Source organism: Stigmatopora argus, chromosome 6 (assembly GCF_051989625.1).
Source record: "Stigmatopora argus isolate UIUO_Sarg chromosome 6, RoL_Sarg_1.0, whole genome shotgun sequence".
In the NCBI taxonomy this organism is placed as follows: Eukaryota; Metazoa; Chordata; class Actinopteri; order Syngnathiformes; family Syngnathidae; genus Stigmatopora; species Stigmatopora argus.
The window spans coordinates 7,870,878-7,922,939 of record NC_135392.1 but is presented as its reverse complement, the minus strand read 5'-3'; the positions used below and the strand labels follow the sequence as shown (position 1 = coordinate 7,922,939).

Sequence of the window (52,062 nt, the reverse complement as noted above, 5' to 3'; positions counted from 1 at the left end):
AGTCCAAAGTGTTTGAATTTGTTCATTAGATTTGGTTTTGATCGGTGTAATTCTCAATCCTTTTACCATATGTGCCTGTTTTTATGTACCATTTAGCTCACACACACCGTGAAAGGTTCTTTTCTGATGTTTGGCTTGAATACGAGCTGGGGTAAATGTGACGTAAAACATTAAGAAGGGATGGAGGGCCTAAATGAGTATACGTGATTAATGTTTGAGATTGGAATGTTTGTTTGCACAATTTTCCATGAAATAATGTTGCACTGTGTAGTGCCTTGACTTAAGAGTACCACTACTTGGAATATTACAGTTTGGATTATGAGTGAGCTTCACATCTGCTTAAGTGGAGAAAGAAAACACTGTCGCTGATGCACATTCATTTGAAAAAGCGTGCGTGTGTGGGTGTGACTTTTAGCTTAATTAGAAGATAATGTATTTTACAATGCAGTGCCATTTTTCGTTATTAAAACATTTAACCAAGATGGTCTTTGGGGTAGCTGGTGGAGTTTACTAGAATTCAGATTTGATATGATTTCCTTCTTAATTCTTGTGAGTTTAGCTGTTGCTTGCATAGTGGATCGATTTTGTACTCCTAACACCCCCATGTACACCTACACACACTCCCAAACTCACACACACAGAGTCCGTTTCCCTTGTGAGATCTTGTATCAAAGCAAACAAATGACATGCTGTCTTCTCCTGTCGTTCCCCCCCCACACTGTCACTTTTGATGTGCCTGTGTAAAATGACACGCCATATCTCTCAAGCTGACATTATCACTCGCCAATGCGCTCACATCTTCCGGCCGCACGTCTTTCCCACAGGACACCCTACTGCAGGGGTCTTTGTCTCTGAAAGCTTCACATACACACACACACACACACACACACAATGAGCAAGTCACAGGTCTGATTTTACCGCTGCATTGTGTCCGCTTTGTCAAGGCAAAAGTAAAGCCATAGTGGAAATATTGTGGAATAAAAGTGAGGGGATAAGGATGTGAGTTTTCTTGCTTTGGTAACCTTTTTGGCACGTGTGTGTGCATTTTACAAGATGAAATGTGAACAGATTGATTTTTTTTAATACAACGGAAAGAGATGTAACCCAGAGAGCGCCGCCACATTAGTGTGGCCGTCAGTGTTAAGCTGACATGTATAACAGCCCAGATACAATAACCAGCTCAAGACTCTATCAGCATGTAGCGATGAGTTGATAAATAGCAGGAAGGACTGCATATTTAACAAGAATAAAACTGAAAAAAAAATACATTTTAAAGTACGCTTATATACACGATTTAAGTTATTATACAGAGCAAAACTTATTATAATCTACAAAAAAGGGTAACTTCTGGTGATCAGCATAGGCCAGCTTGGCAGTTGCCTAGGATCTAGTCCTATGGAAGGGCCACCAGATTGCTTTGCTTCCTGAACATTTTATATCATATCAACTACATACAGTATGCTACAGATAAAAAATATATATATATTAGATTAATCATTTACATAATGACTTCTGGTCTGAATCCGTAAATGTGAGTTAGATTATGAATCACTTGTTTTTGTGAACCACTAAGAGGATGGTTCTACATCTGCACACTGAGATCAGTTAAAAAAATACAATATTTAAAAATATATATTGTATATTGTTTGTAAATTGCACATGCAAATGGGAACACTGGCTCAATTTAGGGGGGGGGGAATCAAATGCCCCCAGATTAAAAAAAAAAGTGTGATAATTTTCCAAATGTACTTGTAAGGTAATTTGACTACAAACTATACTTCACTATAGTACTTTCACTTTAGTGTCATAACTCTGCACCTTGGGCCACTGCACTTGAAAGGACGGTGCTAAAAAAGAATATAAAAAACACACGCGCAAATATTCCTCTTAGCATTTTGACATTGAAAACCCTTTGTGGGGCTTCATTTATCACACATCTTGCACATGTATTTTGTCACCTCGTGTAGAACTACAGCTCTCTTTTTGAAAGAAAGGACATTCATGCCTAGTGAGTTTCATAGCCTTGAAGGTTTAATATCATCAAAAGCAAGATATATATTTTTTTATAAAAGTTGAAATGTGGAATTTACTATGTATGCATTGACATATAGGTGCTTGTCTGAAAGGATCGATGACTTCCACTATGTATCTCTTTGCTTTGAACCGACAAAGAAGCAACTATTTATGATGATAACTCTCTTGCTATGTTCAATAATTTTCTGTGTGGTGCATTCAAACATCTCACACTCTTACACTCAAACATCAGATGCATTCATTCATATAAACCAGTAAATATTCAGTGAAGAAGAAACAAAGGGTTGGCCAAGTTCTTACTTTTAAAAGAAGAATTCTGACTTTTTAATCCAAAATTTCTCTTTAAAGTCAGAATCTGGCAAACAGAATTCTGACTCTGTGAGAATAAAGTCACAATTATTTTATTATCATTTAAGAATTGCGATTTTATTCTCAGAATTCTCATTTTAAAGTGAATTCTCACTTTTTAAATTCAGAATCTTGCCAACCTTTTTTTCTTTGCTGCTCCTAATCCTCTTCCATGCATTCAATCTCTCCCCTAACAGTAAGTTAAAGCCTCTTATTTAATCGCCTTGGAAATATTTTCAACTGCAATTCAATAGTAGCAAGATGGTGACACAAAGGATGAGGAATATTCAGATCATATACTGTACATAGTATGAATCCCTCTACACATTGCTACAGGTCACTATGTGTGCATATAAATATTCGCAAAAAGAGATTATGGAGGGCATCAGAGGTCATCACATTGCTTTTTTCTGTCAGAATGCTCATATAGGAGGCATTGGTGAGTGAATTTCAATAATCATCCGAAAGGACTTCAGATTCTGCTATACGTGTCTCCATCCTTCTAATTCTCCTTCACAATATGTCTGGCTCTGGCTACCCATCAAGTCATTGCTTTCCTTTTCTATTCTCCTGTGTTTGATTCTGACAAATACACGGATTATCGACCAGGTTTTTTTTAAATAAATATATGGCTAATGTGAGCTTTCATGCCTTTGCTTTAATCTGCCGAGTATTTTAAACCAATCTTAAGGAAGGAGACAAAAAAAAACGCAGAGGTCAGTCTTTTTCAGCGGGAGAGCGAGCGGAGGAGATTTGGCGACATCTCCGAGGCAGGAATGGAAAGTAAGGAAGAGACAATAATTTAGCTTCTATTTAAATTCTAACTAGGATTAACTGTGGAATCGCAAGTATCAAACCTAAGAAGTCTGTCAAAGAAAGAAGTTCTCGCTGCAGTAAGATAGGCATGCGTCCTAACTCACCTTTCCTGCTTTAAATTGCTCGTGAAATGTGAAAACAGATCTCTCCCAGTCTGTTGAAAGGCGCACGGACACAATACAGTATGGGATGAAAGCCCAGCACTTGCCTTGAGTGACGCCTCCTTGTTTTAAAAATTCAGACTTCCTCCGATAACTGTCTTCATTTCTTTCACTTTTCCTTTCATCTGTCTTCTTGTTTCCCTTCCTCTTGCATCTCTTTCCCTGTTCTCGCCTCTCTTTTTGTCATTTTTTTCTGGGTCCATCTGAAAAGCCCGACAGGCCCCTCTGGCGGGTGTGTAAGGCCAAAGAGGAGAGTGTGATTTGCGACATGACTTCCCTATCCAACTTTTTAAACTGCATCAAGCTACTTCCAGGCTAAACTTCATTTTTATAGCCGTGATATGAGGTACTTACCATATCGCCACCATAAAGTGCAACAGATGCATGCTAAAGCAACTTTACACACACACACACATGCACTAACTACCCCGATGTTACTGAAGGAGTGAAGTTCGAGACAGACGTTTGTAGAAGTAGAATGAAGTTTACACGGTCTGCCACGTTTGCACGTCTCACACGGGTTAGTTAAGTAGGACACGGCTGATATCATCTGATACACTTGTTTGCTCACCAGCCACACAATCACAGTCTGTCCGGGCTGCTGAGGAAGCATTCAAACAGCTATTTGAACATCAATGCAGCATGCAAATAAAATTCACCACCCCCTTTTCTTTCACATCAGATAAGATAACCACCAAGGCCTCATCTGGCAGCTCTGAAATGTGTTTTGCATCCCGAGGCTACGCTGCAACTACAAAAACATCATATATGAGCCCTCTCAGCAACTTTGGGGAGAAGTTGTGTGCGCGTGCATGCGAGGAATCACACAGCCTAAACAGTAACAGAGAAGGGGGTGGAGAGGGGATTAGCCAGTGGAGTACAGTAGAGGGGATGAGGTGGCGCTTTAATTTGGAAAGTTTGATTTGAATGACGCATATAATGGCTCCCCAAGATGATGGATTCAGCTACACATGCAATATGGGAAAGTGATCCATTCGCCTTACTCTCTCTTTCTCTCTCTTACTTACTGAGCCTCTCTATCTTTCTCCATCCCCAATTTCTTTCACTCAATCTTCCATATCACCCACATAAAGTGACTTTTTTTTGCCTCTCCTCCTCACACTCACTCTGACTCATTCTTGGAGCCTTTTAGAGAGTCTTCCTTTGTCATCTGTGCAAGAAATGGTCACACTCCTTCTGGATGTGCTCTGATATTTTGTTGAATGCAGTATGCTTACAATCAGTACAACTATTTATCCGTCTGTCCGTCCATCCGCCATCAAGCATAATGAGTCATAGGCTGAGGGAACCCACAACCACTCACCCAAGCCACACGCTCCACCCATCATCCAGACCTAACTTTTTCTTCCGCTTCTTCACCAGACTTGCCGCTAACTAGCTTTCTGGCTTGTTATAAATTTCGATACTTCAACAGTTGGTGGGCATTGTTGAGACAAGAAATAAATATGACTTGAATTGCTGTAGTTTAAATCGCAGGTGTTTTTCATCTACCTAAACTAATAATTACCGTGGATGACAATAATGTACTACCATCACTTGAGATATCCCCACAGAATTATGACAATATTATTCCCAAAGCAATGGGACATTAAGAACCGTAACAAAATACAGTATTTTGCCACTAAAATTAAATAAATGACTCTAGGTGTTACCAGAGCCACTGTGAGAGCCCTTGATTAACCTGACCCACACATAATAGAACGTTTAATCTGTGGCAAAAGTGATCATTTTTCAGAGTGAAAATCCCTGGTGGCACATTTAGCTCTTAGTGTCTTAAGTTTTTTTTTTTTTTTTCAAATCCTAATGGAGAATCCAGACACTCCTTTAGTCTTCTCTTAAAACAACAGCCAACACACTTCTGTGCTCTGGTAGTGTGCAAAATTACAATTGCGTACTGTTTTTCGAAATGATCAGTCAGACTTGGCTATGACTGGAGAAATGATGCGTGCCTACCTGGCATGCTTGGGTCCAGTCCAGAGGGTGTCCGCTGGGGGTAGGAGCTGTCATGGGGCAAGTCATTGAATTGATCCTTCACTGTTGCCAGTTGCTCTTGGGATTTAACAACATCATTTCTCCTCCAACTGTAAAGAGTTAAGGTGAAAACAAAATGAGCTTTTAAGCTACCACCCAATGTAATACTTGTTTTTCCACTGCATGAACATTATATTTTTGTTGTAGAATGAATATTTTGGGAGATGAATCAGTGTCCTGTATAACACTTTATGAAGATAGTCCTTTGGGGAGTTTGTTAGTGCAAACTAAAATGTAGAAGCCACTTTTGAAATGTTGAACCGCAAACAGAGCTGAGTCTTCTAACATCTTAGATTGGTATTGTATGCTTAGCATTTAATAGTTTTAAATAGGTTAGACATTTATAGTTCTGCAGGATGACAATGAAACGCATGATATTGTAATTGTTCTTTATCATGTTGGTGTTATGAGTTCTGCCCTGGGCCATAAATTGTGAGAATAAATACCTATTACGGCCTTACTGACATTTTGGCATTTGTAAACAACCAAGTAAGGATGAGCATGTCCACACAAACGCACATTGATACATATGTCTGGATGATTATGGGCCTATAAGGTGCCTTTAGACTCCATCAGCACAAAGGTGATGCTGTTGCTCCAAACAATAATGGCAAGGCCTTTCTTCTCTTGCACTCAAACATAATTCTCTAAATTTTCCATTTTGACATCATATCTTCAGTCACCTCTTGTACTGACTCCATAACTGGCAAGAAGAACGGCCACAATAACTTTATTTTTTTCCCCCTGCTCCAGTGCACAGCATTCAACCCTTAGCTCTCTATTCTTTTTTTTTAATGTCATTTTTTGTCCTCGGCTGCCTGTCCTCTTCTCTGACTCCCAAGGTCAGACAGGACAAACAATGCCAGTGGTGTCTGCCTGAATGTTACTCACTTACCAGCATTGCGCCTGCAGTTGCCTTGGCAACACACCAACCATTAATTTTCAATTAAAACAGACAAAGAGATGACAGCCTAGGGTCCATGGAAGATGTCAAGAAGCAGTATTAATATACGACAAGTGAGCATAATTGTGTGTCCATTTTCCTCAGCTCTCATCTATGCTATCAGTGAGTTGTGAAAGCGGCAGATAATTTGAGGGTATGGGAGACGTTGCTCTCTGTTTTCTGTTAGCCAAGATGTCGTCAAATGTATCGCGCTGAGAAATATGGCATTCATCATTACCTTTATGAATATTTTGTCAGGGATGTTATTATTTTCATTATCACTCCATCGAAGATGTTATTTCCTTGGCAATTCAAACAGACCGCAACGCATACACTTTCCACACCTTTATTCTGTGAGCTAGACATGTAATCGAAAGTTATAGGCCTCTATTTGATTTCCATTTTTTTCCCCAAAGCAATCATCCAACTTGTTTTTAGGTGCTCCTCTGGTGTTGCTAATGAAGACTACCCTCTGTGTATCCACTGAGTTAATGACTGTTATGTGTTGTCATATACAAATTAACTTAAAGTTAGCCCTCGGTACACATGAAAGGAGAACACCCATCGAATGCACAGAAAACAAACAAACAAATATTCTTAATCGGGGACTCACATGCAAAATCTTTAAAAATAAATAGAAGTAATACATACTTTGCAAGGAGCACAGTTTGTGAAAGGGCCCTTCCCAAACTTAATGCAAAAGTACATTGATTGATGGTCAAGCTCGGGGGGAAACTAAGTGACCGATGAGTGCCAGCAACACAACAGTAAACTATGTGAGCCACAGTTCTATGAATGGCAGCGCAATAAAAGGAGCTTGTGCTAATTAAACTGTCTCTCCTTCCTGAAGATTGCACAAGGAAAAAGATCTGCAAACACCACCAAAAACTGCCATACAAGCTACTTGAATTACATCTTCCTTAGATATATTTCCATTTAACATCTGTGGGGTAAAACTAAAGAGAAAAGACAGTGCTACATGTCCACTTTGTCATTGCAGAATTGTTCCTCATTGTTTTAAACACGCGTTGCTTTTGTACATGCAAGCCAAAATGCCATTTACGATTAGTATTGTTCTCTACATTCTGTAGGATTATTATTATATCCTTGGGAAATTATGTTGACTGTAAGAGCGACAATTATTTTGTTGTGTTTTGTATAGAATGAATTGTTTCAAGTATGACAAAAGGTCTTGACAGGTTTCCATCTTTTCTCTCCTTCACTGACAACCCCTCATCCTGCTATCCCGCAGTAACACACCACACTTTTATGCCCCCACAACACCCTTCCCTCAACTGCAGCTTTGCCCACCCCCACACACTGTTGAGTGTGCCCCTTAAATCACCGAGTCCCTAAACTGCTCCATAAAATATGGCAGGTTCTGCATTACTTGACGCACATACACACAAGTATGCACATATACACACATGCTGAGGCTTTTCCTTTCCCCACTTTGAGCTCCCTTCTGTCTCCACACATTACTGCTTTAATTAAGGTAATTACTTTCAGAGTAGTACTAATCGGGTCCCTTTCCCTCCTGGCACATATTGACGCTCATGCACTCATATGCACACACTTTCATTGTGTAAAGTCTGTCACCATACAGGTAAACTGAGCCCTTGCTGATTCGTCAGGACCCCACATTAACACAGAAGAGATTTGCCCCAACACCTGTGCTGTGCAATTTGGGCATGTTAGATGTTGTATTACAGCAGAGACTAAAGCCACAATGCTTTTCAGCAAGTCAAGCAGAATTCAAGTTCGCCGAATCACAACCAGGCGCCCCGATGATGGAGTGGTTAACGTATGGGCCTCACAGTTCAAAATCATATTTACACTTGGAGTGAGTTTTGAGTGTTCGATCAACTTCCCATGCGTGCTTCCGTGTGCGGTCGTTTGGTTGCCGGTCTTTTGGTCGCCAGTCTTTTGGTCGCCCGGACCCAAACAACGGGCGACCAAAAGACCGGCGACAAAACAAGGTAAAACAACACGGTCTACGCATCAATAAAAGCCAACAATGGCCCTGAGCAGTTTCACTGAGCGGACGTGTGAGTGTATAAGCGTTTGTACGCGTGCTTTTCCTTCTTCTGGTGCCCGTAGTTGGTTGGAATACACTTTTAGCATACAAAGAAACACCTTGTGAAGATGTTTTAAAACTAAACAATGAAAATAAAGTTCAATTGTGTTAGTAGTAGAAATCACATAAACCCACATGCAGTATATCGGAATGATAATAATGACTTGTATTTTAAACACTGAAACAGGTTTTTTGTTTTCTAAAAATTGTTGATAATACAAGTCCTATTTGGCAACCTTTCAAAGCTCCACACGTAGCCAGTTAGTTAGACCCCGGGAACTCCTGCTGTTAATCCCTGGTGGCTTGAAGCAGATGACCAATTAAAAATCCTTTGGCAAATACCCAATCAGCACCGTGAGGGTCTTCCTCTCCACAGTACTCCACTGTTTTTTTCACAGTCCTCTCCCCTTTTCCGTTTTGCCCATCATACTGAGCCACAGGGGTCTTTTCACTGCCCATGGTCACACAATGACACTTGTGCATGCACAAAAGCATGCACTTGCACATATACACACAAGCGTAGCGCACCTTATTACTCTTTATTAATCTGCAGGGCGTTAATTGAAACCCCCCTGAGTCTGAGCCGTACCTGCATTCCCGCTCTCATTATCATCCAAGGTGCCTTTGGGAGCATAAGGGAAGGGGGAGGCGCTGACGGAAAGGACTTCAGAATCTTCTGTGACAGGCCACTCGTACATCTACAGATCACAGTGAATTCAACTTAGCACTTGGTTTCTGTCACCCCAGTAATCAATTTGGCAGGAAAGAGAAGCCTGAAGCAATACACGGATCTATCAATCCCTGCTTGAATAATACGTGCTGTGACCGCTCCCAACATTAACCTAGTCATCTGTGTCAATTCCTTGACTCCTGCCAACATATGGAAAAGCCCTCAACAAATGATTGTTTCATATTTGTTATTAAGGCGGTGATAGATAAGTACTGCAGGTGCAGTTTGTGAGACACCTTTTGTTGGAAGCGCTCACAACACTCCTGGATCTAGATCACATTGCCTGCAGCTGCCTCAGGTGGACATCCAAGATACATCTGCTTTGAGTCACAGCCGTTCACAATATTATCATCCTCTGTGATTTAGTTTGTAGGCCTTTGGTGTCTCTTCCGGACCAAACCTCAAATTCATGCCTCGCGCAGTTGGCTGTACTTCAGTGCAGAGAAGAGAAAAAAAAAAAGAAAAAAGAAAAAAAAAAAAAGGATTGACCAGGATAGACGTACAGCAGCATAATTGGCGTGAGCTAACTTCGTCATTTTTGGTGTGTTTATCTTGCTTGTTGTGAACCTTTTCACTTGTAAGAAAGCTACTTATCTCACAATTACTCCATGATTATTTGCTTGGCCCATAAGAACATATAGGTCAGAATTGCAAAAATGTATCAATCTATTTTTCGTAAACTTTATTTAACTATATATATTTTTGTATTTTATTTTTTTCTGCATGACTATGAAAATGTCCCTTCATTCTTGACTACTTTACAATCAGGGCGGCCCGGTGGGGCGAGTTCAGAAAATCAGATGAGATTTACAATCAGGATTAAAAAGGTACACAAGATGTATATAAAATATATATATATCCTCTATCCCAAGACTTTTGACTTTATTAATATGAATATTTTTGTTAATAGACCCTTTAAACAAAAGTATTGTGATTGAGTTCAGGGTCAAAAACTCACATTTCCTCATAAAAAGCATGAACATCAAAAAGCTCCCGCATATCCTGCTACCTGTCACTAAACAATGTTTATTTTACAACATTGATTTATCTGAAGTGTACCAGTTTTGCACTGACCCCAGCTTGTCCTTTCCCTGCCTTTTTTGTTTCTTATTTATCACCAAGCACCTCCTGGCCTAGCCCAACCCCCTCCAAAGTAGAAAGGAATGCACCTACAGCTATCTGACAAACAAAACATTCAAGAACTTTTCTTTCTTTTCTTTTTTAAACATTTCAGTCTCGAGTTGTCTACATGGCATTTGAAAAATCTTAGTTTTGGTCTTAGGCTGCCTCTCAAACCTATTGTCTTCACCACGTACAATGCCCTACATATCTCGACCACGGTAGGATAAATATTTACACAAGCAGTGCTTGGATTTGAGGTGTGTTGTTGCTAGCAGATGAGAAGGCATTTGTTGTATTTACTGTATGCGTCTGGGTGTGAACATTTTTGTAGTGTGTATATATGCAGCTGGCAGCGAAAACTCCACACCGCATATAGAAGATTTGAAAAACAGATAACTGACATGTGCTGTGTGCGTGAGAAGGGCTTGTCTGCATATGACTTCGGCATGTTATAACATTGATTTATGTTTTCTTGTGTTAGTTGCTGTGTTGATGTCTGTGAGTGAGTGTTTGGAGGTGAAAAGGAGGCTTTCAAGTACCCTGGGGCATGTGCATGTATAGGAAAACACAATATTATCCGCTGAAACAAGCAGCTGCAGCAATGGTTGGGTGACAAACGGGTACAACCTGATGCATTTCACACCAGCATATCCAGTAAAAAAGAAATGTATCAAGGCCAACAAAAATGTCAATAAATACCATTTAGCACTCCAGCATGAAAATCAGAAAGAATGATTGAACTTCACACACACCCACACCCACACCCACACACACGTGACCAATAATTATTTCAATATTATTATTATTTAATCTCGTTCAAAACAAATGATTTTCTCTGTATGGCTATAGACAACTAATTTTGAAAAGTTAGCTAAGCAACTGTTGTAAAGACAACAAATGTTGGGCGTTGAATTTAAACATGGACAAATGAAAAACAAGACTGCTTTTTACAGAGACTGTCATCTAGACTTAATTTTCTTTTTAATATGGAACTCCACCAATACATATACTAAACAGTGTACAATAAAAAGATGAAAAACATTTCAATGGCATAAAGGTATAGAAGCCATTTGGAGATGAGATGGGGAGGACAAAGCATGATAGGCCACAGTGCAGAGGAGCAAGAATCAATCAGTCTTCAAGGGTCTGTTGATTAGACATTCTACAGCCTCCTCCATCTTTGTTAGGCTTTAATTAATTCATAATACCGAAACAAATTACCTTTGCATGGATGAAAATTACACCTAAATGTGGCGTGGCAGTTTGGCATTTGGTGATTAAATTATCTCCGGAGATTGTGGAAGTTTGATAGAGCAGCGTTTTCTTAATGGAGTCGTGTACCATTATTAAGTTTGAAATAACAATCCTCTCATTTCTTACATGCGGCTATTCGTAACGGGGAGGAAAAAGAGATCAACTGAGGAGAGTAGTGACCACTCAGACCGCTCACCAAAGAAATTATTTCTCTCGTGAGTCCTCCAAAAGTCTTTCCATATGAAGGAACATCTGTAGTGTTATATTTAAAGGTCTTCCTGAAATTCTTTTGTCTTTATTCTCCGGTCTGCCACATTCTAAGTGCAAAGTAATTTGTCACATATCCACTTTGTATTGAAGTCCCATCAAGGGCAGATAGCGTCCCATTAAAGTGTCTTTATCAAATCCTAACCTGATTGGCTTTGTTCACCAGACCACCAGCCTGAGGATGTCTCCCCAGACAATAAATAGGTTGATAAAATACATCTATATATATATTTGACAATAAGAAGAATTCCTGCATGTGATACAATAAATAGCCTTGAAGCAGGGATAAAAGCAAAACCTAGATCAGCTTTGAAAAATGATAACAGGTTTAAGGAATTGAATGGCCATGAGTATTTTCTTTTCTTTCATATATACTATGTATTTTTAGATGTACAGTGGGGCAAATAAGTATTTAATCAACCACCAATTGTACAAGTTATCCTACTTGAAAAGATTAGAGAGGCCTGTAATTGTCAACATGGGTAAACCTCAACCATGAGACAGAATGTGGGAAAAAAACAGAAAATCACATTGTTTGATTTTTAAATAATTTATTTGCAAATCATGGTGGAAAAGAAGTATTTGGTCAATACCAAAAGTTCATCTCAATACTTTGTTGGCTGAACGTTTTCTATAATTCTTCACAAGCTTTTCACACACTGTTGCTGGTATTTTGGCTCATTCCTCCATGCAGATCTCCCCTAGAGCAGTGATGTTTTGGGACTGTCATTGGGTAACACAGACTTTCAACTCCCTTCACAGATTTTCTATGGGGTTGAGGTCCTGGAGACTGGCTCGGCCACTCCAGGACCTTGAAATGCTTCTTACGAAGCCACTCCTTGTTTGCCCTAGCTGTGTGTTTGGGATCATTGTCATGCTGAAAGACCCAACCATGTCTCATCTCAAAATGTCCTTGCTGATGGAAGGAGATTGTCACTCAAAATCTCTCGATAGATGGCCCCAATCATTCTTTCCTTTACACAGATCAGCCATCCTGGTCCCTTTGCAGAAAAAACAGCCCAAAGCATGATATTTCCACCCCCATGCTTCACAGTGGGTATGGTGTTCTTCGGATGCAATTCAGTACTCTTTCTCCTCCAAACACGAGAACCTGTTTCTACCAAAAAGTTCTTTTTTTGTTTCATCTGACCATAACACATTCTCCCAGTCCTCTTCTGGATCATCCAAATGCTCTCTAGCGAACCGCAGATGGGCCTGGATGTGTACTGGCTTCAGCAGGGGGACACGTCTGGCAGTACAGGATTTGAGTCCCTGGCGGTGCATTGTGTTACTGATAGTAGCCTTTGTTACTGTGGTCCCAGCTCTCTGTAGGTCATTCACTAGGTCCCCCCGTGTGGTTCTGGGATTTCTGCTCACCATTCTTGTTATCATTTTGACGCCACGGGGTGAGATCTTGCATGGAGCCCCAGATCGAGGGAGATTATCAGTGGTCTTGTATGTCTTCCATTTTCTAATAATTGCTCCCACAGTTGATTTCTTCACACCAAGCGTTTTACCTATTGCAGATTCAGTCTTCCCAGCCTGGTGCAGGTCTACAATTTTGTCTCTGGTGTCCTTCGACACCTTAGACCTCTTTGAAAGCCAGAAGTCTTGCTTGTTTTTAGGTGACCAAATACTTATTTTCCACTCCAATTTGGAAATAAATTCTTTAAAAATCAAACAATGTGATTTTCTGTTTTTTTTCTTCCACATTCTTTCTTTTAAGGTTGATGTTTACCCATGTTGACAAATATAGGCCTCTCTAATCTTTTCAAGCAGGAGAACTTGCACAATTGGTGGTTGACTAAATACTTATTTGCCCTACTGTATATAAATAGAGGGGGAGAGAGAGAGAAAGAGAGAGAGAGAGATTACAATAATCAGATAGTGCCTTAGCTTTTTCTTTGCCACCAGCCAACTCTGTTACGTCTCTTTTAAGGGTTAAAAAATGAAATGCCAGATGTATCGTGTCATTCTGCCATTGTGTTGGCAGTATAATATATAATAATTCCACATTGTGGTAATTATATTTTCATTATACTAAATATTTGAATGGAGATATTAAACATTTAAATGTTTTCGCAATTCATAAATATTGTATCAGTGTTTGCATCTATGATGCAAACAAACTGACACTAGATAGACCTTTCTGTCACTTTAAAACATTTTCCTAAAAAAGGGTTAATGCAAGCAAAAATAATGCACAACTGATGTGGCAAATACGGCCTAACTACCAAGATGTATTGATACTAATTAAAAGTTTTAGCTAGTAGGGCTGATATACACAGACCATTTTCATTCCAAGAGGTTGAACCAAATTTATGAAACAAGAAAGCAGTCTAGATTTTTCTTAAAATAGTGTTTTACTACACTGACTCCCATTTGCTTCTGTGTTAAGCAATTTGTATGCAATATACTCAATGTGAATAATAAGTTTCATTTCAAAGATGTGGTGTACAGAAGTTCAAATGAGAGCACATGTATTTTTGAAAACATGCAGATATCGTGAATGCCCCGTATGTGTTTCTGAGCGTGTTTGTGTGCGCATTTGTGCACCAAATCTTGTTTGCTCTTGCTCTAAAGGCCTTGTAGAGAGGGGGGGGGAAACCTCCTCCACAGGCAATCGGTGCATCCGTGTCAATTATTCTGCCCTGAACCTGCGATCTCTTCCCTTATTCACCCCCTCTCTTGCCTGCCTCCCATCATTCTCGGCTCCTCTAATAGGCCCTCTCTCACGATGATGAGAGGACATGCTCTCCTCTGATGGCAGAGTAGCGCAGCTCGCAATGCTCTATGTCAGTATGAGATTAGGACGGGGCACAGGGAAAAACATTCCCATGTGATGTGCAGAGAGCTGTGTGCCATTACTGACAGGTATTAGTCTATCAGCTATTGTTGCCTGCTCAAAGGGGATATGGCAAACACGGGAGTGACATACTAATAAAAACAGACATGAATGCAGGTTAGTACAAAGTGAAAAGACATACAGAAAGGATGAGCAGGGGAAACAAGGGAATACAGACGAAGACAGGGAGACTTGATACAGAAGGCGAAATGTTCGCTATAAACTGTCAACATTGTTATGGAAAATGGTCCTCAAATTAAGCCAAGCATGCGGTTCTACAACAGAGTCGGGAAATTGCTTTTTATCACCTCCCAAACAATAGGCTGCCCGACAGTGGTTCGCACGATAACACACACACATGCACACACGTCTGACGGTGGTCTGCCCGATAACTCCGCCAAACGCTATTTATTTTATTTCGCCGGCTCCCTCTGCCTTCCCCCGTTTTCAGCCACGTTTACTGTCCTCGAACACTTTCATGTGGTTAATATCATGCAAAATAACAGCTTCCTTCCGCCGTTCCCCACCACCCACCCCTAGAGCATCCAGTCTTTAATGGGGGCTAAGCGCTGTAAGCTGGTGGAGTGTGAGGGCCTCTTATACACACACTGCTGTGGTTATCTCCGCTCTCTGTTTATCATTGTTATTATTATTAATGCTCTCTGCTGTAACCGCAGAGCCCAACACGAGAGCAAGAGGAGAGGAGGGAGCACGGAAGGGATAAAGGGGAAGACGAAGAAGAGACGCGGCGGAGGGTGAAAGTGCTCCTGTGATGTGCTGCTTGTTAAATAAACTGCTATTTACCACTGCGACCAAGAGATTATTTACAAACACGCATCATTACGCCACCATCATCTTCTATTTGCCACGATGTTTCCACATCATCTGTTTGATTCTCTGTGAAGGCCGTGCCGGTCCAAGGATTATGACTGTCGGCAATGTAATCATATGCTGCTCTATAGTGGTCTGTGAGGATAATACAGTCCAACAACATGTTATCATAAGGGATTTATAATGCACTGAAGTAAAGAATAATGAGGCTCATTAGAACCAACTGTAAATCCATACATGCAACATTCTGGGGAAGTGACTTTGCTTCAGGCCACCTTCAAGCAGACGTGAATCAAATTTTTGACACTGCTCGCGTAGGCCAAGCAGAACCTCATCCCATCGCAACCTATCATAACACTGATTTCATTTCTCAAACAACCAAGTCAGGTTTAGTGTGTGATGATTAGTCTGTGAGAGACTTTCACAATTTAAAAATTACTTCTGATTTTAGAACAATTCATCTTTTTTTTTTTAAATCACTAACTCTGTCTTCTTCAATGTCTCATGTCACCATTTCCCATCCCATTTGGATTGTTGATCTTGTGGACCATTCGTTCATTTCTTTAATCCCAATAGACTACATATTGCAGGGCAAGATGCAATACTTACAGCTAAACTATACAAGCAATTTTGCGCATACATTACTTGTAATTCAACAATGCGAAGCAATCAACCAGATAAACCTTCTTGCCAGGGAGCCAGAGAAGTGTGATCCCCCATAATTGGAACACACCATTTGGCCCACCTTTTAAAAAAAGGGGGACCACAACCCCGGTCTGCCAATCCAGAGGCACTGTCCCCCATTCATACTCATCACTTTCTTCATCTGGAAAAAAAAAATCCTTGCCCCTTCAAGACACAGAGTGAGGCCATTGAGGTATCACTCCATGTGTACTGGTCTTTTACCGTAGTTATTCGAGTACAACGCGCACCCATAATTTGTGATCAAAAATTGTGATATTTTTTTTTCTTTAGTTTTTATGAGCTCACACCAAGGATTGCACCGGTACTGGCAGCTGGCAAATGATGAATACGTCACCATGACAAAACATATGGTATGGAAACCTGGTAAAACAAATTACTACCAATATGAACACAACTCTCAAATGGATTTTACAATTTTAAATCCTTAGTCTAATTCAGGGGTGGCCAACTCCGGTCCTCAAGAGCCGCTATCCGGTGTGTTTTCCATATCTCCCTCTTCTAGCACACCTGAATCAAATGACCAACTCATCAGCAAGCCGTCCAGAAGCTTGATACCGATCCTGATTATTTGATTCAGGTGTGTTGGTGGAGGGAGACATGGAAAACAGACCGGATGGCGGCTCTCGAGGACCGGAGTTGGCCACCCCTGGTCTAATTCATCATCATAATATTTAACATTTTTCAAAGTCTTATTCATCATCATCATCAGATTCACCAAACAATTGATTCCATTCATCTTGAGCGAGGATAGAGCTCCCTGGTCGGACTCGTTTCCCTAGAGCAACTTTTATTTTTTATTATATTTTATTTTTATTTATTATTACCCTATGAACTTGCCGAAGGCTATTTGGAGAGGGCTGGCTTTTGTAAAAGGAGTTAGATTATCGCCATCTGGGCGGACAAAGACAGGTCTAATGTTTCTCATTATACATAATGGCTACGAGGGCAGTGTTTCACCCAGATTAGTGTATAATGCGCACCTGAAATTTGCTTCAGTTTTTTTGTACAAAATTTAGCGCTTAATACTCGAATAAATACGCTACTTATAGAGACTAGAAGCTATACAGAATCAAGGGTTGTTTTTCTGTTATGATCTGGTCCTGATGAAATGAAAGACTAAGTACGTGGATGGCATTCAGTGGCAAGTGGGGGTCAAGTATGAGGGAACTAACATCACCTTAACAACCTTGCAGGTTTGTTGTCACATGCACTCGCAGATTATTATTACTATATTTACAATATTAGATACTGTTTACAACAATTCAAATTAAAAAATGGACTAAAGGTGGGGGAACTATTTCACAAAGGGCCGCCGAGGGTGGAGGTTTTCATTCCAATGATATTCACACCAATCTGGTGTCCTACAAGTGCAATCAGTGGATTGTAGTCAGGTGCTTCTTGTTTCCGCAGAAACCAGAATGGTTAAACTGTCTTTGGTGGATCGGTTGGGAAAAAACCTGGAGCCACAGTGGCCCTTGAAGACCAGTTTTGCCATCGCTGGAATAGCCCAAAGTGTGTGTATGAGCAGCATACCTGTCAACCAAACCTTACAAACACCGTACGACTCGTAAGGTTTTTTGGGGGTTTGTAAGGGGAATCATAATCATTTATAAGGGCAGTTATCGGCAGAGGTTGACAGGTATGGAGCAGGTGCATATGTAAATGTATATAGTGCTGTTTGTAGGGCTATTCATGTGACCAGTGGCTTGTAACACACACCTGACACCTCAAGTGCACACGAGGCTTACATACACACGCATGTGTGCGTGCATGCACACTCACTAACCGGATAAGTCATTATCTGCTAAGTGTGTCACCTGGCTTGATGAACCCCATTGAGTTTTTATTCAGACTCTTTAGAAAAAAAGGAAAAACCTCAAGTTGCCTTATTGTGCTCTACTTTAGACTTTTTTTTCTTTCCCCCTCCCTTGCCCCGTCCCCTGCTGAGCCCATTAAAGTCTTACAAGTTTATCAGACCTTATGTAGTTTTAGCATAACCAGCCTTTGACGCGCATATTCTCCCTATCTGCAGCACTCACTGTGCACAAACCTCGCTAATACCATATCCGCCATTCACAGTGAATGGTCCCCGCTAACAATGCCAATTAGCAAGTGCACACAATGCACCTGTCAGAAGTACATGCAGTGCAGCCTCAAAAACCTGAGAAAATATCTCCACTCTTTTCTCTCTTCCTCTGCACCACCTTGAATATTTTGTGTTCGACATTTTATGTTTGTTTGGCTTTTGCTGGGAGAACTCTATCAGAAAGTTGAATACCTGTGCCTCTTTGTACGTGCGTGTTTTGTGTCAGATGAAGAAAAGAAAGGAGGGTTATGAGTTGCGTTACCGAACAAAATAGGAACATGGGTGACCTGAGAAAGATGAAATCCAATACATCAAGAGACATATAGCTTTAACCTTCCTAATTGAGAAGAGAATGGAAAGATTTTACCATCATCATTGAAAGGTGAATGAATTTTCCACCAAGAGCTGTCCACAATTCCCAAAGGCTACTGACAATCATTTTTACTATCGTCAATTCAACACAATTGCTAAATTCCTTTTTACAGGGTGCCAGGTGAATATTGCAGCTAAACGGCAAACCATTCAGTTAATGTAATGAGACAGAGTACTGTTTCATTGATTCAGTTTGTTTTCCAAAACAAAAAAGTGCTCGTTGAGTGTGAATGCGGGAGCTGTTGGCCGTGTGTGGATGTGGATGCAAGCGTGAGAGTCTTGAGTATTGTTTTCAGTCGGTAAGAATGCAGTCGTAAATGTGGCCTTCAGACGCGGTGCTTATATCTTGAAGGCCCTTTAGGTTTTCGTATTGTTTGCTAACGAGGCAACATGCTGCTCCATTGCAGAATACCGCACAGCAACACAGGCATGCATGATACAGATTATGTCATTATGTCCATTCAAATATGTCAAATGTTTCTTATGTGTATTGTATGGAATAGGGGATTACAAACTATACAAGACAGGCATCTCTAGCGAAGCGTGAGCTATTCCCTTGGTTGTTTTTTATTTTTTTAAGTGAATAGAAAAATCAATAATTCAGGTTGCCTTACATTTACTTTACATTTTGGAAAACGGGGTCTGATTACTCAGTCCAGAGATCATCAATTTACAGAAACATTATGTCAATATCATTAGCCATTTTTAAAGTATAATTTAGATTGGACCGTTTTAAGTTACAATATGCAGTTTGTATAACAATCACTCATAAGACTTAGGTATTAAGACTAATTAAATATGAATTATGCTTGTTTCTTCAAAGATTAATGTTGCCATTCCTTTTTTAAGTTTTCAAATCATTCCATTTGTTCCATGTCAAGGTCAGTAACTTTGTACCCAAACACAAATGACAGCAATTCCACATTGCCCATAAAATTGTTCTCTGTAAAGGTTCTTTCTTTTCCTACTTCATTAGTGCTATGTGTGTGTGCGCGCGCATGTGTGCGTGTGTGTGTGCGTGTGTTCCTGTGGTCTTTGTGTCCTGCCATCCCCATTGATTTGTTCTTATGACAGACAAAGCACTCTTAAAGGGGACAAAGATGGAGTGATGAATGACTGAAGGATGCTTGTTTTCTCCTCTCCTTTGATTAGATCACAGACAAGACACTGGGTCGGAGGTCTTGAAACCATAAAGATTAATGTCCAAAACCCACAAAAAAGTCACTTTACTCGGTTCAATAGGTTTCCACTTACCATTACTGATAAATTGTTAGCAACCTCCACATGAAATCCTATTTGCTCACACATGCGGTCAACTGCAGTGTATAGAACGCGCACATTTTCACACTCTAAAGAAACTTTTATGGTGCTATGCCATACTGTATATATTCCTATATATAATGTAGAGTTAGAGTGTATGTGTTGGGGTCAGACAACCAAATTCCAGCCGAACAACGTGCCGTCTGTGTAGACTACCACAAAAGACTTCTAGGGGAGGAAACGAATTCACATGGTTATTTTCAAAAACTTTTTTTTTTTTATGTTTTGCTGCAATCTTATGATTTTCAAATGTTCCGCTTCTGCCTTATTTGTATGTTGTTACTGTAAAAATTGAGCGTTGTGACTTGTGTATTGTAAAATGTAACACTGATGTACTTGTAGCCTTATTTAATAACACATCTAGGTAATTTAATTTCCTTGTGTATTAACATTTTATGCAAAGACGCAATAACGATTGATTATTATTTACTCTCTTAAATTTATGTTGTTCATCTTCTTCATGAAGAATATGTGAAGTCATCTAATGTTGCTCAAGTGGCCAAAATGTGAATGCAATCTGTTCTTACCCAATAGTTACTTTTTTCTTCAAAATGTTTGTTTACTCCATTTGCTTTCTGAAATAATTAAGGCTTTAAACTCTTCAACTTGATTCTCATTGGGTGGCTGTGCAAAATGGGTATATGTGCAAGTGTGTGTGTGCGCGTGCGTGTGCGTGTGTGCGCGTGCGTGTGCGTGTGTGCGCGCGCGTGTGTGTGTGGTCTTATGGTGGTAGCTGGCTTTGGAACGTAGAGGTCAAATGGAGGCTGACCTTTGTGCTGTCTAAAGCTTGGTGAGATGGGGGAGGGAAGGCATGAATGTTTTTAGATGCAAAACTTACACAAACCAACTTACGCCAAACTATACTACAATTTACTTTAAGTATAGCAATACTGCATGTACTTTATATGTCAAGTTTAGCAGGCACAATCAGCAGTGCACCTGCTTACTAGATCTGCCTCCACAAGCACAGAATTTGCATGCTCAATCAAGTCTTGGCTCATCTTTGCAAATCAGAGTCAAGAACACGCTTAAAATTATACAAAATTAAGTGATGCCTTTCCACGGTGTGAACTTGACAGCCCTGACCTTGGCCCTATCAAACACCTTAAAATGCAAGAGATACTCTGCCCTAAAAAAAATTGAATTCATTGATGTTTTCTGGGTATAGGAGGAAAAAAAATCGGCAGGCTTGAAAGGAGATGACCATCTCCATAATTTGAGTTTCTGTATATCTAACAGGCAGGTGTTCAAAGACTTTCATACGTTTATTCACACCTGACTGCCCACGCTTCCTTTTTATTTTACTTTCCTCTCCATCTTAAAGCCCCTCCCAGCTTTCACACTCTTGTCTTTCAGACTAAACAAATGTAACTTGGCTAGGAAACATTTTGGGATCAGTGCACTCCACACACTATTCTACTCCCAACCCAGCCCCACTCCCCTAATGCTGCTGACCTTTGCCCATACCACTGAGGTGCTTTGAGTGCAGCAGCAACTCTCTCATCATGACAGTGGGAGAGTCTTCTCTCAAGTAAAAGCCAGGTTTCAGGAGGATTCTGAAAAGTTATAGTGATGTGTGTTTTTAGTTGTCGAAAAGATTAGGGGTTGAAAAATGGTCAAAATGATAAGACAGTTTATGTAAACAAGGCTAGACGCTGGTGAGAAGCCTATTGGTTAATGTTTCAAAAGTTTTGGAAATGTTTACCATCATCTGTGATATACTGTAAAACTATAATTAATTGCAATTATATATTAAAGTAAGTATCCCTGCAATTGCACCTTTATGCTGTTAACAGAAGTCGGGCATACATTTTGATCTCAAGGTGAAGTAATTTTGGCGAATCATTGTCAGGTGTTTTCAAGTGAAAGGTGAAGTATACCCTGGAGTGGTCATCATTTACAATTTTTATGTTCTCCTCAGTAAACTGCATCTTAAAACACACAACAAGAGGTCTCGAGTCTACAACCAACCTACCCTCTTTTTTTATATAATGTATTTAGAATCATTGGGAATTTACCATACTATTCATTTGGACTTAAACACAAGTGTTCCTGTAATACGCTATTATTTGTTGACTTTTGAGGCAACCATTACCACATCTGAAACCTTGCATTGTTACACGGACTTTTGAAACAAGTATATATATTTGATTCTTCAACTGGAACATCCTATGCTAATTTGCTATTTTGACTCTAAAAAATGTCACTTGTCTAAGCATTGAGTCTCGTAGATGCCAATATATGGAGTTTCCTTATGAATCTATTTTATTGACACAAATACACACAAACAATATTTAATATTGGCACATGATTAAGGTCAACAAGGCCTACCACAGTGACGAAAAGGCCCACCACAGTGATGTATGTGACGGAGTAGCATACTGTTCCAAACAGAAGTGGATTCCACCACACGACGGCAAGAGACACACATAAAAAACATTTGAAGCACTGTGGTCATATTTCCCACGAGTAGGTCCAGCTTTACAACTCCATTAACTAAGTGTGTGCTGGTTTTAGCCTACTTCGGACCACATTTGTTCAGAAATAAATCAGAAAATGAGGAAAGTTAAGTCCAAAATGTGGGTCCCTAAGCACCCTTGGTATAATTCCTTGCACTGGAGCAAGGGAAGTGAGCTAAATATTAGTACAAGTACATCCTTTACGGTCTAGGCTGGCCCACCCTGAGAAGTAGCATTTGCCCGACTGACCCTCATCATTTAAGACCTCCTTCCTCTTCACCCATTCCTTCAATTTCAGCATATGTGTATGTTTTCTGTGTGTTCTGCATGTGTGTGTATGTGTGTTTAGGAGGGTCTCCAGTGAATCCCCCCAGCCGCACAGCCAGCCTCATTTGAGCGCTTTTCTAAACATCACCACCTTCCGAATAAAAGACAAAATGGAAAGAAAAACAGGACAGCAGCAGAAAAAGGAGGAAATGTTATTTAAAAGGTACCAGACCGCAGCATTTTCCACTGATATTATATACTCCCTGCCCAATCCAATATATATACAGGCTAGAGGCCAAGAATGTAAAAATAAAACCCATAGACCCAACATCTGGAGCAAACTGAACAAAACCTTCATTTAATCTGCCTGAATACAGCATTCTACCATTTGAACTCTGGCCTGTATCACAAATTGACTCACGCTCGCTGAAATTCTTTTACATCAATACACATTCTTCAAAAACCTACTATATAGGGCTTGATTCACTAAAGGATTGTACATGTAAAGACATGAGTAAAACTGATTTGGAAACTGCTCTTATAATCAACTGCAACCACACCAGTGACTGCCTAATGCACGAAAATGTCATACAGTTTTTATTTTTCATTGTGAGAGGCGTAAATGGATTAATTTAGCCCAGACAATGTGATTTATCGCATCTGAGAAAGCGTGTTGGCTCATTTTGTCTTGAATTTGTGTGTTTGAAAGATGTAAAGCAGGTGTCATTGTCATTGAAAGGCCAACGTTACTGAAATTGAAATTGGATTGACAGATTGTCTATGCTAATACAATTCTGGAGCACAGCCATTTTGCAACATTAGTATTCTTTTTTTCTTGAAGACACCAATTAAAATCCCTACCTTTAACATTTAATTGATAATCAAACCCTACACTTTCTTAGGAGAGATTATTTAAATGATAGTGCATGATAGTGTGCTATCAAGGTTTCTTGAATTTTGTGATTTGACACTTCTGTTTGCGTGGATGTGCCAGTTTCTTCTCTAATCCTGGTGCGAGTCTGCCCATATTTGGAAGTGCTGGCATAGCAGAAAACCTGGAAGAAAAGCTTTTGCCTCTGGTTCGTCTATGGATGTTAGTCCTCCGAAATCGCTAATCTAAGTATGGAAAAAAAGGTGAAGCCCTTTTGCACATGGTGTGTAGACAGCCAGTCATTATTAGTATAATATATATTTTTAAAGAGTTTAAGATTTCCTCTAATTTAGCGCAAGATTTGTTGTCGTGAGACTGAAAGCACGGTGATAGTCATCCATGTATTAATACATTGCTAGAATGAAACGTGAATAGCTTTTGTAAATCTTACTTTACTGTAAAAATACTATTTTGTGCAAACGTTCGCATTATATTATTATTGGCTACGGCAAATCAGTAATGAAATCAGTGGCCACACTTAAACTAGTTTCTTTCTCACACGCACACATACACACACACACACACAAATTCCAACCCATTAGTGGAAAGCAAAGTTGAACACCTTGCCGACTGCAAGGTGCGTGTCAATCGATGGAGGTTAAACCCATGGTTCAAATATAAACAGCTGGATAAGTCACAATCAATTGCTGCTCCCATAGCAACTGATCAATACTTCCATACCCTGACCTAGTTGTCGCAAAGAGAGAGGGAATGAGACATGGGCCGGATGCATTTTTTTCCCCCCTCGTGATAAGGCTGTTAATGAATAAATACAATCACGCACGCACACACAAAAACATCCCTCTGAGGTGATAACACATTAGTGGCGGTAACTCAATAGACAGTTGCTCTAAAGAACAAAATGCTTCCTATTGATTTCTTCTGACAGACCAATATAGATCTGAGCCCTAATGTACTTTATTAAACATCTATCTCACTTACACAACAAACAGATAAAATATGCACAATAACATAACCCTCCATATCCATGGCATCCATCAGCAAACATTTTGCTCATATTCTTGATTTCAGCCATTAAGAATAGGATTTATTTTGAATCATTTTATGTTACTTTTTTTTTTCTTCTCTGATTTGATGCCCCAGAACTTTTCAAACCTCAAGGCATACAATCTTGAGAATTCAAAACACTATAAGCTGTTATATAAATATATAAATAGAACAATGTTAATTGAGACATAAGGAATCAAGTATCATGGAGTTCAACTTCAGAACTATTTCCATTGTATCCCAAAGAAGAAATTGATTAGAATCTGTATGGGAAAAAAGTACTGCTAGTTTACTCTTTCAGGACCATGCTCATAGTGGAAAGATTCTTTTTGTGAGTGCACGTGTTGATGCTATGAGTGTTTTTGTCTCTACAGTAAGCCATCAAGGAGATGGACTCCATATGTAGTGTGTTTTCACAGCCCTGAAGGAAATCATGACCATAGCAAAAAAACCACCAACTATTCCACTAAGGTCTCATTTGTCTATGTCTTTGTGTGTGCACCTAGTGAGCAAAGGTGTGTGTATGTGAGAGAGTATGCTATTTGTATAAGCGTGTGTGTGCGCGCACATAATAAAAATATACTTCACTTCACGTTTGCATGCCAGTCTAAGGATGTGTGAGCTCGCGTGTGTGCTTACCAATGACGATCATGGGCATTGGTAGAGAGACACTCATGGATAATCGCTAAAATTAAAAGGCTCTCCACCCTTGTAAAACAAAAAAGGGCGTCAAAAGATGAAAATGTTCCCAAACCCATGCAAACAAAAAGAAAGGAGACGCATAGAACAGACTTTGGTTTTGACCATCAGACAGTTCCTTCTAGTGTCTCTTATCCATTCTGTGAGTTAGTTATCAAACGCAGACATCGTGGGATTGCATCCCCATCCTGTTCTCAGTCTTGTCTCAGTGAAAAGAATATGTGGCAGCCATTCCCACCTAGAAACAAAAATGAAGGGGAGATTGCCTGATTGTTTCTAATGCAGGCTCTAGCGGGGCTTTATCAAACTGATAAAGTTGGGGGCTTTGAGCTATCAGTGGTGGCAGGCCAACTAATGCAGCAAAGCCAATATAGAGCAAATCATTTACAGCAGATGTCTAGAACCCAGAGTCTATTAAACCAATACCAGAAAACATTTACATTTCTTTAACGATCAATCTGGACAGAGTTAAGGCTACGAGGTGATCATTTTACTGCGACAGTTTTTTTTTCTTATAAGACAAAATGAAACATTTTTTCAGAGGCATGTGGCAGCAGGAATGAGTTAAAAAGCACTGAAAAAACATATTTCAAACAGCCAATTGATTGTAGACACAAACATCGTGCAGTATTGATCCTTCTATGAGTTCCTTAGAAGTTACAAGGCCGGTGGAAAAAAGAGATGGTTGCAAGGTTCTGTTCATAAAGTTGACTGCAGGTATGTTCAATCTGACACTACTACTATTTTTATCAAATGCCATTTGAAAACAACAACAACAAAAGGGCTTGGTGCTTTTTAAAATCTACAAGATTTGTCTAAAACTATTCGGGTAAAGTTTGATTTGAAATTCCTTAGTAGAGTATATGTATCTAGGCATGCACCTACTATTTTAGAATTTATGGGAATTTACAGACAAAAATTTCTGATTTTCTGAGCAAAACCAAACAAATCTGAAGTAGATTGGGTTAGTAAAATTGTACTACTTTCGGAAAATACCAATGTCCAAATGAGGACAACAGGTGTAAGGTGGTGAGAGGGCCATAAAGAGAGATCAACAGGCATCAGTGATTACCTAAAGAGCCGTTGACTCTGGAGACAGAGGCTCTTTATGATAGGATCAATAACCATTCATGGCTGGCTGCTCTGGTACCAGAGGTTCTTCCTCTCACACACACAGATCGATAGAGGTGATCACCAGAGTTAACCCTTCACATTTTAATCTCATCTTTTGATTTAGGACACTTAAAGTTAAGGATTGCACGTGCAAAAATGAATGTAAACTTGATTACTAAGGCAAACATGTCAATGCCTTTCAACTCACCAAGTTCATTCTGGGTCGAGTATATACTAAAGCTAGTATGCATTTACCATGTTCAGTGTCATTCATCACACCTGAAAGTGATTTATAATGTTTCTTTCCTGTCAAAAATGCTGTTATTTTTTTTGACTGAAGTAATAATGAGGGTTCTGTATTCTGGGGAAAAGAATGACATAAATGTCATTCAAATTAAGGTGATTTTTGAGCTAATAGCACTCACCTTAAAAAAACAATACTACATTATTCGTAACATCAAACCTACTTTTTTAAAGGCATGGCACTTAACATGACTTGACACCGTTAACGACGCGTAAAAACTGAAAGGGTATCTGTTTGGGCAAATCAGACTCTTACTAATGGATAAAAAGCTATGGTTAAGATTCATATGCAGAGCCGTCAACCCCATTTCAGGAGTACCCTTGTCCCATTTCCGGAGTGAGTGGGATTCATGCAAAATTGATATAAAATGTAAAAAAAATAAGTGTAGGAGAATTTAGATCAAACTGTTATTATCATGTTTTTTCATTAAGTGAAACACTGTTTTTGCATGGAATGTATATTCGAAATTTGGTACTTTTCCAAAACGGTTGCTTCCAAAAAATTTAAGTGACAATTATTTTTGATTTCAGGAGTTAAGGAGTCCCGAAATTTGCGTTGTATTTTCGGGTAAACTCTGGAAATTCCGGAGTAGTTGGCAGCTCTGCATAAGTAATTAAACAAAAGAAAAAAATACATAATGGCTCAACCACGGCGAGAAAAAAAAATAAAAAACAACAATAACCAAACAAATAAACATATAAACACCAAACTTAACACCAAGTCACCCAACCCCTGAACACAAATTATAATAGTCTAGAATCATAAGAACTAGTGTCACAGAACACTTAAGGGCAATTAAGTAAGATTTTAGTCTGCTATTATGTATTTTGCTCCAGGATGACTCCATGTCTAAGGTCAAGCCTTCTCTCTCATTAGTTGCGACCCTCCGTAACCCCTTCTCATCATAGATGACAAGTGAGTCAAAGAAGACTACACTATTCTCGGTTTAGAGTACTTGCATTTAGACACAATGTACGAAAACAATTGTAAGAATGCTCGGGTAAATATGAGGTTGTGACATAACGTTATAGTAAAGTATTTCAATCCTGGTTACATTTAACCTTACTTCTAACCTTGTCTGGAATGAGCACAAAAGCATTGGCTAAAACGTAGTGAACTGTTAAGGTCGAATTAAATTCATTCGTTTTCTTTCTTTTGTAAGCATATAAATTCATTAGCTACTAATTGTGTTTTTGTTGCACGGTTCGAACATAACACTTCCAAAGTGCAGAGCAATGGCAGAACAAATCAGATTCGAGGCGAGCAATTGAACTCAAAGCTCAAGACTCAAGAATTTAAAGCAGTTCAGGACCATGGATCGTGGCCACTCGACTTATTTCAACTAATCTGAGCATATTAAATTACTAGCCTGCTGTATATTAGTTGCCCTGAAGTTTACCAAACTAGGCATTTTAAACTTCTAATCTAAAACTAGCGGGACGTGTTTGAATAAAAAAAAAAATGCAGTATGGTAGGCCTTCTCACCACTATTTTAAGGTTATATAATGCAAAAACAAGTACAGGATGATGCTTGATATGTCAATTTTCATAGTTTTTTTCCCCTAATGGCACAATATGGCAAGTCCCCTCAATCTTTCCTGTCCCACAGTGCTTCTCACATGGTTTTAATTAGTTTCAATTTTGAAAATGAGCACTCAATAGTTTCAATGGTAAGAGGAAGAGGAAAAAGAAGTAAGGCTGTGCAAAGCTCACTGAATGAAAATCTCATTGCTAGGAAGCATTTTAATTCGATCCAAAACAGACTTTGGCTTTAGCATCTCTGATATGTGAACGAGCACTATCCATATTACCAGGACCTCCCTGAGTTCTGCCCCTTGCAGAGGGAAATAAGTAGGAAGAAAACTGTTTACTTAGTGCTGCTCCACAAAGTTTCATTAAATGATGTACATTTTACACTATGATCTTATTTAGTCAAGGTGAAAAAGAAATGTTGGATTAAGCACCAGATATAATGTGATTAATAACATAACCGCTTGATCTTGGGTATAGCTAATGTCACATTTGTTCCAAAACATAATTTTCTATGTTCAAAAGTTTTTCCTTTATGCGTTCTCATAATTCAGAGGAATCCATGTTATGCTGTAAGGCAATAATATCTTGTGATTCAAGTTGTCACCTTCATTCAGATATTTTGCAATGCATATTAGATTTGTCTGCATAATAGTTCCTTTCGGCTCAATAATGACCATTTACATACTTAATCACATCCACTCGAATGGCACAAAAATGTAGCCGTTTCTGAGAAAATTATGATGTGTTTAGCTCTACTCTGTTCAGGCTATATTAGTGTAAATTCATGAGCCATCGTCAAACGAGTGTTAGCTCGATAACCTTGGCGACAGCTGGTAATTTAACCTATTATTAAGTAATATAAAATATCCAAATTAACCGCTTTGATGTTAAGTGGCTTTTGCAATTAATTGCACGCAATCCCTACCTGATACCGAATAATGACACTAATATACTGTAGCCATTTTTAAAACAGTGATATAATGTTAAAGTGTGATTGCTAGCAGACTTTTTGGACATGAAACATCCCTTGATAGTTGTCACACACAATTCCAAATAATTTTCAACAATAGACTATATGAATTTAAAGAGGTCAGGAAATCTCATGCATGCGCAAGGCTCGCTTTGACGATCATTCCTAATAGTGTCTGACCAAAGCAACAATGCAGAATATTTGCATTATTGTGGAGATTAATTAAACACCGATTCGGTAATATAATTAATTGAATAGCGAGAATCGAGTCAGTATAGCATTTTTGCTGTGCTAATTTTATAAATGGTACGTTTATTAAAATCCAGGAAAGTGTCCTAAAAATGGTGCCTGTGTCTAATGAGGTCAATAATCACAAACATTCTCAGCATTAAGAAGTAAAAAGTTGCTGGACATCCACTGTTTATTCTGACTGAGTCATGCATCCGTGACACCAAAATGGTGGTGGGTAGTCACTTTTAAAAGCATATATAGCTGGATATGTGTGCATAACAGTGAAAACTAATGTTATATTTGCATATGATATCATCTAGTATCTACATATGAATACTAAATAGAAGACTATGCACTGATCCCCCTGAAATGCAATATGCAACATTACAATACTCACAGGTCACATTGAATTGATTTTACAAGATCTCTACCCAAGAAAGTTCTGTGTTGTACACTGTATACATTAAGAGACAATTTAACATGTATTTTATGATAGACAGATAATGCCAGGGTAAAAAAATACGCAAAGGATTGACACCATCTCAATCACTCCTTCTGCTTTTTGGGTTTTTTTTCCTTAGGTGCTGTGGTTTATAAAAATTGAAATTAGAGGTAGAAAATGGTGCCACAGACAGACACTATTCAATCATGTCATAATGGCCAGTTTCAACAACATTACAAAGTAACTTATGTTTTAATTGCTGCTTAAGTCTGGTAGACATTTAAAGTATTTCCAGGGTAATGAACTTGAGTCTAGGGTGTGGATATTTCCATGACTAGAATGGGACATTAAACAGACAAGCTTATATGTGAGCGCCTCTGGTCACAAATGGTACGGGCAAAGGGGTCATTAAAGGTGTTTTGCAATTCAAAGTCATTCTGAATGTATATTCTGAAACTGCAGGGTGCCAAAGGAGCAAGGTTGGCATCAGAAAGGGAGGAGAAAAGACGCAGAGGGGAAAAGATAACGAACCATTAAACTTGGCACCGCTGTCCAAAATCCTGAGGAGAGAGCGATAGCGCATCTTTAAACACTGTCATTTGACTTTGAACAAAGTGACTTTTTAAGTGAAAGCAGCCATTTCCCCCTTTCCCCGTTCTTTTTCTCCCTTCTCTCCCGTCCACATTTTAATGCTCCCTGCTCTATCATGTAAATCCCCATTCAAATTAGTTGGGCATTAGAGCCCTCAGCAGTAATGTCAGAGAGACTGAATGAGATGGGGGACTTAAGCACCTAACGAACAATGAAATTCCCAAGCCTTGGGACAGGACAATTAAGAAGCAGGCTTAGCCAATGATGAAAATTTATTGCTATCTAATACATATTTCTATTTTCTGAACACTAACCAATTTGAATGTGATTAAGGGGGGTGGGGCGCTTCATTAAAGAGATGCTGGCTTTCAGAGGTCGCTTGGAGAGGAGCCTTTTGATGTTAAATTACAAATATGGAGGAGAAAGGCATCGCCGTTGTCTTTCAGGGTTCCAAGTATTGTTTTCGGCAGTTCCCCCCTAAATGGGTTAGTTAACCCCTCGCTGTCCAGAAGAGATGCTAATATGAGGAGCCTCCGGGAGGGAGAGGGGGTTGCAAGAATGGAGAAGGCTTTTTAGTGGGATTATGGACAAAATAAATGCCTTTGCACTTATTCCTTTCATCTGAATAAAAACATCCAGGCATTCATTGCTTTCTCCCGTTCCTTGTGCATCCAACTATCTTTTGGCCATGTGCTCAGCGGGTGTCTTTAACGCTGCTAGAGCCAACTGCACAGGAAGCTTTTCCAAAGAGGAAAGCAGCGAAGGAGTAAAACTAACAAGAAGATTGATTGCATACTGAAGCTTAATGCTTTTTTTTTAACCCGGCAAAATATGTTTTATTCAGTAACGTTAGATGAAAGTTTAATAATGGAGTGACTTATTTTTGATAGGGCTCATCTTGTGAAGTGTAAATGACATATTGGATCATTTGAGGCTCCTTTCTACCAAGTGGTTCATTTTCATTGAATATTTTTTTCATTTCATTTTAATTTGAAAAAAAGGTAAAATGTAAATAATTATACATAAAAATGCGAATCAATTTCACTGTGGGCTATGAAATTGCTACTCCACTACTAGGACTCTATACAAGCGAAATTTAGTTCAAAAAGGGTCTCGGTTGAAGCAACAAAAAAACGTATCTAGTCTTTATCGTCATTTAAATTCACCTGGAAACCGTATTCAGCTTTAAACAACGATTTAGTTACCTTCTAAAGCAATACAAATATAAGACAAATCACAACATGAAGCACAAACGTTTAAACGTATATAAAAAATGACGCCATTAAATATATAACACAATGAATGCTACTTGATTCCTTTTGTCTCTTCAGTATTTGATTTTTTTGACATATTTAAGCAAAACTCTAGCTCTAAATTATTTTGATTCATCACTGCAGCGGGTTCTGTGTAATTCCTTTCATTGAGTTGCTGTGAAATGTCACATTTGTTCTAATTGGTGTTTTTTTTTTAAACACAAATACATCATTATGTTTCTATTCCCTTAATTCTTGGTATTTTGTTCTCGATAAAATGTTTTCTAGTAGTGTGCCCGCACGACTTCTCAGAAGGTTTAAATTTGAATTAAAGGAACTTCTAATTTATCTCACCATCCTGCTTTAAAAAAGGTAAGATAATTCTGGTCCTAGATAAGGGGAAGCAAACTGTGCATACATATTTTCTCCTGAAACAAGCACCAGTGGCAGATTAATTTGTGTTAATAGATGCGTTCTCAGGCCTAGTTTGGAAAGGATAAAGGACATTTTCATTAACTTTCTTTATATTTAATGTTCAATTAGTTACGGGTATAACCGGACCATAATCAGATGGAAATATGGGGATGAATTAATGCCCCGACAGGAAGAAAGAACAACCGAGGGATTGGTTTATACCCAAAGCAAGATTTGTGCCGCTATGGTCGTGTGTGCACACGTCTTCACAAGAGTGTAAAACCCTCTGCTCAACATGCTAAATATGACAGCGCAAAGGTATTAAGTCTCATAAATATATTTATAGAGATTAGCTAATGTATTTACATGAATACACAAATATGTATGCTGTTGTGTCAAGAGCCGTGCCTGTGGGAGAAGTGGGAGGGAACGGAGGTTTACCACAGCGTAAAAGAGAAAATGAATGACTTGGAAAATAGAAAAATCAAACACTTTATAGAGCAGCTGAGGGGCGCTTTTATCATCCTGATAGGCAGTGTTTAGTGTTGTGTGCATGCCTGCGTGTTTCTCTGTGACTGATGCGCCGTGTTGTGTTGCATGTCACGCTGAATGATAGGATTACTCATTTTCCCCTTAGCGGAACACAAATCACTCTTTTATCCGCCATCATTGAATCTTTCCAGGGTTAAGTATTCATGCTCGCAGCTTCTCACTGCGCTAGGGTTGTGAGTAATTGCCTGCGTTACATGTTTGGCAGAATATTCCATCACACTTTTAGAGGCAAAGTGACAGCAAAAACCAAAGGTTTGCCGGAAAACTGTTGACGCGAAAACACACCTGAAACATGAAGAGTCTTAATTTGAGTGACATGTTGAATCCAACAGAGCGCTTTGACTGATAAATCTCTAAGGAAAGGGAAAGGCAACACGTGTATCTGTGGGTGAGTGGGATATGCTGCTCGATATGAGGTCACCGTCTGAGGATTCATGGAAATATTTGGGGTTTAAACAAATCTAATGACAATTGCATTTGCTAGATTTGAATTTGAGAGATTTCCTAAACCTTTTTAAACTTGTATTGTTTGTATTTAAGCAGTGGTTGGGAATTCAAATTCATACCACATCCAAAAACCCTCCTTTTCCCAGTCAGGGTAACATTATGCAGGGGTCTATTGGAGCTGACCTCAACCTAAAGGTGGATTACACCCTGAACTGGTCGCCAGTCAGTCACAGGGCACAGTTGGACACAAACAGCCATTCCCACTCAGTCACTCCATGACTGAGTGGTGGGAATTGATCTGTCTGAACCAATGGCTCCAGCACACTTTTTTCATTGAAAAAGGCACACCACCATCTGAAAATGATATATTTTCATTCCATCACAAAAGCCAACACTGATTGTAATGCATTTTAAAGGAAAAAATATATACCTACAGTTAAATTGTTTAAAAGAGAATTTTCATTTAACCACAAATTGAAACGTAAGGGGGTTGCGGATGATATTCCTCCACTTCTTGTCATCCTAATTTTGGGATTGGTTGCAAGCATGAAAATGTGTGCTTGATAGAAAAAGATGAAAGGGGCAAAAAAGAAAATAACATCCTCTTAAGATGGAGAGAAAACACTCTTTCTGATCTGTTTTAATCAAAATGAGCATGTCCAAAATCACTTTAGTGCTCTGTAGTGTGTAAACTGATCTAATATTGGAATATGTTATCAACTCACAAATAATCAACCAAATACACTCACACTTTGAATAGCATCAGTATTAGGCTATTGCTGTCCATGTAAACAAGGTCATTTTTGATTAGCGTCTCGTGCCTTTGCCATGATAACATAGTTTTAAAATTAAAAGTAAATAAATAAATAAACTCAGTCATTGTCTGTAAAAGTTGTTGATCATAGATCTAAAAAAAAATATCCAAGGCCCTCTTTTGCTTGTATTTGGCCTCGTCTTTTTTGGTGCACTCCATCCAAACGAATTACTCTCCTACTTTCAAACAATTTCATGCTCCAATTCTAAAGCCTACTTGGTTAAAAGATAACAGGGAAACATGGAGGAAATTCCAATCATTTGGCTAAGATCCCCTCTGACTCCATTAGCTGCCTGTATTAATTAAAAACAAACAGGATAAAATTGACCACAAATGGAATTTTGAATGAAACCATGTCACCAACCCAATAATGTTGTGTGAAAAAAAATATCATTTCAATTACAGTCTAAGCTGTCTAAAGCTGGGGTCCGATCTGGCCTTCTGCATTGAACGTGGGGGGCTTGGCCAGCTGTATCTTGCCGAGAGCTCCCAGGGACTTCAACACAGACGATTACTGAGGTAATTTGGCTGAAAGCCCACTTGAATTGGCCCGGACCCTCGATACTATCAGCTTCACAATTAACCAACAAAAACAGATAACCTCCCAATCTCGGCAAGGCGTCGCAGCTATAATAGCTCACCGGAGCTGCCCAACACACACACACGTACACACTTACGTAAACAGATACAGTAGCGATGCACACGTAAAACTAAATAGACTGCAGGGATTTCTCTCCAATTAACATGCATGCAAAGCAATTTAGAACCCAACAAGATGTTTTTGTCTGACTGCTCCAGGGTAATTTAGCACTTCTGTTTCCACACGAGCCTGCCATGGCAAGGAGGTGGAGGAGAAGGAGGAAGCAAAGCGGGGTTAGCAAAGTGGAATGGATTTCTTGATTAAAAGTGCCCCCTTACCCCTCCTTTCTCTCAGCATACAGCGGCATGAGACCGCGGCCACGCCACCACAGCAAACATGCGGCGAATCCATATGCCCTAATACAGAGGCAGCATCATTGTTAATTTCCTTTGTTAGCCGTCTGCTCCCCTGGCCGATTTAATTTGTGGTGGTGTTTTAGAGAGCGGTGGATCAGAATTGAATTAACAGACATTCGTCCACTCGCACATTCTCACATTGTGCGCTCGCCGTTGTGTGTCCATTTTCTGTTCTGTTCAATAATTGGACTTGGATTACTGTTGATGTGAATGCATGATCACACCGATGCCTGCATGCAACAGATGTGCACAGACGGTTAAAGGTGACTGATGCGGCTTTTATACAGATTTCGCGTTAATACCGAAATTACCTGTGAGCTGCATGCACTGGAAAATAAGAACTGTTTGCGAGCACAAGCAGCACTTTTCTCACAGCTTTTATCTTTGATTTGACATCTTGGTGAGAATTCCCCCGTGTCTGGCTGTGCATCATTCGCCTACACGCTAAAACATCAGACTGCTTGTGATCGTGTCAAACTCGCCTTTTTTCAATGTCAGGCAATTATTTGTTAACAAAGGAGCAGTAAATAGAAGGACACATACAAAACAAGGACTATGCAAGTCTCGAGTAAAAACCCAATAATAGAAAAGTGCACAAATATATCAGAGCTTCGCACCTTCAACAACTTTCTCCTCCTAACCCTTTTCACGTAATTAAACCTATACTCACTTTCAATTAGGCAGCCTTTCTCCCCATGCTCGCCTTTATGTAAAAATTAATTAGTCAATTAGCCAATTAACATGTGAACGGGCCTTTGTGTTAACGAGGCTTTTACAAGATACAGCAACCTTAACGTAATGGCCGACAGGCAACAGACGCCATGGGACTAGTTTACACCAAACAGACTTGACGCAACCAGGCCTCAGGCACGCAAACAAATGCACACATATAGGTCACCGTCAGAGATGGAGAAATTAAAACTACATGCCCACCCCAAAGCACAATGATTGGCACATAGCTTTTTCCTGTGTTTGTTCTCAGAATGTGACACAAGAACACTTGCATAAAATAGCATTATGCGTTGTTGGCAAACACACTTGGTTGTATGGCAAGAAGTCACAAACATAATAGCAGGCAGTGAATATGCGATGAAGAGTTACCAGGAGTAACCCAAGATAAAAACTCACCTTACAATTATTTTGTTTCAAGAAAATATAGGTCAATTTAATCTGCGGAACGCAAAGTTGTGTTGAAACTGGATTTATGGAACTGTTTTTGTTTTTTAAACAAATAATTAATCATTAAAGCAGCATCACCTACCTGTCCGGCGTCCTGTGCGAAAGTCATAGAATCTTTGAGGTCACTTCTGGGCCACTTCTCTGCGAGACGTCTCCCTGATTAAAGAAAAAATATTTTTTAGCCTCCTGAGTCGCAGTTTCACCAATGAGACAAACCCTACAGTATAACTCCTTTACAAAGCACAATGCACATTCATAATGGTAAACATTTCATTGACCTCCGCTAGGATAAGCTGTACAGAAGATGAATGGTACAATTCTCACGAGAAGGCTAGCCAAGCAAAGTGCATTTGAATGTCAATAATGTCAGTAAATTCTGTGCTATTCACATTCTCATGCAGCAACAAGGCTACCGGTTTAAAGGGTGCAGATATTTGAGCCAGCCTAGGCCCCAAATACCCAAGCTACATCCCGTGACGACGCACCACAGCTGGACTTGCTTGCTTATTTTAGACCAGGTGGCTGATTAGACGTCTCTCATTCGATGAATTATGAATGCAGTGACCGGCTTGCTGAGTAGGCCTAACGCAATCCCGCTGAGGCTCACAGCTGAAGACTTTTCAAAGCAGGCCTTCCTCTTTTAGGCCAACACAAATCACAGCAGTTTATCTTTACTGTACACTGTACACTTATGATAACACCCCCTCCACAAGCCACTTCTTTCTTGAACTTTCTGACACAACGAGGCAGAACCATGTACAGAGTCCAGTAGTGTCAGCGTGTGTCTGGTGTGTGTCTGTGTATAAATACAACCCCAGAGACAGCAGTAATGGCTCCCGCTTCAAATAAACAAAGAGCAGAGAAGCCTCCCATCCCTGCCTCTCTATGACCTAAATCAAGACTGGACGACACCCCACTTCCTCAAAGTTGGACGTTCTCAAGGAGACGGGTGCTCCACGAGCAGACCTGTGGGTGAGAAAGTGTGCATGTGTGTATGTGTGAAGAAGTGAGAGGGCGAGCAAGAAGGAAAGGCAGCGCTGGGGTTGATATATACCACATGTTGCGAGCGAGCAACCCAGACACAACAACTCCTCTGCATAAGGAGGGGTGGTGTATTTTTTTTTTAAATAACAGATGGAAGCAGAAAAAAAGTTCTGCTGGTGTGGGGGGAGTTATTTAAGATATGATCTGATGATAGGCAAGGGGTTGTCCTATTAGTATTACTTATACCATATGGTTAAACATTTTAGCTAAAGACCCCCGTTAATTGACATATTAAACTGTGTGCCTTTTTGACTACTAAAATAACCTGCAGCATTTAATGGGACTTTAAGGGCTCTGCAATTGACGCAGAGCATTTTGGGTAAGTTTGGGAAACCCCACTTGAAGTTAAAAATCAACATTGGTGAGGTTTTTTTTTACAGCATTGAACTTGGAGGTGGAGAAAGAAATGGAAAGGTCATTGAAGGTTTATGTGAAGAAGAAAAAATCCAGTGATCAGAAAAACAGCCCCCCAAAAAAGACTGTCATTTTAAGCTCAACACACAAACGCATATTTTAATGCCGGTAGTGGAGATTCCTCTTTCAGTAAAGTGTACCGGCCTCCTCGAGATCGTTTATTTTTGCGTCCCGTCAATCTAAACAATCCCTTAAAAGGGATCGCAGATGTTTATAGGGCTTCACAGAACAAATGCTGCCTTCCTGACCTGCAGATGCACATTCAGACATACAAAGACACACGCACAAACAAAGAATGGAGGAGACACAGACACACGTACGCTCCCCCCAGCGGAAGAAATGGTGGCAATCGCTTGTAGGTCAAGTCATTTCACAAGTGCAAATTTTGGTCGAAACCTTTAACCTTCACCTAATTACGGAGACTACGATATTTTTGCAGTGGAAATGAAATAAATGGAAAGAAGGCTTCTGTGTGTGCTTGTTTTGTTTATTGTTCCTTCTTTTTTTAGTAAAAAAAATGGTTGCTTGTTAAAAAGACTGCCCACTCTGCCTAAGCCCTAAAGCCTCTTAGAGAAGCAGTGTTTTAGAGTAAACACAGTGCTTTTCCCCTTACATGGCCATGCGCTGCCAGACTGTGTGTTTTGAGGATGGTTGATTATGGTTATTATTAAGCAGCTCCAAGTGTGTGTGGAGTGAACTTGTGTTCTAGAAAAAAAATGTTGTTTAAACAGTGCCAGGTGTTTTGTCATTGACACTGCACCATACACACAGCTGTAGATGCTCGATGTCTGTACGGACTGGGTTTAGTCATACCAAAAAGTCAATTTGGTAGAAGAAGAAGAAAGTCGTTCAAGTTTAAAGCTGTGAAGATGCTGTTGCCTTTGTTTGACTCAATCTGCGCCAGTGGTCATATAATTTGAAAAACTGTGGACTTGGGGAAAAAAAAAACCTTGATCCAACACTTTCCTGTCACTTCATTACTTCTATCTGTGGCCATATATGGCAAATAAATTAAGCTGGAGTGTTTTTATAGCCTTAAGAAAGTGCAGTCCCCTATCAGAGGATAATGTGCCTTTATGATAGTGACTATTATAAATTTGGGAAGTCAGTCAGGGATGAGGGGGTGTTGAGGGGGCCAGTGGGTCCCCTAAGTCTTGGTAATGAAGCTCAATCCATCACTCCTTCACGCACACATATGCACGCACTCAAAATGGCTCTAAGGGCACCGAGCATTGAGATTATGACCGCCTGACCATGAAAAATTAACAGGTTTATCTCTTTCCCCCCCTCTCTCTCTTTATGGTTGTTACACCCCCAGCCCCCACTCCAACTGTCCATTCCATTCGTCTCCAACTCCGGCCCTGCGATACTTTTCCAATTTTTCTTCAGTGTCTTCCAGAAGCCCAGGGGAGGACCGAGGGAGAATGAAGCTGTGATTAAGTTGATACATTCGAGATAATAAAATCAAAATGGGTATCACTCTCAGCTCCGTGGCCCTCCGCCCCACCTTGCGCACACCCCTTTTCCTCACTGCTCTGGGCAGTGTGGACACTGATAGAGGAAGCAGAAGAGAACAATTAATGAGAAGGACTTGTCCAGATACGGGACGTGTTCCTTGGCTTCCTTTAGCCTGATATCTTGCATTCCTGTTTCACTTGGCAGTATCACGCATGCAAGTAACAAAAGGAAATACTCTGAAGTTGTGCTATCAGCAAAAGCTTCTGTCTGTCTGGTTGATTCCCTACTAAAAGAAAACAATAAAAAAAATTACAATTTCATTATGAGAAGGCTTTAAAACCAGCCTGTTTGTACAATTTCTGTTCTCTCGTGAGTTATCACTGAACTAATAGAACGAGTCATGTGTAGGGAAAAAAATACTAAATGTATACATAATGTTCAAACTTGTAATAGTTTGTCTAAAAATTAACATGCACATTGCTATGCATCCCCACATAGCATTTGAGGTTTGTCTTAGTGCACTATATGTTGTCCAAAGGAGAAATAACCATCACGTAAAAGCATACCTGTCAACCTCTGCCGATAACTGCCCTTATAAATGATTATGATTCCCCTTACAAACCCCCAAAAAACCTTACAAACACCGTACGACTCGTACGGTGTTTGTAAGGTTTTTGGGGGGTTTGTAAGGGGAATCATAATCATTTATAAGGGCAGTTATCGGCAGAGGTTGACAGGTATGTAAAAGGTTAGTTTGTCAATAAGAGATCAGATATCATCGTCATCAAAGATCAACGGCACGATAAAATAGTCCAAAAAACATGATTCTCTCACTCTCTCTCTCAATCGAGGAAAAAAATAACTAAAAAGAAGGAGCTCAATCTTCATTTTCCATGCTGCTTATCCTCATAAGGGTTGTGGGGGTACTGGAGCCTACACCCTGAATTGGTTGCCAGTCAATTGCAACAATCATTAACGCACACAGAGTTAGAGGATAATTTGGCATGTTCAATCAGCCAACCACACATCTTTTAAGGATCTGGGAGGAAGCCAGAGTACCTGGAGAAAACCCACGCAGGCAGAGGGAGAACATGCAAATTCCACAAAAGAAACCTGGGGACTGGGAATGAACCCTTGATCTCAGAACAGTTCTATTTTAAAATACTGTGAATTACAATAAAGGATAAGAAAAAATGTTGGTGTAACTTTTTGGGATACCAGATACAGAGCAGAAGCCTGTGATAATTGTCCTATTTTTTATTTATTTTTATTATTGCAAGCTGACGGTCTCTCAAGTCACCACTCACAGTTTAAGATATTCCTATTCATGGACATGTTGTGCATTACAGCTGATTAACTAATTGTGCATATTTATGGCACATTAAGAGTTAACCAGTAAAGAACATGCACAGCCTTCTGTCTATGTAGTTCATTTGATTTTCAATGGTGAGAACCAACCTCTTTTAAAGCAAGGGAGTCATGGGACATGAATGATCACCATCAAAAATTGCTTTTCCAATTAAAAACATCATACTAATGCGTCATAGACTTTCAAAGAAAACAATCTCAATAAGTCCAGGAAAGTCACAAAACTGTTGTGCAAGAGAATCATTGTTGTTTGTTTCAATGAAAGAGTCTCAGATGCTTTTAGCACTGGCAAATCAGAGGTCTCTTTCAGAGCGGACTAAAAATTGTATTTGACAGTTCTCAACTTGGAATTTTTTGATTGAACTCCTTGGCAAAAAGAACCAACCTTGACACTGTCCACACAAGCACGCGAACACAGACACACACACACACACACACACACACACACACACAAGCGCCTCAGGTAAAAACAGAGCAAGGGAGACGGACAGGCGAGTGCTCTTCTGCCAACGGGACACTTTTGTTCCTCCAGAACGTAAACATTACTGATTTATTTCAATAGCGCTCTTCAAACAGTACCGCCGCTCTTCCTGTCCCTTCTCCTCTCCTGCGCAATGTTGCTTTCTCGCAACTCCATACCCTCTCGCTTTTTGTAAACTTGTGCTGTATGACTTAAAACTCGCAAACAGCGGTGGTAGTGAGCACCCGTCTTCCATGCTCTGACTCCCATCAGTGCCGTTCCCGCGCAAAATGAGCACTCCAAAGCCGCTAACCGGTCGTTGCACAAGATGGGGAGATGCGCTCCTATGACAACGTAAAGCCTCCATAGGAAGCTTCTGTCAAGTTCCCTCAACCTCCATCCCACTCCTGTTTTTTTTTTTCTTCATTTCTCTCAGGATACAAGTTTGATGGCTTGCACTGATTCCAGCATCCGTCAGATTGACAGTTGACATTCTCCCTTCTTTAAAAACATGTCCTACTCCTTTATTTCTCTCCCTTTGCTCAGATTGCCAGGCTATTGTCAGAGGTGTAGCACTGGCTAGGGGGGGGGGCATGGGGCGAGATAGCAGCTTCCAGTCTTCTGATGTTCTGATATCAGAGGCAGTGGTGAGTGTTAAAGAGGTAGAGCAAAAGGGAACATAGACCCAGTGTGAAGGGAATAAAAGATTTTTTAAAAATGTTGGGAACAGACATAAAACAGGTGACACTCGCTTACATTTCCTTATAGATCTTTTGCCTCTGACATGGATGTGCTTCAAAATGCTACCTTACTTCCCCTACTGCTTGCTTCTGTGTACATTATTGACGTCGTCATTGACATCTCCCCCAAGGAAAGGTTTCCACGCTGCTTGTAATTGAGTTTGTCCATGTGGAAAAACAATACAAGGCAGAAAAATACTTAATGCCTGGTATTTTGTATACATGTCACATCGCATGAGTGTAAGTTTAAATTGGGGCCGTTAGTGCATTGTGTAGAAAAGAATGAAAGAAACAGAATGTACAAGACCTGCCAAAAGCGAAGAGGGAAATGCACATTTCATTGTATTTCAACATTGTGTAAATTAAACCTTCTTGGACAAGCAAGCTCGTCAGTACTAAATGATAAAATATACATACTGTACATAATTTTGCCTATCCAAAATGAACACATACCTGTCGTGATGCAACATGAGTTGTTTCAACACTTTTTCATTAGAGAAAGAAGTTCATTTTTGTTCCAGGATGTAAACATCCTCATCATATTTTTTGTTTATTGTCAATTTCAGGGTTAGTTGTAATTGTCATGTGAAATATAAGAGCCATTTAAATAAAGATAAAGTTGAATTTTTGACTCAGAACAAGACAGTCTCCTGTAGGTATTGCTGCAATGAATAAAGGTCTGGTGTAAAAGTCAATTTGCTTGTCTTTGTTTAATTTAATTTGCGTATGAAATTGTGTATTGCTCTTTTGATTAAAACTTACTCTTACAATTACGGTCTCATGGTTGTCAAACTTTTCCTCTTCCTGACCTTCTCCGTTGGAATAACAAAAACACATCAATTGTAATTTTGGAATTAAGCATACAGGTAAATGCTTACTCACCTTGCATGAATTTGGATGTTCCACATTTTAAAAGATGTAATAGTTGATTCACATGAGTAAACTTTAATTATCTAAAAATTATGAAAAAGTTATGCAAAAAACAATTTCACTAATAATAATATATTGTTTTGTCTTTTTTAAAATAATCTATATCATTAAATTGTTTCAATCAATGGTATGAATACTTCCATCATATATACAAGTTGTTCAAGTTTTGACACAGCCTTTGATTTCTTTTAAATATAAAAAAGGGGACAGAATGGATGTGATAATGATAGCTGTTTTATTCTGACTGACAAAGATGCATTTTCCATTTCTGCCTGATCTCCACCCCTATGCTCCTTGTCCGCCTGGTCCATGCATATAAGCCAATTTCATAATAAAGAATGCGGCCATACATATTCATGATAGAAATCTACTAATTAGTAAACCCCACATGAATGCACACACACACCTATGTGTGCACAGACACACGCACACACACACGTATGCTTCATGCATATGGATGTCCTTAGCAAACAAAGGCAGTGGCAGTGAGGGGCATTTGCTATTAACACACACGGCCACGTGTGATGGCACAGATAGCTGCCCTTCCACTCTCAGCCACACACACAAATGAACACACGTGCACACTGGGATATATAGTGCAGTGGCAAGTTTGAGAGGGGAGGGGTTTCCCCAGCTCATCAATGGAGAACCTATAATTTCCTCCAGGGTTGAAGGGGGAAAAACAGCATTACAGAGAGAGATCGCTACTTGCTCATACACAAACACACATTGACAGCCCTGCATCACTATTGCATCACATTTAACAAAAGATCTTGAGGCATATTTAAGAATATAAACCCTGGCGGGATGCTGCCTCCTCAACTCCCATGTCTCTGCAAAGACTCATCCACAATCACGCACTGCTTCTTCAATGTTTCTAGCACGCCGCACAAAAACACAAGAACGCCTTGGAGAGTTAGAACAATCAATGCAAAATGGTTGCATCATGTGAAGGGCGCTTGTTGCTTTGAACCTAAAGGTTTGGTGGGTTTAACTTTTGTGGAACTCGGGTTTTACGGCGTCTGACAATCTGAGCCTATCCCAGGAGAAGTTGTATATCAGCATTGCTGATTTAGATTACACACACAGACAAGGAAGGAAGGCAGGCGAGGAATAAGTGATATGTGACAAGAGACAAACTCCTACAAGAGTTACAGGGATATTTTGCAACCATTCTCATGAAAAATACTGACTTACTGCGTATTTCTGCAGATTCCTTTGGTATATTTAAGGAGGGCAAGGGATAGAGTATACTGCATGAAAGTCCAGTCACTACTGAACAAAGACTGTGCCTCGTTGAGTGGAGCACCATTGCGTTCAGCTGTGCCTCGTCAATGCAGCTGGTTAAAGGAAGAGGTCAGCCTATCAAAAATTCAGAAGGATAAGAAACTACAGAGATTTTGTTCCATTTTCCTGATGAAAAATGTGGTGCTTTGTTAAAAAAAGCACTTATCTTGGCTGCAAAATAATTAAATTTTGGTCTATGACAATACAAATTGTGCAGTAGTAGTTAGTAGTTAGAGTGGTGGCCTGGTGGCCAAGTGGTGTGTGCGTCAGGGTATCCCCCACCCGGTGCCCATAGTTAGCTGGGGTAGGTTCCAGCACCCCCTGCTACCTTAGTGAGGATAAGCAGAATGAATGAAAGTCGTTAGTGGGGCACAAGATCAAAAGGATTAAGATGATGAACACTTGAGGTTAATTACTTCATTTTGTGAAGAAATTAACAAATGAAAGGTTGTGCATGCCTATAATATGTTTAATATAATAAATAATCCATTGTGGTCTTTTTGTGCAAAAGCTTTGGATTCTGTAAATGTAAAAAAAAAAGTGATTACAATGGACTGAGATGTCTGCATGTATAGTAGGTTTGATGGAGTCTTCTTTGTTGGGATCTTTATAACCTGGTGCGAGTTTCTAAGGGAAATTGGAAAAACTCAACCATATACAGTAAGCGCCAACAAGAAGGCAGTCTGCTTAAATATTTGACTAAAATGACTCAACACATACTGTGACATGGATTGTTCATGGTTGAATGAAGTCCTGCTGTTTTGCCTTGGACTTGTTCAGCTGGCAACCTTTTATGCCTATTTAGAAAATCTGTTAAAAGAATTTACTTCAATAGCATGTGATGCAAAGTACATCATCTCTTTTCTTCTGCCCCCGTGGGTTGTGAAGGACGAATTGTTAGCTTCAAAAGATTTCATACCTTACATTGTAACAAGAATGAGTGTTTCATTTAACACTAGGACAGTCAACGGTTAAGTCTTATGTAAACATTTAGCAAATTACCTCCTTTGGACTATTTTGAAAAAGAAACTGAGCCAGCGTGTTCCATTTACAGTAGATGTACGATTTATGATATCGATTTGTATTTATATTTATCAAGCCATGACTGCAATTATAAAACATTCAAATCAGTGTGCAGTAATTTAGCAGTAAATGTTGGTATGTTTTCAAAAAATATGGTTTCTGTACAGTAACAGCATCAGTTGATACCTGTATCTTAATTTTGTCAAATCTGACCTTATATCATTATTGACTAAAACTCAAATACAATATTCAGATTAAATTACTGTTGTGTATTCTATTTCCTAGAGATTTTTAATGCCAACTTTCAAAGAGTATATTGCCTGACCAATCCACTCACCGTGACTGGTCGCCTACAAATCCAGTACATAAGGTTTAAAAATTAAATACATTAATTGAAAATATAGTGGGGGCTTACGTTTAAGCGGCAAAATGTGCAAACGGGAGCATAGGAACTAGATTAATCAGAAAAAATATTTATTATTTTGCATTTATCTGTCCACATTGCTGCTGTAAAAGTGGAATACAGTATTCACTTTGTGTGACGAACTAAGGCTTCTATATAATGGGTCTGATTTTCCCTAAATGCATTCAATACACTGTAGGTTCACATACTATGAGTCTCTCTGGTTAAAAAGAGAAAAAAATGAGTGGCTTTACCTCACTGTTCCTCATAAGTAATTTTGCCTGGACACAATCCGTTTGTGCTTAAGTCGTTATTGGAATAGCATCACGAGCTCAGACTGATCTCCATATCACAGAAACAAAATAAGCCTCAACGTGAGCAGAATGACCATAATCTTTCTGCGTTGGGTCATCTATAGTTTTAATAGGTAATATATAAAAGAGCTTTTTATGTGCTTGTCAATCAGAGATGTTTGAGCATAGTGAGAAAATGAAAGCTTTCCCACTAAAAAACATTCAGTCTCCTAAAATAATACCACTCAACAGCCATTCACCCACTCACTCACGTTAACATATGAATTATAGTGAATAATCAGGTTTCAAGCATCGGAAAGGCCTTTAAACTAAATAGCAGTCACATTAAGAGACAGAATAGACAGAATAAATGAATTACAAGAGCGATCATTTGCCGTCTTTTTACTGTGTCATATGGCAATGTTGCAACGTGCCCTTACAACTATATTTACTTGATACTACTACATTATGAGCCCATTTTTATCCATAGGTCCAATGGATTTAATATTGACATTGGTGGATAGGAGTAGAATGGCAGCTTCACTAAGTATTTGTTTACAAGGTGCATGAAAGCGTTTGAGAGGGAAAATGAACTGCACCTGCAGGGTTGCCCTCTTGCATATAATGAGTGTTTAATGAGCACACACTTCTTTAACACCTCTGTGTGTGCATGTTCACCGTGTGTATCTGCCCGTAATGTGAATGTAAGTGCGTTAACACTGAATTGAGACATTCTTTGTTTCAGACTGCAATACAACATATGTTGATTGTCCCTACCTAGCACATTTCCACACATATGACGGAATCCTATACCTTGCTCACCTTGGACCAGAATTTTTTGCATAATATCCATATTAGCGGTTAACAAGATGTAATTGAATCAGTATAGGATAAATTGAATCACTTCATCACATTTTAATCATAGGCAAACAATGTTTAAGACTTTTTATTCCTTAGTGTGGTGTGCGTTCTCTTAATGATTACTTCCCTCAGTGTACTTTCAGATGGATGGCAGTGAGCTGAACGAAGAGACTGAAGTGGCACCTTTACACATTGCCCACATATAGTTTTTACATACATGGCCGTTTCACTTCACCTACATCGAAGAGCTTCTCGCTCTTCTGTGGTTCTAGGTGTAGCATAGTAAGATTCATTCACAGTATATGTGATTTCCTTTAATGCCAATATAACATGGAACTCATGTGGAGGATTGCTTGCAGTTCAGTAAAAAAGTATTTGTGCATTTCAACCCACCATCCAATCAAACCACTTTATTGCTATGTAAAGTCCAGCTTTCTTGGCTCGCCATATCAACACTGTCAGTGCTTGCAGATGAGCTTAACAGAAATGATAAAATCTATTCTGTCGGGGCAAGAATGTCTTATTGTGTGCACACCTGTCGCAGCCCATCCTTCACTCTTTGCAAGGGCAGGCACATCATTTTGCAAATCCACGAAATTATCAAAACACTGTCTAAACACCACATCACTTGACACAGCTTGGCGTTGTTGTAGATTTGGGCCAGACATGAAAGTAATTCCCAAAAGATTTCGGGCTATAATTGAATTTGACCTGACTTTAATGGTTCCGGAGTCATATTATTGATCAATACAAATTAGATTCCAAATGTGTGTCAAAGATATAGTAGCATAAAGAAGCTTAAAAAGTCATTGATCTTAAAGACACACAGTGCTCCTAACTGGTTGGTGCATGCATTCACCAGGCGCATAAAAAGGAGACAGTGTCCGTCAATACATGAATAAATTAGTACATATAAAAGGCTGTGTGTAATGAGGTGTTTATTGTAAGGACGGGACAGCTATGGAAAAGAGAAAGAGATGGGGAAAGACAAAGGAGGGGGGAAGTGGTGAAGGAGCAGTTCAATTCATCAACCCCCCGTGCTATCAGAGATTAATTAATTTGTTTGTGTGATTGTCATTCTGCAAAGCGCACATACACAAATTGACATATAAAGACAACCCCCACAGATATAGAACACACACACACCTTAGTATTGTATTGGATCTGAGCACACAAATGCTTCCTTCCCTCCTTCACGTGTCTGTTTTAATATGGAGCTAGTGCATGTTATCTCTTCCTTGTCTTTTGTTCTGTTTTCCTGAGTTATTTAAGTTTGAGTTCAAATGGAGTCCTCGTATTCTCCTATTTTTAACTAGTTCATTTGCTGCATAGTATGTGTGTTAATGGACCACATGAATGACTTTTAATTGTTGTTCATTGTCTATAGCAGCACAAAAATCTGTGAAGTTGTTTCCTGAAAGAATAAGGTCACATATTTAAAATCTCAACCATGTCAAATGAAAAAATATGTTGAATTCTCTGCAAAAAAATATTTCTAAATGTAACAACTTGCCATGAAAATATTCAATATTTTGTAAGAAAAAAAGCTAAATAAATTGCCAGTACAGAAAATGAATGACTGTTCTAAATATATAAATATATTTTAAAATCTCTGAAAAGGTAAACTTTAGGTCCCTAACAACATTTATAATCTATATGTAAGCATTGTGTGTGAACAGGTATTGACCATGAATTTTGCCAGGAAACGCACATACGCACACACATTCGTGCACACACACGTTCAGTAATAGTTATTAAGATTCCAAGCTGTGTTTCTTCCTCTGCTGGTTTGGAACTGCAGTGTCACACTAGGATGCTAATACTCTTAGGGCTGCCTTCACTCCACTTCCCTCTTTAGATGAACACGTTATCCATGACGAACAGAGTGCTAAGGAGGAATGTGTCTTGACCTATGGAGGAGGACTGCTGACTGCTTTCCCCAACCTAACTGCCCATAAACAGTTCATTCATTCATTCATTTATTCATCTTCTGAACCTCTTACCCTCACAAGGGTCGCAGTGGGGTGCTGGAGCCTATCCCAGCTGACTTTGGGCACCAAGTGGGAGACAACCTGAATTTGTGGCCAGCCAATCGCAGGGTACGAGGAAACACGGTCACACTCATGCCTAGGGGCAATTTAGAGTGTTCAACCAGCCTATCCTGCATGTTTTTGTGATATGGGAGGCAACTGGCGTACCCAGAGAAAACATACAAACTCCATAAACATTTCAATCATTCCTTATTCGCATATCAATAAATCCATAGAGATTATCTGTAAGATTTTAGGCACTTTTCCAACCATCCAGGAGGAGGTCCAAAAATCTCACTTACTTTGTTTGTCTTGTTTTTGGGGAGACTACAAAAATTGCAACTCCTGTCAAAAGTATATCTTTGTATACACAATGGTGCCGGGTTACATTAAATAATTACATAATTAAAACTTCTATTTCTATACATTTGTTATGTATTATCATTTATTCATAGATCAGAATTTAGTAGGTATAGAGTATGCACCGATCCTCAGTGCTCTATTGTTATATTTTGCTGTAGATGTGTGAAATGAGAGTAATTAATTCCAAACTTATTGTTGCCTGCAGGTTCCCAGTAAGCCAGTAGGGGTAGCTGTGTGGTGACAGATCATTTTAAACATTTTTTTGGGCAAGGGTGACTATTGGCTCCAAGCCACAACCATTCAACATGACATAACTTATGAGTGCCTGAATGAACTGGGGAGGTCCAATAATTGAAAGTCACCTCGCTTCAGAGAGCATGACACAAAACCAAGGCAGGAACCAGGAGATTTTTCGCACTGTTTGTTTGCAGGAGTTGGTCATGACTTGGGATAAGGTTGGAGGACCTTGTCGCCCTGCCCGCGAGCTAGGCTCAGAGGTGCGGTGGGTGCGGTTTTAGAGGAGGCGACAGGAGAGGGTTAAATCCGGGCTGCCATGGCTAATGCTTCAATCTTCTCGCCCCCCTTTACAACAACACAGGATCAACAAAGACAGGATCAACAAAACTCTGACCAAAATCCTCTGACGCACTGACACAGAAAATTCCCAGTCTTCCTCAGGGTGCACAGGGGACAGCAAACACACACACACACACACACACATGAACACATATCTCCAACTGCTTAGGGAACAACAAACAAAGGAGGTAAATACAGCTGCAGACGACTGGGCAGATAAGAGCCAATCCCCGTCCCCAACTTGTTCTGTGGCTCACTGGCTACTGACTGCCCTCTGCAGCTGGCTGCCTCGGCCATGGCTCTTACACTGCACAAACACCTGCTGCTTCATGCTTGGACTCCTTCAACCGGAGAATCCCATGCCAAGCACCAAAGTTCCTTTGCTCCCACTCATCTAAAACTTTCTTCTAGTTGAGGCATTTATTTTTTATCATTCCCTTTTTGTGCTTATATTTAACAGTTCAGTAGCTCTACTGTGCTGTCATGCCAGGTTTCTTGACTTGCCGCATCTACAGATACAGTGTACTTAAACAGATTACTGACATAAAGACTGTTCAAACAGACAAACACAGATCTCAGCACATAGGGGATGAAAATGCCAGACAAGCTGGGTTTTTAGAGACGCAGACAGAGCCGGACGTTACTGTGTTTGTGCACACGTCTGGATGGAAAGATGGAGTGATAGACTCCCTGCAGATAGAAAGTGTGAGAGGCTGAGTGATAGGGGAGGAAGAGAAGAAGGAGGAGGCGTTGCTACATTCAGACAAACTGCGAGCGTAGGGTTTTTGATGTAATTCAGGAAGTTAGTTCAGTAACTTCATCTCCCCGTCCCTGCGACTTAGTGAAGGATTGGGTAAGGAGGGATGAAGGAGGCCCTTGTCTGGAGAGCCAGGGGTTTTCCACATCTGTCCTCCGCATTGTATCCCGCCTCTCTAAACAGCGCAGTAGTCTCTCATGACTGCCGGACACACTTGCAGTCACACGCACACATACACACACACACACACACACACACACACACACACACACACATACAAACAGAGCAGCTACGACTGAGTGAGCCTTGTGGAACGCTTTAACACTGATTGCAGCTAAGCGTTAAATCATCCGTGGTAAAGTTACCAGTGACAGAAAAAACATCAGGGTGCAATTCAGCCCCCAAAAATGTCTGCACTGTGTGTACGTGCGCATGCATATGGGTGTGTGTTTATGAAACAGCAGTCATGCTCCACATCTCTGCCTTCTGAAGGGATCCTTGTCTTTCTTCTTTTCACCTCTAGAATGCTCTCTGACTTGCTCTTGCCTATTCTTTCTTTGAGGCATTTGACATGTTGCCTTCGCACCTCATCCTATCCCACACCATGGCATGATCTTCGTAAACTAACCTTCAAAAGTGGAGGGAGGAAAAAATGGCAGCCTTCTCATACTTTCAGTGGGTAGGTGCCAAGTAAACAGGAACGAATACATTCACAGAATATGCCCCACGGCTGACTGGCGACCAGTCTAGGGTGTATTCTACCTTTCACCTAAAGTCCGCTAGGAGATGCTCCAGCAAAACCCCCGCATCCTTTACGAGGATGTGTGGTGCAGAAGATGAAGGAATGAGATTATCCTCAAGAATAATTTCTGCTCTATAGTTACTTAGCTACATTTGTACCGTCAAACTCAGGCAACAAATGGAAGGTATCTACACACTTGTGCCTTCTGTGGGCAAACAAAGAAGATCATTCAAACCAGAATATAAAAGAAATGCAGTGATGTGCGATGAAGTTCATGGTAGGTGAGACTTTTGACTCCTGTTTGGTGACGTGAATATGAAAAAAAGAATTGTATCTTTTAGTATTGGCCCTCATTCAAAGATTATTGGGAGCTTTTGTGTTACTTCCGCAACTCCAAACTCTTAATTGCAATGTTCCTTGCCTCTCAAAGCTTTGAAGGTGACCCAGAAGTTGTTCCTATGCCCCCATCTTTAAATAGCACCTCAAGTCAGTTAAATACACATCTTAAATCAAGGGATATCCAAAGGTGAACTTGTCGAGAAGCAGGGAGCTAAGAAGTAAAAAAAAAAAGGGATATGAGATGATTCCTCATTAGATTCAATGGAAAATCTCTTTATTGTTTCGTACACATGCCTAAGAAGTCAATTTTTTTTTCAATTAATGTCAATAGAAAATGAAGTATTTTCTCTGGGGTGAACACCTTAAAACTTTGTAAATATATCGAAATACGCTATAGATGCCTTATTGTATGTCAGCATATCATAGTGACCCTTCCTTGACCTCACCTCAAGAAGCATCTCAGGGCGAGTTTTGCTTGTTTTATTTTTTTATTTTCATTTTGTTTTAAAAGTTAGCCAATCAGAAATCAATTAGTGTCACACTAAAAACATGTTGAAGTACCACTGACATAAGTCATAACATACGTGAGTTCAAGCATCCTGCATCATCTTTTCTTGTCAGAATCCATTTTGCAGCATTGCAGTCCGAGCTATTGTTTCTTAAATTCTCTCCATTACAACCATTTTATGCTCATCTCAGCAGGCTGACATGTCATTGTAGTGGGCGTTTGACAGTCAAACGCATTTCAATGTAATTGCCACCTCATAACGTCATAATTACCATAGAAGCTGCAGCTCTCACTCCTGAG

At 39.7% G+C, this 52,062-nt stretch overlaps 1 protein-coding gene across 2 annotated transcripts; it reads right to left on the bottom strand.

The window, feature by feature from the left end:
- Positions 1-5,175: 5,175 nt before the first annotated feature.
- LOC144076308 (uncharacterized) lies at positions 5,176-43,950 on the bottom strand. Of its 2 annotated transcripts, XM_077604033.1 has the most exons (4): positions 43,778-43,950; positions 36,249-36,322; positions 9,021-9,129; positions 5,178-5,461 (listed from the first exon to the last, which is right to left on the bottom strand). In XM_077604033.1, the coding sequence occupies exons 1-4, from the start codon at positions 43,890-43,892 to the stop codon at positions 5,412-5,414; spliced, it is 348 nt and encodes a 115-aa protein (XP_077460159.1). In that variant the 5' UTR covers positions 43,893-43,950; the 3' UTR covers positions 5,178-5,411. The 2 variants fall into 2 exon arrangements, 1 of the variants encoding a protein (XP_077460159.1); XR_013300787.1 differs by lacking the exon at positions 9,021-9,129 and having other exon boundaries at positions 5,176-5,461; positions 43,778-43,942.
- Positions 43,951-52,062: the final 8,112 nt, after the last annotated feature.

What these genes read in the sequence shown, in the direction of transcription:
- LOC144076308 (XM_077604033.1), bottom strand. Translation starts at nt 43,892, where the DNA reads ATGGTGCTCCACTCAACGAGGCACAGTCTTTGTTCAGTAGTGACTGGA. An exon ending in GGAATCTGCAGAAATACGCA is followed by an intron (nt 36,323 to 43,777) that starts GTAAGTCAGTAT and finishes TTCTTTAATCAG; the next exon opens with GGAGACGTCTCGCAGAGAAG. An exon ending in TCGCACAGGACGCCGGACAG is followed by an intron (nt 9,130 to 36,248) that starts GTAGGTGATGCT and finishes TGTGATCTGTAG; the next exon opens with ATGTACGAGTGGCCTGTCAC.